This window comes from Lissotriton helveticus, chromosome 6, assembly GCF_964261635.1.
Source record: "Lissotriton helveticus chromosome 6, aLisHel1.1, whole genome shotgun sequence".
NCBI classification, from domain to species: domain Eukaryota; kingdom Metazoa; phylum Chordata; class Amphibia; order Caudata; family Salamandridae; genus Lissotriton; species Lissotriton helveticus.
This window is the reverse complement of record NC_136067.1, coordinates 1513083014-1513155102: the sequence shown is the minus strand read 5'-3', so window position 1 is coordinate 1513155102 and position 72089 is coordinate 1513083014.

Here is a 72089-nt window from a genome sequence, read left to right as displayed (position 1 = left end):
GGACTTTACTACTGCTGAAGTTGTTGTGGGTGTACCTTTATTGAATAGTAGGTGAGTAGGTTGAAGTTGCATGTCCGCTCTTGTGCCCCTTCTCAATTTTCCCTTTTGTCTTTCCTTTTTGTTGTAGATATACCTCATTTTCCTGTCCTCATTGTCCCTCCCACATTTATATCAAAAACATATACCTGTGCATGCAGAGTTGTCCACACTTATGGTTAAGAACTCAGCACATGAGAAATAGAAAAGGCATAGCAGAAGATCATTGCTCATAACGTTGTGAAAAGAATTAAAGAGCATGTGAAATAGTACTACATTTTACATACTCAAAATACTATGGTGAATATAAGCTACTGTTTTCAGGTGAGACAGCCATTTATTCCAATCCGTCTCTCATTCAAGGACACATATTTCTGGTTCCCTCTGGGGACCCAGAAAATTTATTTTCAACAGCTGCCTTTTTTCTTCTATGATGTCTGCATGTGCCAGACCTAGAGTAATTAAACTTGCATTGCTGTCCTGGGTCAAGGTACATTGCAGCAGCCCTTTAACTGTATTGTGATTGATTTGTGCCACCTCAAACTATACTCAAGAAGAAGTCAATAAATAAAGATCAATGTTGTTCTCTATCTGAAAGTGCTTTATTAGAAAGAAGAGATTGGAAATATTATGCTTTGAATCTGGGACTAATTGTGTCGTCCCTTGATATATACAGTACTGGAGAAAATGAAGAGATGCCAGCACAAACCTGTGCGAAACCCTTTGAGCACTGAATATGAAAACATCTCTTAGCAATGTTTGTTTTATCATCAATTTATCTTTAAATATGATGGCCAGGGCCACAGTATACTGGGTTTGTGCTTTCCATTATCCCCTATATAGTCAGTAGCATTCATGCATACCATCTATTATGCAGTCAGTAATACGTTGTAAAGACACCCATATTAACTTGTAAAGCTAACAGTTACATACATTTTAAAATGTATTTTTGGGTCCCATTTTAAGGGTGGCATTAGTAATTTTGACTAATAAGCACAAAAAAATTCTGAAAGATGAATTAAATAATTATGGATCTGACCATGCTGTTAAGCGTGTATGCTAACATATACATTATGCGGGGCAGATTTACAAGGAACTGACGCATCTGCATAAATGCATCAGTTTCCTTGTGTCACCTTCAAATGTCCTTGCGCCACCATGGATGCACTGTATTTACAATACAGTGCACCATGGTGCAAGGAATTACAGATGCGTTTGAAATTCTGATGCATCTGTTGGAGGAAAAGTGATGCATTGTTGGGGTTTGTCACAAAAGTGACGCAACTCCAGCAATGCGCCAGAAAACATAGGTAGGTCCCATGTAAAATGCCCTGCGTAAATACTTACGCCTGGTCTGAGCAGGCGTAGGGATTTTGATGCAGTGAGGGCGTAGAGTGATGCAATGAAATCTTGTAAATTTCACTGCGCCAGTCCTAAGTGGCTTTTTGCATGGGAGCGCCTACCCTGCATACATTTTACCTGGCGCAGGTATAATATGATGCAAAGCTTTACAACTTGACGCATCTCCCTAGATACGTCACATTGTAAATGGGCTGCAACTTTTACACCTCTGCTGCATCACAAAAGTACTGCGACACCTGCTATCATACCAACGTTCAGTTTACTGGAAACGTGAGTTATTTCATTTGAAATAATGCAGATTGTTGTGCAATTTTACCAGGCATCGGTTACATGATTACGGTAACTGAGCGTGTAGTTTGCTAAAAAAAAAGTTGCGTTTACTCCTCTGCATGGGAAGCTGGATCTTTCCATCTGGCCGTCGAGTCCGACCTTGAAAGCAGAGTCAACCAAGTGAGCCGTATAAGAGCGCTATTATCTCAAAAAGAGGTCACTCTTACATCTGCTAGAGAAACATTTGTCCTTTATGTAGTAAACACCTGCACAGAAGTGTATGATTTATTAAATACAGATGTGCTTTTGTATTTTGGGGAGTTAATTCAGAGTATCTTTAATGCGTCCTTGACTACGGGGTTCTTACTTTTTTAAAGTTAGAAGCAGTGGTCTTGTGAGTTCTTTTCAAACTATAATTGGTGTCTTTTAGGCATTTTTTCATTCGAAGTTTTCCAGCATCTTTGGTGATTCCCTATAATAGTCGCATTATTTGCCGGTGTGCTTATATTAATTTGTTTACTTAAATATGGATGCACATCCTCCAGCACCTGACAATATGTCCCTGCTGTTGCTGCTGCGTAACCAAATGCTTAGTTATTACGGAGCGCTGCCTCTGGCTACATTGAGTTCAGTTTATGGATTATCGTTTCGATTCTCCTTTTTTACATGCGTTCAGCCTGTCTTCCATTGCCTGAGCTGTGATTTCGACTGGGCCCTGGATTTGTGTCTCTGCCGTACGTTGTCTCCCAACACGGATTATGACCAGCTGATGAGCCCCTTAGTGGTTCATGACTTGCTCTGTTCTGGCGGCGGGATTATGGCCTTAGCAGCGATACATGGAATAATGGGATGTTGGAATGTTTTTGCAGCGGTGCATGACTTCTTGGCACGCAGTTATATTGAAGATGACCCAAGTTTTCCTTCGATGGTGATAGAGGCTCCGGTCATTGAGGAACATGTATGTTCATTCCAACTATTGAATTGGATGGCTGAAATGTTTTCAGATGAGAACAATGACTTCCTCTTGGAGGCTGTTGCTACATACTGTGCTTATACGCTGTTGGATTAAGACTCTTTGATTTTTCTACCTATTAATTATTATTTAGTTACTGTTTTCTATCAAACAGCGAATAATTTTTTATGCAAATTTGAACTGGATTCTGCTTTTCAGGCTTGGACTCTGCGTTCCTAGTTCGCCCACGTTTATATCACATGGTTCTATCGAGGGAGGGTGTCATGGGCTGAGCCTCGCACTCACACCGTGTTAAGTTAGCATGGGTTCATTAGAAGCTTAAACGCCATTTTTGCTTTCCTGCTCTGCTTTGCACACGACACACAATTTTGATATTGTTTAGAGAAGGCTGAGTATTTTGTTTCACAAAAGAATAATTTGTCATGCTACATGTCTAGACTGCCTCGCCAGTTTAGAGTGTATAGTGAGAGCATGGAACATCAAGGTTATCTTGGATACTGTGTCTGTTATTTGGAATGACCGTCGCATGTTCGACCTATAACAGATATGCAGGTGTGGCCACGTCTGATACTTTATTTTATACAAAACAAGGGAACCCAAAGGTATAGCACTAGGGACCTTGAGCAGTAACGTATTACAAAAAACAGGGGTCCCTAGTAGTTCAGGGATCTTTCGCAAAAATGATAGACATACGCTCAATAGTATGTATGACCTTTGTCCAGCCGGACAGGAATTTTAATTAAAGTGATAAGCTTGTCCTGAAGATGATGCCACTCATTTCACAATAGGCATCGAAACGTCGTCAACATTTTAGCGTAATATGTAAAATGAAAAGTATAAATTGTATACAATGATGCTTCTAAAATGTATTTTTGTCTGTTCACTGAACTACTAGTATACAGACCGCCTTGTTCGTTCTAACCCCATCCCCTTGTTTTGTCTTGTCCCCTGTGGGTTGCTGGCTGCACCCACTGTGTAAAAAATCCTCTTTATTCTTGCTTATCACTTTAATTAAAATTCCTGTCCGGCTGGACAAAGGTCATACATACTATTGAGCGTATGTCTATCATTTTTGCGAAAGATCCCTGAACTACTAGGGACCCCTGTTTTTTGTAACACGTCTGATACTGGCGCGTTTAATAATTCATTGTGGAGGCATAATTAGACATTGTTGGAGAACATTGGTATCCTGACAGTTTGTGCAGAACTCAATGTGATCCACTACTGCTGAGTATCAGAGGTATGGGACCGTCTATGTAATCCTATGAGACCTTCTGTAGTTATAAACTAACCTGGTAGGTAGGGAGGGTGAAATGTAGGTATATTTTAAACCTGTTTCCCGTTAGCAATATAAGATGCTTTCTCACTTTGTATTTTATGAAATAGTAACAATGCTGACAACCTTGTTTCTGATAATATGTTTGTTTGTATTATCTAAGGTACTGTGCATGAGATTACGGCGTTAGAAATAAACATTTCAAACTTGCACGTGTCTTTATTTACTCCTTGTTTTCGACTGGTGTAAGATTATAACGAAAAAGTGGTCTTTTTATCTACCGTACTTGAGGTAATCTAAGTCGCATGTTCTGGGTTGACTAGTCATTGGTGTTTTTGCTATCGGACGAAGAACCAATGAGTCACTGATTGCTAGTCTGGTAGGGGGTTTGGGTACTGTGTAGGAGCAGAATTCCTGCAACAGTAGTTACAACAAAAAGGCTCGATAAAGGGCCTTGAGTTTGAATCAGAATATGAAATAGAAGAATAATTGATAATCCCAGCCAAGAAAGGGAGCAAGCGTGCAAATTTACAATGTCTTCGGCTGGGGTACTTGTTACAATAAAAATGTTCGATAAAGGCCTGCACTTTGAATAGGTATATGAAATAGAAGAATAGTTGATAATCACAGCTAATGTATGCAGGAAGTAGTTGTGTGGATGTGTGGATGATGTGTTGATTGAGCGGAAAATGAATAAGGTGAAAAATAAGAGAGGCTGCAGAGATGCAAACTTTTCCATTTCTTTGTATGGGAAGTGAGTGTTTAGTTTTCCAGTGCATATATATATATATATATATATATATATATATATATATATATATATATATATATATATACATATATATATATATATATATATATATATATATATATATATATATATATATATATATATATATATATATATTACCTACTGGCAGCAGTGTACCCACGAAGCCGCGCGCCTGGGCGCCCGCGCACCTCTGTCCCCCGGAGCGCGCAGGGCCGTGTCTGTGGCGCGCACACATCCCCAAGAGCATTCACGCCGCCGCTACATTTAGCAAGTGCTCCCTCTTGCTAAATGCCTTTTGTTTTCTAGAGTGCGGCTGTGGAGTTCATTGAGTGCTTTTGTTTAAATATTCGTGTTAATTGCAGAGACTCTCACGAGTTGCGATTAACACTAATGTTTTAAACAAAAGCACAAATCTGCCCGCAGCCACGCTTTGAAAACAAAAGAAATGAAGCACCAAAAACAGCGTGTGCTTTTTGAAGGTCATGGGGGAATGTGTCAAGATAGACTTTTGCACTAGACGCCACCAGCACTGTAGAACTTAATACGTGCTGAATGTGTCTAGTATTACTTCAGGATGCCAGATAATTAGAATTGTTTGAAGGTCACCAGGAGCTGGGCGCCTTCAGCAACCAGACGGACATCCAGGGGGCCCTTGCAAAGCAGCTGCACGAAATCCTCGGTCTTCAGCAGAAAGTTATCAACCTGAGCAGCGAAAAACAGAAGCTGCAAGGTGAGTGGAAAACCACAATATACACGATCACTCAAGCAGAACAGAACACAAACTGACGCTTCACCCGTGCTCAGCTAAAATATGTTTATCAGCCAACCCGATGAAATGTGTTATTAGAATGAGATGAAACATTGAGTTGGCTCTCCTGTGTTGAAACTACCTGACCTGCGGGTCACACTCTCATCTGTAAAGTTAGAGGTGGAGGGCCCTAGGCCCGCATGTTAGGAGCAGCAATGACCTGACACATACACCAGATGAGGGTAGTAGGAATGGCCACGAGCACGTGCGCTCGGCCCCTTTTATTGCCAGCGTCATGTGACACCATGACGTCTGTGGTGGGTGGGTGTGAAGTGTATTACAGACACTCTTGAACACTAGACCGTGTTCAGGCTAGGACACTACATCCCTCCCATTTTTTAATTGCAACGACCCACATTCAGAAACCAACCTGTGGGGAAAATAACATGTATAAGGATGCAGTAAAGTGTTCAGCTTCCGCAGTGTCTTTCTATCCGCCGCTGCTTGGAATCACAGATGATGTTCAATCTGTTGCGGGGAACATCAGCTCACAGTGGCACCGGTTTGTGGTGCTCGATGGAAACAGTCTGTTGACGACTCTGCTACGAGATTGTCCTCACAGTCCTTCTTTTGCTCACTTCCATGGCGACAGGTGCAGTTAGAGTTCTTGTGGTTCGCCGGGGAATGATGCACGATTTCCGGCCTTGGCCTTAGCTTTATTTGTAGTCTGTGTCCTACTTGGCAAAAGGCAGATCCGTTGCAAGGCATCCCTCTCACTAGGATGACCCCTCTCGTCGGTGTTCCCCTGCCACGGGATATCCTTGAGGTCCTCTTCTCGGATTCGCGCTGGGCTGGATGTGTCCACATCAGTTGTTCCTGCGCCGCCGTCAGTGGGGGTATGGAAGAGACGATGTGTCTCACCTCAGATTCCGCAGCCTCGTCCCAAGGTAGCTGTTGGTTTCTGTCTTTGCTTGCGATGTCTTCGCCCTCCCCGGACCTTTCGGATGGGCGTCGGAGGACCGTCTCTCGTCGCGGGGACTGCGTCCCGGAGGCCTCTGCCCCTGGGTCACCACGGCTGGCATGTGTCCAGTGTCCGTGTGACCCCAAAGGTGGATGTCACTAACGGTCTCGCTTGCTCCTCTCCGCAGATCCTGGGTGTGCGGAAACATCGTCTGTCAGCTGGTCTTCTTTGCCACTGGTGTTCTTCCGGCCTGGTCTTCTTTGCCACTGGTGTTCTTCCGGCCTTGTGCTCCTCGCACCGTTGTCCTGGCACTTGTCGCCTTCCTTCTCTTTGGGAGTGTGAGAGGTCTTCCTGCACTCCTCTCTCTTTCCTTAGTTAGCTCGCTATGGAGATGTAGCTTCGCACTGACTTCTCCTTCTACTCTTAACTGTGGCAACAGGCCACATGGATATGCTTCCTTTTTCACGGTGGCAAACGTGCCACTCAGATCTCTCCTTTTCTTCCTTCCTTTTCACGGTGGCAAACGTGCCACTCAGATCTCTCCTTTTCTTCCTTCCTTTTCACGGTGGCAAACGTGCCACTCAGATCTCTCCTTTTCTTCCTTCCTTTTCGCAGTGGCAGACGTGCCACTCAGATCTCTCCTTTCTTCTGCATCGCGACATCACTTGGACCGATCTTGTGTCTTCTCTTCTGACCTGGGTCCTCCATGCAGTGCGCGCACCCTGCATGTGTACCCCTGGTCTTGTCCTCGTCGGGGACACTTTCTCCTTCTTCCTCAGCAGCCAGAGTTGGTGTCGCGAACCTTCTTTTCTTGATGCTTTCTTTTCTTGATGGTTGTTGGTGACGTTCGGGGGTCCATGTTTGTAGACCTGGTCATGGTTGAACGTCCTGGACCGGTTGGTGGTCCACTTCCGCCGATGCCTGGCAGGTTGCTTTCGGTCGTCCTGTCGGACTTTGCGCTACAACAGTTCCTGGGGGACCCGTTGTGGGTCAGCACTTGATGGGCGATAATTCTGGGGATCGGCTCCTGGGAGGCGCCATGGATCTGTCGCAGGTCGGCACTTGATGGGCGATCGCTCGCGAAGATTGTTCTGCGCGATGGCGCTGCATGCATTCTTCTTTCTGCTTGCGGTGGCAGTGCGTCGCCACGTGTCGCGTTGTTTGCGCACTCACTGTTCAGGGTTCTGGGGCGCCTGTTGCGTGACGTTGGGTACTTGCTGCTTTGGCTGTCGTCAGGTACTTGATGCTGTGGACCGTTGGCGGGAGTAGGTGATGCTGCGGTGAGCGCCTGTGGCCACAAGGCGTCGCTGCTCTCTCCGTCTTTTGATCGCGGCAGTAGTTTCCCTGGACGTTCTTTTAGTGGTTGGCAGTCGTTTCCTCCAGACGTCAGTGCTTGGATGCTTTGTGAGGCATTGGTGCCTTTTCCCACGTCGCGTTGGAAGTGGCAGCCGCCGACTCCTTGCTGGTGTGTGTGGGTGTCACTGGCGCTGTTGCGCAGTTACTTGCTGCGTGAGGTTGGATGCTTCCTTGCTGCGGGAGTTTAGACGCTTTCGCTGTCACTTGCGCTGTGGAGAACTTAGTTGCTGCGTGAGATTTCTTGCGTTGTGCAATGCTTGTTTTAGTTCATGTGGAGGTAGGTGCACTTTTGCATTTGGCCACTGGGTGGCAGTGTTGCAGGAATTGTTAGCAGTCTGTCTTGTCTTCCCCTGATGTGCACTCTATTGTCACAGTGCACAGGGGGCTGGAGCTGCTGCTGCTGGGAGCTGGTGAGTCTATTTCCTTTACACTTTTGGAGGCAGAAAGGCACAGGCGCCTCACAGTTGGTGGATTGCTGCAGAGGGGCACATGTTCAGGTGCTTGCCGGGTGCACCGGCACTTTGCTTTCAGCGGTGGGAGTGAGCAGGCTTGATAGCTAGGCAGTTCTGTGAGTAGGTGTGTCTAGGGTTCTTGCCTGGTGCCCCGGCACTTTATTTACTGTCTCAGCGGGAGGGGCACGGGTAATTTCACTTTTTCCGGCGCTGGCAGCTTATGGACGCTTCATTCCTCCACCAGGGAGCCGAGGAGGTGGGGCCCACTTATACTCGGCGGCGCCGGCCGCATGCAGGCTTTGCACCCTCTCCACCCTCCCCGCTCGCGGCAGCCTCCGGCAGTCCTCGCGCGGGCGGGGGGGGGGCGCATTGATGCTTCTCGCTCTGGTGGGGGAGCGCGTTGCTCCGGTCACTCTTCCTGGAGCGGGGGCGCCTGAGGCAGACCGCGGGTAGGCTCCGTCGGCTCTGCCTTTGTTTAATACTTATGAGGCTCCACTCTTCGGTCTCCCGCCGCAGCAGCTTCACATTGCACAAGCTGCGCGGCGGAGACCTGCTGAGGCTCTGCAGTACTCGCTGGGGTGCTACCGGCAGGTCGCGGGTGGGCTCCGCTGGCGCTGCTGAGTCTATCTTCGGTGGGGGTGCCACCGGCAGGCCGCGGGTGGGCTCCGCTTGGTCTTGATCACGTCGCGAGGGGGGTCGGGAGGCGGTTAGCTACTCCGCTCCCTCCCCCTCGTAGTCTATGGTGATTGCGGGTCCGGCCGCACTGTATTTCACGCCGCCATTAGTCTCTGTGCCCCGCCGCTTCCAAGCACACACGCGGCGGGGGCGGGGAACGACTCGGGCAGGCCGCGGGTGGGCTCCGCTGGTCCTGCTTATTTATGGCACAGTTCAGGGCGGGCACTTCGCCCGTGGGGCTCACCTTCGTCCGGCGGGCCAGATGCTATGTCGCGGTCGTGGCGGGTAGGCTTCGCCCGGCCCGTGCGCCTCTCCGGTGGGGGTTTTCAGCCACGCGGCCGTCGCAGGTGGGCACTGGGCGGTCCGCTGTTGCTTGGTGGCACTCGGTGGTGGCGGTCGACGCGGGTGGGCTCCGGTCGGCTTGCTGCGGGACTCCCGGTCACTGCGGGGCTCCGACGTGCCCACCGGCTTCACGGCGCGTTGCGCCTCGCCACAGGGGATGCCCTCTAGACGGGCAGCTCTCTTCCCCTTTTCCTTCTTGATCAGCCGAGGGTAGTGGCACGCATGGGCTGTACTAACGGCCTCGTCGCCATTGTAAAGTTGGAGGTGGAGGGCCCTAGGCCCGCATGTTAGGAGCAGCAATGACCTGACACATACACCAGATGAGGGTAGTAGGAATGGCCACGAGCACGTGCGCTCGGCCCCTTTTATTGCCAGCGTCATGTGACACCATGACGTCTGTGGTGGGTGGGTGTGAAGTGTATTACAGACACTCTTGAACACTAGACCGTGTTCAGGCTAGGACACTACATCATCCAATAATTCCTTCATTCTTAGACCCCGCCAGGGAGTCCGTTAGTCACTGTAAATTTGTAATATTTATTTATTTTTTGTACTTTCTTTGCTTGCTGTGTTTGATATTGTGCTCATCTTGCTTGCTGTGTTTGATTCTGTGCCCTGCTATTTAGGTACATTCTATTTAGTAACATTTCTCCCATGTAACGTAACTGGTTCTATTGTACAGCGCTCTGACACCTTCGGGTAAAATCTGCGCTTTATAAAAAAGCATAAAATAAATAAATAAATACAAATCATATTTTATTTCTTACTGTTTGGAGTTTTTGGAATAAAAAGAGCGGTGCACCTCTTATACTTTGTGCAGTTCCTGTAGCAGCTTCCCTCCCTCACAGTGGGTACGCCTTCTGATCATCTTACTATGACAAAGGCCGATCCTGACTACACATCAGATTTGGCACATTGGATGTGGGTGGACGGAATGAAGGAGATATTGCAAAATAGAAATCACTATTTCCAATCGACAATGCAGCAGAAAAACAAAAAGCGGCATTTGTGCCTCTGCTTATCACATTAGTTTATTTAATTACTTTGCCTTATTGTTTTAGGCAATGTTGCTACTTCATATGGTCCCTGGGGAAATCTGGGTGGAGCACTTACCAACAAAGTATGGTGATGTTGGGAACGGATGTGCCTCAAATATTTACTGATTAAGAAAACAGGCATGGCAGGGCGCATGGCAGTCTGCCATATGTAAGGCAGCCCTGCGTATCACTGAGGATTCCTATTGGCTCTTAAGTCAGAGTTTAATGGATTCAAAAAGTAAAGTGGATACCGCATATGTAAGCCGGTCTCGAACAGGAGAGGGGGCCTGCCCTGTATGGCAACAGCAAGTGCACACCACGGACCACCTCCCTTGACAAGCCCCATCAAAGGCAGCCAAGGCTAACATAAAACAGCCGCTTCTACTGCAGCCTTTGCCCCGGAGCCAGTTCTGGGGCGGTAAATGAAATTTTACCCAATTTCAGTATTTTTTAAGGTGCACTCACTAACTTTGCGAGATTAGTTGTGCACTTTACCTCGTGATGCAGCTCCAATACTGTGAGTAGAACACTGTATACATCGCCAGCATAAATGCATAAATAAAGATTTTCAAGCCATGAAATTGCTGTGATGTAGTCAAAATGAATGTTAATGCTCTCTAATGAAACGTCCTTGTGAATATAATTCCTGATAGAATTCTGTGGATCGGGCAGTGTGGGTTTTATGGAAGCGCAGCCTCAGGTGCAACAAACGTGGATGCTGGGGTGAAAAGGTGGCAGGCGAATCAGCCAAATACCAACCACACGTCAAGTTACCACAGTAATACCTCTTCAGCCAGTGAGAGTGCAGGATTCCTAGCAGATTTTGCCCCTTTCCCTCCCTCCGGTGTACAGCATTGCTAGAACAATGGTGTTGCAACCTACATTGTTTGGAAGCAGAATGCATTCTATAATTCATAAATTCTCATGCTGGCACCCATTGTAGCACAGCAGCAGCTCACTTACATTACTGCAAATAATCTCTGTGACACCCGTCCACTTCTCATATATAAAGTCCTGTTTTGATCTAAATTAAACTTTATTTATGGGTGTTGTGTGAAACAAACACAACATTTTGCTGCAAATCTTGGTAATAGACTTTCACGCACCACTCACATCGCAACTAAATTAAAGAGAAACAGTATTTAAAACAATCTGTCGATGAATTATTCAAGGTCGTCAGGGCAAACCTTACAGAACAGAGGTGGCTCTATCAGAGGGATTGAGCCCACTTTGCCAATGCCTTAAAATGTCTCTGTCCAGGTGTCATAAGCTTAAAAGTGGAAGCACAAACCATTTGTCTCCGAGCCATACAGCTTCTGTCATCAGCACTTCTCCTCCCTTTTTCAACAAGAGCAGTTTAAGCATGAATGGCAAAATATCCAAGTTTGCAAATGTTTTCTATATAATCCTGGTTCTGCAATATTTACCGCATAATGCATCATATGCTGCATAATTTTATGATTTTAACGAAAAAATTGAAGCGCAAACGGATCAAATGTTACTAAAAAAATTTGACTAGTGTTTCTGCGAAGTGGACGGCCCTTTTCAAAGGTTGTCTGATAACCTTTGTCACTGCTGGATTTGCATGTTACACTGGTACTAATAAGGCAACATTTTTCCAGAGACTGTTACCATCTGTAAAAATAATAAAGTATCATAAAATGTACTGCATTACGCTGCAGCCTTCTTTTTGCTGCATAATTTTGTCAAAACTGTGGTATAATTCTTTCCTCCAATGCGGCATAATTCCAGTGCCCCCAAATCAAGCACATGTTAAAAGTGCTTGTGCATGAAGCAGTGACTGAAGTTTGTGAACTTAGGGGCACATTACGATCGCGGTTTTCCCGCATCCTCCAGGCCGGCGGAAGCCACCGCCGGCCCGGAGGATGCGGGAAAACCGCCGGGGAGGCACAAAAGACCCACCGCCAAATTAGGATGGCGGTGGGTCTCAAAATCGGTCCACAGCTTTTCCGCCGCGGTCGCCTTCCGACCACGGCGAAAAAGCTCTAACATGGCTGGCGGTGTCTATCAGACACCGCCAGCCATATTAGGATGGCGGAAAACAGATGCCTTTCCCCGGCGGATTCCCCGCCGTGGAAAGGCATACGGTGATTTCTTTGGGGGCCCGTTGCGGGCCCCCAGGGTGATTGGGGGGTGGGGGATGCACATGGGGGGGTACCTATGGTACCCCCTGCATTTGCGTGCATGAAGCGGCAGGCACCGCGCGGTGCCTGCCGCTTTGTGCATGCAAATGCTAAGCATGCATATTTAACCTTGCGGCGGGTGCTGCTTCAAGCAGCACCCGCCGCAATGTTAGATATTGAGGATGTGACCGCCAGGCTGGCGGTCACATCCTAATTGCACTGGAGGGACCGCCGCTGCCCCTGCGGACGGTCCCTCCTCCTCTAGGGTGGCGGACGGACGCAAATCCGTCCGCCATCCTAATGAGCCCCTTAGTTTGGTGTGCTTGCAAATCCTGCATTGCTGACCCCTGGTGAGTTACAGCTACTACTGTTGAAATAAGGCCAACGGAGGGACCACCTACCGGTGTGTCCAATCATCGAAGCATGTGTGTGCTTCTGGTCACCAAAAGGGTAGTGTGATTGTGGGAAAACAGCAGGCAAGACCCGCTCCATGGATCACCCTCGTGATGGCTGGTACCCCCAGAGTAGACTCTAGGAAGGCTGGTTGGTACACGGCTAATTGATCTGTTAAATTCTGGCCTGCCTGCTCAGCGCTGTTCATGAGTATTATATCTCTGACGCATAGCATTTTAAATTTAAAGGCACAGTGCATGCTCTCACATGTTAGACAATTTTAGCATGCTGGTGATGCCTCATTGGCAGTGTGCCTCAATTGCAGTACTGTCAGAGGGGCGCTAGAATACGCGGGCAATGCATTTTAATGCGGACACTAGCATTAAAATGTGTTAGTCAAAAGCCTGTTGCAGCCGTACCTTAACCCAGCCCTGAAACTGCGAAAAGTAAAATTTTAATAATGTTATTATCATTTTATTTTTCCTGCTCAAAGAGAACATTTGTTATAATTTTCATGTTAATCGCAGCGCCCATCATGAGCTGAAATCAACATGAAAACTTGAGCAAATGCACACAATCACCCACAGCCCAGCTCTATTAAGAAAAGAAATACAGCAACATATCTGCTAAGGATTCAAATTGCTATGTGGGACTGTTTTAAACCTGCCTTAACACCGTTCATGTGGATCTGGATTTGAGGAAATGCACGTCTTTTCACTTTAAGCAAAAGTTTGGAGTGATATTTGGCGCTGCACCCACACGCGCGCCTGGTTACTGGCGCCCATAGCCTTGGTTGCAGCGCACATAGACCTTACACTGCCGCACACAGAGGAAAAAAATTAGAGGGAACATTGACTGGCAGTCGCCAGTAGGTAGTTATAGTTAGGACCTAGTTTCCATAGGAAATCCGCAACATTCTATTGGGAATAACTTTGGCGCTGGTGGACGAATGTTCGCGAATTTCTCAAATTAGATGGCCCGCTCTGCTCTGCTCCTTCCCTGAAAGTTTGGAGGGGATTCGTCAAGCAGGGGTCGAGATATTTGGGGGTCCCAAAACGTGTTTTCCCCATGTTAATTTCCATAGGGCGGTTGGACTCACTTTTAGCCTGAACGGCTGAATGGATTTCCACCAAACTTGGCAAAATTGTAGGGACTGGTGGCCCGATGTGCCTTTGCTATGTCTCAAGATATGTGCTCCAGTGGATTTTGAGTAATTGAGGTTCAAAAAAATATATATATCTATATGTGCGCCCCGGTACGCGCACCGGGGAGCGCACCGGGCGCGCTACGCGAGTTCGCGAGCGGAAAGCTGATTGGCTCTCGGGTGTCTGTCAACATTCCAAACAGTCCGGAGCGGCCGCCATCTTGTGTCTCGGTAGGATCGAGACACAAGAGGCGGCAAAAACAAAGGGGGAAATGACCAAAAGGGGGCAGGGTAGAACCCCCCTGACCCCATAGGTTTGATGTGGGGGCCATAAAAGGGCTTCGCGGGGCAAAATAAAAATTATTTATTTTTCGATTTTCGCGGGGGGAGCGCCCGGTACGCGCACCGGGGAGCGTACCGGTGAGCGTACCATGGGGAAAACCCAGTGAAACAGTAAAATAATAATTTAAGCCACTGCTCTTTTCTTACCCTTCCACACCCCCGTTCCTTTACTACATTTTCTTCGCATATCCACATTCCCCATTTTCACTCTCCTTCTCCTCACTCTCCTTCCCCACACTCACCTTCTTTCAGTCCCCCTAGTTCACTTCCCTTCTCCTCTCGTCCCTTTCTGTGCTTTCTCACTCATTTTCTTCTCGTTTATCAATGCACTCCACTTCACTTACTCCTTTTAATTTTTTTAAGAACACAGCTCTTTGATGAGAATTGGAGGTAGTTCTGAAAAGAACTTTTTTTTTTAATTTTTTTTTTAGAACAAAAACAAAAACAGTGAATGGGAAACTGCTCAACAGGAGCAAAAAAACAAAACAAAATTAGGGCTGGGAACGGCAGCGATGGTTATCCAATGCTCGAACCATGAGCAGAACACTTTGTTCCCCATAGCAAACTAACTTATCGCAATATCTGCATTTAATAACGCCTTTATTAAAAGCAGGCTGGATGTTGGGAATCTGTTCTTGTGATTGCTCCCTCCCTGATGCAGTTTGTCTTCCGGTTGAAGTAGAGGCCCCATCACTGGGAGCCTCTCGTGCCAGAGCCCTGACACTCTCCCGGGCAAAGTTCTGGGGGTGCCTCCTCTGGACATGTCGAATCATCGTCGAGTTTCCAAATGAATACTTCTTTCTGGGGTCACCCCGTGACAGGACAGTTTTACAAATCCTGCACTCCACCTTTGGAGCATTTACTTTTTTCTGATCAGGTGGAATGGAAAAAAACTTCCATATGAAGTGTTCTTTTATTTTCGGCTGAGGAACCTCTTCATCCAGAAATCCCTCTGACTCATCTTCACTGCTGGATGCTCTGGTAGCCATGGTAATGCAAGATATTAATTCAGCAAAGAGCTGACAGGAAAAAGAGAGGTCTTGCAGTCACAAAAGTGAAAGAAGAAGCGAAGGAAATGGGTGGGGATTTCATTCCTTCTTAATAAAAAACTGTTAGCAACCAATGAAAAGAGTTATTTTCCGGTCACATGACCCGATGCGCTTACGCTACGCGACCCGGTGCGCGCCCGGGGGTGCGCACCGGGGTGCGTCCGGCGACGCTTATGTTGCGCGATCGTATGCGCGATCGTATGCGCTTGGGCGCTTCCAGGTGCGCTTACGCCGTGCGTCATAAGTCGCATCACGCGACTACGCGATACGTCACGATGATATTTTCGTTCGCGGCAATGGCGCTAACGGGACGCTCACTGGTACGCACACCGGGGCGCGCCATAACACTGCGCTTACCGGTGCGTTCACCGGTACGCGCACCGGGAGCGCACCAAGGCAAAAAAAAACAAAAAAAGGGAAAAATATACATAAAAAAATAGTATTACATAAATATACAATATAGGATTTATTATAAAAAATATTATATTTCATAGCTATAGAAATGAGTTATTAAAAAACCTATGAAATTCACTGAAAAAACCATAGGTTTCACACCAGTTATAGTTAGGAATTAGCATTTAAAAAACCTATGAAATTCACTGAAAAAAACATAGGTTTCACACCAGTTATAGTTAGGAATTAGCATTTAAAAAACCTATGAAATTCACTGAAAAAACCATAGGTTTCACACCAGTTATAGTTAGGAATTAGCATTTAAAAAACCTATTAAATTCACTGAAAAAAACCATAGGTTTCACACCAGTTATAGTTAGCTGGAGGTTTTACTCGCATAAAACCATTGACATTCCCACGTTATAGTTAGTTGGACTCACTATAACTTGCGCGTGCAATGCACTGCTGATGACGTCACATATTACATCACTCATGACATGGTTAGTGACATCACTCATGACATCACTGATGACACCATCCTTGTGACAGAGTGACAGACCTCCTTTCACTGTAATGTAACCCTTGAAACACATATTCAATATTAGAAAGTAAAATTTTCAAAAAAATGGAGATACCCATACCAGTTACAACAACCAATTCAATAATTCCACCATCTATATACACATCCACTCATTCACCAACAGTTCTGTATAGTCTCTCATACATATACTCACTCATCATATGTAGTGATACACCTATACATCCTGTTACACACCGACAGTCATCCAAAAGATACTCTCACACATACTCACACATGAAAATAAACTATTGAACATCCATTTATTTGCATATACAGCTATACACACACTACCACCTTACTTCTAAGGAAACTTACACATACTTACTCTCTTAAACAATCACTTATAGAAACACATACTTATTTAAACAGGAACTCTTACAATCCCTCACTCTCACATATACTCACTTATATACATCAATATTCACATATACTACATTAAAACATATGTAGTTACTGATGAAGACACTAGTGAGACAGTCATTCACTCACTAACACACACATATACACACTCATCCACCCATACAGTCCTGCACATAGGCTGTCTTCAAAACACATACAAAGAGAGAGTCAGTCATTCATGCATCTATGTGCTAAGTAATACCCCCACCGAACCATACCAACACTCATACTGATACTAAGAAAAACATCTAATAACCCATATACATACACATGTAGCTACTCACCAACGCATGCAGCCACTTATAAACAAAGTGAAACACTAATACATATATTTAAATATTTAAACATTACTCTCTAATATATGTATTCACTAAGATACACTTAATAAACCAGTTAACCAATCAATTTTTTTTTTTAAAAACATCCATGTAAACACTTATTTAAACATGTATTCTTCCATCAACTTTTACATATACATATATAACACATATTTATTTTTAAAAAAGTCACACATTCACTGGATGGTGTCATCAGTGATGTCATGAGTGATGTCACTTACCATGTCATGAGTGATGTAATATGTGATGTCATCAGCAGTGCATTGCACGCGCAAGTTATAGTCAGTCCAACTAACTATAACGTGGGAATTTCAATGGTTTTATGGGAGTAAAACTTCCAGCTAATTATAACTGGTGTGAAACCTATGGTTTTTTCAGTGAATTTAATAGGTTTTTTAAATGCTAATTCCTAACTATAACTGGTGTGAAACCTATGTTTTTTTCAGTGAATTTCATAGGTTTTTTAAATGCTAATTCCTAACTATAACTGGTGTGAAACCTATGGTTTTTTCAGTGAATATATATATATATATAAATATATATATATATTCCAAGCAACACGAAGGGTCCTTCCGGGATCCTTTCTCTCATGTCAGGTGGCGCATAGATTCGGCGGACCTTTCCAAGCCAAATTTTTTTTAATAATCCACAGTTTGCTCCAAAGCACAACGCGCACTCCGAAAAGTACAGCAAAAAAGGTTTATTCTTAGTTACACGCTACGCGTTTCGACACTCCTTGTGTCTTGATCACACGTGTGATTAAGACACAAGGAGTGTCAAAACGCGTAGCGTGTACCTAAGAATAAACCTTTTTTGCTGTACTTTCCTGAGAGCGCGTTGTGCTTTGAAGCAAACTGCGGATTATATATATATATATATATATATATATATATATATATATATATATATTACCTACTGGCAGTCCTATAGTTAGGATTTTTTCTCTATGGGATTTTAGAAAATTCTATGTCTAATAACTTTGGCGTTTGTGGACGGAATCGGCTGAAACTTTCAGGAAAATGGAACATTTTGTTCCTGAGCAGCCCCTGAAAATTTGGGGGTGATCCGTCAAGGGGGGGCCGAGAAAAAAGGGAGGTCCCAAAACGCGTTTTTCCCATGTTAAATTCCATAGGGCGGTTGGCCTCACTTTTAGCCCAAACGGCTGAATGGATTTGCACGAAACTTGGGAAAATTGTAGGGACTGTTAGCCCGATGTGCCTTTGCTAGGTCTCAATATATGTGCTTCAGTGGATTTTGAGAAATTAACGTTCAAAAAAATATATATATCTGTAACAGCGCTCCGGTAAGCGCCCCGGTTCGCGTACCTGACGCGTAACGGAACTTCGCGAAGCGAAGCTGATTGGGTCTCCGGTGTCTGTCAACATACTAAACAGTCCGGAGCGGCCGCCATCTTGTCTCTCGGTAGGATCGAGAGACAAGAGGAGGCCAAAACAAAGGGGGAAATGACCATAAGGGGGCATAGTAGATCCTCCCTGACCCCCTAGGTTTGATGTGGAGGCTTTAAAAGGGCCCCGCGGGGCAAAAAAAAAAAATGTTGTTTTTTTTGCGTGGGGAGCGCTTGGTACGCGCACCGGGAAGCGGTCTGGGGAGCGTACTATAAGGAAAAAAGAATGATAGACTATGATATTTTGAAATATTGTATGTTTATTGATTGTTCGTTTTGTTGTTTTTTTTTTGTTTTTTTATTTAAGTAGCAGTATTTATGATTATTAAATATACATTTATTTTTGTGATTGTGCACAGTATACTATAAGTCTGACTTTACATTATAATCAATTTGGTACTAGTTTATGAATTACATATAAAAATGATTAAAGACTCAAACAATTTTTTATTATTAAATATAATTTTATTTTTCTGATTCTTTTTCAAAATTTAATAGAACGTCTAACATTTGACTGTCCGAAATGTCTTCTTTTTGACTGAACATAACATTTGACCGTCCTCATATTGAAGTAACAAATCCACAGATTCTACACATTGTAGAAGTTCATGGTCCCGTGATTCATCCATGAATTCCAAGTCAATGGGTTCAATGATTTCCTCATTGTTCATATCTAGGACAATTTCAAAGGAAACGTTCTGTTCTCCTTCCATTTTTGTGCTGAAATTTGCATAAAAAATAAATATATCAGTAGAGATAGGGCACTGTTGGGTTTAAGTTCAGACAGGTACTTGTGAGTTTATAACAGAGAAGTTATCTATGGGCACTGTATGGTTTCAGGCGTGAAGTAGTACTATTAAAAAGTGCCTGTGAAAAAGCCTAAGTAAATTCATAATTATACCACAGAAACCTAAATCAATCCATAATTATAATAAACAAGCCTTTCTCAATGTCTAACTCTTACAGAGGGACAGTATATAACTATCTGAAAATGTTTTCCCAAATTAATTTAAAGTGCATAACATAGTTCTCCTGTCAAATTTATAAAATAACATCTTACCTTTTAAAAACAAGTTTAAGTTGTCAGTGAAAATGCTCTTGCAATGTACTTCAGGAAGTAGTAGTCAAAATGGCTGTGTTTCTCTCTCTTTCTTTATATATATTCAGGTACATAACCAATCAAATGTCAGGTAAAAAAAGTAGAAAATGAAAGTAACATTTTAATTGGTTGTCAATTCCAACACTTCAGATGTGTTTTGTGAAGTAATTTACCTCAGGGTATTTAGCGAGGTCTACAGGCTAAATGGCTAAATGGAATTCCAACCAAATTTGTCAAAATGGTAGGGATTGGTATGTAGTATGAGCTAATCTATATTTGGTGAAAGTGTCTCCAGTGGTTTTTCTGTGAATTACTTTCCCACCTTTTTTAATCGAGCGCTTCCCGGTGCGCGCCCCGGTACGCGAACCGGCAGCGTTATGGGAGTCCTCCATTTTGTGTTTCGGTAGAATTGAGATACAAGATGGAGGGCAAATAATGTTCAGAATGGGTAGAAGGGGGCACGGTAGACGTATCCTGACCCCCTAGGTTTTCTGAGGGTGGCTGAGGAGGTCCATATGTGCGAAAAAAAAACATTTTTTTTTCAATTTTCGCGCGGTTAGCGTCCGGTGCGCGTACCGGGTAGCGCTCCGGAAAGCGGAAATTGGGAAAATTAGTCAAAAAAAAGTTACATTTAAAATTTGTTTATGGTGATCATAGTTAGGGTAGCTCTGAGAAGAGCTTTTGGGTCTGTGGTAGATTTAGGTACTTATAAGTAGGTACCAATACATAGTCTTAAATTCAGGATGAAATCTCTGTTCCCCTCATCTGAGAAGTGAACTCCATCTCCTCTGTAGATATCTTGCATGTAGTAACGCAAGTTATTGTTGTAGATGGAGCCCATTCCATGGTCTCTCATGTAAGCTGAAACAGACTTGTTTACATGCTTCCTTGATTTCTCAATTTGTGGACAAAATTGGTTCGACCACCTCCATTTCTGTCTTTGGCATATATTTGAATATACCAAGGCAGTTTGAGGAAAAAGTGCCATCAATTGGTCAAAGGTGTCCTTTAAAAGCATTTCCAGACCTACCCCAGTCAAAGTGCCCAAGTCATTTCCTCCACAGTGCACAATTAACAGGTCAGGTTTTGGCAAATGCAAAAAGGTTTTCACCAATGGTATCAATTGGTGACATTTTAATCCTCTGTGGCCAATCCACTTGATTTCCACATGTTGTAAATTGAGGTTAGGTAAATTTCTTTTATCAACATACCTTTGAGCCCAGTAGATGTAACTATGTCCAACAATCCAGACAGAAAACATGGTGAGAGAAGGTTCTGCTGCAGTCAGATGAAGTGTGGGTATGAAATGGCAGTTGAAATAGTAGGAGTATGTAATGAAAAAAAACTGTGGAGTTTCTGTGCTAATGAATCAGTAGCAGTGATTGGTGGATTTTGATTGCTGAAAACAGAAAGTTAGGGTGCATGGATGAGTTCTTTATTTATTTATTTATTTATATGCTTATAAAGCGCCAGAATCGAACCCAATGGGTTATCTCCGCGCTATGGCCGCAAGCACAGGTGACGAGTAGCCACTATACAGGTGAACTGAGGATGCAAAATGAGGAGATGTTGAGGCTTATATTTCGGTGAACAAATTGGTTTTTAGTGTTTTCCTAAAGGTAAGGTGGTTGGGGATCTGTCTGAGGCTAAGGGGCAAGTTGTTCCACAGAGTTGGCCCTACTGAAGAGAGGGCACGGCCACCTTGTCTGGTCTTTTTGATAAGAGGAGAATTAAGCAGGAGTTGGTTGGTTGGAAAGATGTAATTTGAATGGTCAAGAAAAAATCATTTTATGAAAGATTGCACTGGATATGCAGGTGTACTGAGAGTTCAGAGTTCAATTGAAACATTGTTGTGTGAACTTGCAAACATCAGAGGTCTTTCAGGAGGTGGTTGCTATGGAAAAAAGGCAGAAAGGGCAGAGGGGGAAGGGTGTTGATTTGAAAAAAGTGAGGGAAGAGTTTTGATTGGGTGACATGAGAGATATGTGTGATGAATTACAGCATTTCTGTGCAATTGTTGGTTGCAGCCTCTGGAGTGCATACCTTTTGCTCTGCTGAAGACAAATTGGTGTGTGTCTGAGACTGTTTTGAAACTCATAAAGTATTTGCTAAGGTGAGAAAAGATTCATTTAATTTAGATAGAGAATAGTATGCTTTAGGGAGAAAATTAAGAAGAAAGTTGTGTATTTAAAATGTTGCTTTGTGTCAAGTGTTTTACAAATAGATTTTGTTTCTTTGAGTTACATAGCCATGTTAAAAGTGACGCAAAAATGGTGCAAGGGCCTTAAAAAAATGCTTTCATGTGTCTTAGGGCATTTTAAGTCACTTCCCCATGAATGTAGGTATATAATTGCTTTACATGATGTGTTTAAAAACGTTTTTTGAAATCAATTAGGTTTCTTGATATGTACTGCTAGAGTTTCATAGGTTGCTTGGGGCATATTTACAAGGCCTTTGAGTCCCTTTGATGTTATTTTTCCCATTTTAATTTAAGACATTTCCCCGTGGTGCAAGGTCCTTGTAAATACGCCCCCATGTGTGCTTGCCAAATTTAGATTTTGATTCTTTGAGTTACATAGCCATGTTAAAAGTGACGCAAAAATGGTGCAAGGGCCTTAAAAAAACGCTTTCATGTGTCTTAGGGCATTTTAAGTATCTTCCCCATGAATGTAGGTATATAATTGCTTTACATGATGTGTTTAAAAACGTTTTTTCAAATCAATTAGGTTTCTTGATATGTACTGCTAGAGTTTCATAGGTTGCTTGGGGCATATTTACAAGGCCTTTGAGTCCTTCTGATGTTATTTTTCCCATTTTAATTTAAGACTTTTAACCGTGGTGCGAGGTCCATTGTAAAAATGCGCCAATGTGTGCTTGACAAATTTAGATTTTGATTCTTTGAGTTACATAGCCATGTTAAAAATTACGCAAAAATGGTGCAAGGGCCTTAAAAACACGCTTTCATGTGTCTTAGGGCATTTTAAGTCACTTCCCCATGAATGTAGTTGAATAACTGGTTTATTTGATGTGTTTAAAAACGTTTATTGAAGTCATTTAAGTTTCTTGATATGTACTGCTACAGTTTCATAGGCTGCTTGGGGCATATTTACAAGGCCTTTGAGTCCCTTTGATGTTATTTTCCCCATTTTAATTTAAGTCATTTCCCTGTGGTGCAAGGTCCTTGTAAATACGCCCCCATGTGTGCTTGGCTAATTTAAGTACTGATAGGGTGTGCTTCTACATAGGACCTGTGTTGTGTTTTCAAATTATGACCAGAAAAACGTTTTTTTACAAAAATAAACACTTTTCACATTTATGAGAAGGTCATATTGGTGTCTGCTTCTTTAAATAAATATTGAACTGAGAAATATTAAACTGAGGCTTCTGTAAGTGTCAAGGGAGGTGAGTAATGTACATTGCTCTGTTGTATACAGTCCTCATCTTCTGCGTAGTCTTGGATATGCTAGACTACATCTGCACAATGTGATAACTAAGCTGAGGAAACACAGGTGATGTGATTGTGAATTGAGCAAAAATATTGGCACGTTTTTCAATTACATCACCTGTGTTTCCTAACATTACGAATCACATTGTGCAGATGAGGTTTAGGCCTGTCCAGGAAGATAGAGCAGGCCTGGCCTTTGTTCAAGAGTGCAATGGACATGACTCACTTCATTGGTAGGCCTGCACATGTATTATCTCCTCTGTACTCTTCAATAAGCCTAAATTTCAACTGCAACCCTGAGTAGGCCTCACCTCAAACAAACCTCTGGATAGGCCACACCTTATCGTCATCCTGAATCAATCATTTAAAATGTTAGGGGCAGATTTATGATGGCCATGCGCCTCTTTTGCGCCGCCGTTGCGTCACTTTTGTGACGCAGCAGCAGTGCAAAAGATGCACCATGTTGCAAGATAGGCCTCACTTCATCTGCAACAAGATACCGTCAGTTTAAACTGTATACATTTAGGACTGTGTAGAGGGCATGGAGAAGATGAGCAAAAGATGCGCTATGTTGCGACATATTTACAACTTGATGCATGTAGGCAGATGTGTCATGCTGTAAAGTCCTGTGCCACATGAAACCTGTTTCAGGTTTCATGTGGGAGTTTTGTTGCAGGGTGGGCAGTCATTTGCATGAAAGCCGTGTAAAACTAACACAGTAAAATTAAGAAGATTTTACTGAGTCAGCTTTATGGCATTGCTGAATCAAATCCTTACGCTTGTTTGAAACAGGCATAAGGAGTGATGCACCATGCAATGTGTGGCTTGCCCCTGTGCATTGCAGTAGATATGTCGCGCTTATGACGTGATTCCTGCAATGGTGTCTGCTTTTTTAAATAAATATTAAACTGAGAAATATTAAACTGAGGCTTCTGTAAGTGTCAAGGGAGGTGAGTAATGTACATTGCTCTGTTTTATACAGTCCTCATCTTCTGCGTAGTCTTGGATATGCTAGACTACATCTGCACAATGTGATAACTAAGCTGAGGAAACACAGGTGATGTGATTGTGAATTGAGCAAAAATATTTGCACGTTTTTCAATTACATCACCTGTGTTTCCTAACATTACGAATCACATTGTGCAGATGAGGTTTAGGCCTGTCCAGGAAGATAGAGCAGGTCTGGCCTTTGTTCAAGAGTGCAATGGACATGACTCACTTCATTGGTAGGCCTGCACATGTATTATCTCCTCTTTACTCTTCAATAAGCCTAAATTTCAACTGCAACCCTGAGTAGGCCTCACCTCAAACAAACCTCTGGATAGGCCACACCTTATCGTCATCCTGAATCAATCATTTAAAATGTTAGGGGCAGATTTATGATGACCGTGCGCCTCTTTTGCGCCGCCGTTGCGTTTCTTTTGTGACGCAGCAGCAGTGCAAAAGATGCACCATGTTGCAAGATAGGCCTCACTTCATCTGCAACAAGATACCGTCAGTTTAAACTGTATACATTTAGGACTGTGTAGGGGGCATGGAGAAGATGAGCAAAAGATGCGCTATGTTGCGACATATTTACAACTTGATGCATCTAGGCAGATGTGTCATGCTGTAAAGTCCTGTGCCACATGAAACCTGCGTCAGGTTTCATGTGGGCGTTTTGTTGCAGGGTGGGCAGTCATTTGCATGAAAGCCGTGTAAAACTAACACAGTAAAATTAAGAAGATTTTACTGAGTCAGCTTTATGGCATTGCTGAATCAAATCCCTACGCCTGTTTGAAACAGGCATAAGGAGTGATGCACCATGCAATGTGTGGCTTGCCCCTGTGCATTGCAGTAGATATGTCGCGCTTATGACGTGATTCCTGCAATGCGCCGTTTTTGTGGAACAGATGTGTGAAGCATCTGTGCTGTTTTTGCTCAATGGTGCTCTGCATTGTAAATGCGGCACATCATGGGTGGCAGAGCAGTGCTGTACGTTAACTGGTGCATCCCTGGGGATGCGCCAGTTAACATAAATCTGCTCCTTTAAATTTAAGTATTAGCAGGGGACACAGTGTTGGTGAGGCTTATCCAAGGTTAAGAAGAGATGAGTCCTGTTCACTGAAAACTTGGACATAGGCCTCAACTTCTCAGCATCGCTGGACATGGTTAAATAATATCTGCAATATGTTACTCTTGTTAAACAATTTTACTATTATAGTCTCTGAGATTTGTCTCTTACTCTGCAACATCTCATTGTTGTTCTCTTTTTTTAAAGATAACGACAACATCAAGCATGAGTGATAATGAGCAATCTGTTGATCTCGATCTTATCATTGAACTTGTCATTGAAACGTCAGTGGAAGTAGATCCCTTGGATGATTTATATCCTGTGGATGAGGAAGAATATGATGAGGATGCCGATTTGTCAGAATTGTATGACATAGGGTGGGAAGCTGACCTGCTCGAGCCTATTAACCTATAAAGACTTTTAAAAATAAATTTAAGTTACTCAAAATGAAAAGTAACCTTGTAAACCGTTTCATTTAAAATTAAATACAACTTGAAAAACAGATTGTGTGAAGTGTCTTTAATAAAATAATAAAATATGCTAATAAAATTAGTTCAGATTCACATATAAAAGAGCACAGGTCAAATGTAGAAGCATTCCATTTATTTGCTACTATTTATGAGTTTTATATTTGCTAATGCACTAAAAATTATTGTATGTAGAATTGACAACTAGTATGTTAATTTTTTGACGACTGTTATTGATTTACTGTTTGGTAATAGTGGTTAATAACATGTTTTATTATATTTTACCACAGATTCAACTGCAGATCATTTCACAATTACAACATGCCATCTAAACAAAGAAACCGAAAGGCTACAAAACGTCAAAGACAGCAGATTACTAAATGCTTGCAGCAGTCCTCTACAATAAAAACTTGTCAAGTCACCAAGAAAGCTCCGGGTAAGTGAACGAAATCATTCCTAAGAAACATTTGTAAAAAAAAAAGTATTACTACAGAACATGTTTTAGTCCAGAAAAAGAGAGCCAATTTAAACAGAAAGGAAAGGCCAATCAAAAATGTTACTGCTAGAGCAGGAGATAACTCTGTGCATGGTAGTAGAAGGAAAAATCAGGTTAGGGACATTCGTAGACGAATGTTCCGCAACAGGATAATTGGCAATTTGTTAAAAAATATTAAGAAATGTGAACAGAAAGTAGTTTTTTATAAGAGAAAAAAAAAGTTGAGAAAATTATTGATGAGGCATTCGAAATTAAGCGAAAGTTATTTATTTTGATAATCAATAGAATTAGGAAACTAAACAAGGCAATTTATGATTTAAAAACAAATAGTAGATGGAAGAGAACAGTTAATCGTAGTAATTTTTGTGAAGTTTTTCCAGGAGAATGGATGCATAGTTCAAGTTGTGAGGCATTTTTTAATGAGGAGAGTTATTTCCAGGATAATGATTTGGTGCATGCAGTTGACACCAGTGGTCAAGCTTATGAGGTGAAAGATGGTTGTCCAGTTGAAAAAGAAAAACTTGTGACAACAGAGGCAGAATAAGTGTTAGGTAATGAGGTTTTAGGAAGACGTCCTAAGGGACCAGTGTATATCTGGAAGTGTAGTAGTATTTGCAGTGTGCTACAGGATTCCATCAATTTCCTTTGTGATTTTGTACGGACATTTAATAAGAAAAGTTTAAAACAGAAAATGAAATTGTTGCAAGAATTAGATCCATGCAGAGTGTGAGAAGTGACAGGTTTGCATGGTCATTCACTGGCTTGTCTTTCCAGGAGAGTATGCCAGAGTGTTTTTCATCATTTCAGGATGCTAGCAGTGCATCATACTAAAGTGAGGAAATTAGTTAGAATGTTGTATTATGCTAAGAGTCCAGCAATTATGCTTAAACAATTATGCACTGCTCTTTTGCATGGTTCTGAAGTAGATGTGAAGAATATTTGTGAAGAAATTGAGTTTTGTTACTTTGCAAGTAAAGAGGATAATGTTGAAATTGACACAGAAGAAGAAGGTAATGTGGAAGATAGTGTACAGGTTTTCAGTACAGATAATTTTCAGAAGGAAATTGCCACGTTTCAGGTGAAATCAAGTGAGAGGCCTAATTTCACTTGTGTGTGTTGTCGACGCACTTATTATAAGAATCAGACTAAGTTAGTTGATTTATATGCGAAAAGTAAAAGGGAAAATAATAGTGAATGGAAGGACTTTGCAACATACTTCATGGTAGAAAATTGTTTTGATTTGGGATCGGATCAACGTGTGTGTACTTATTGTTGTAACAAATTAAATCAAAACCGGATACCTGCTAGAGTGGTTCATAATAATCTGGAATTGGTTGAGATTCCTTCTGAATTGAAGGATTTAAATACTTATGAATCTATTTTGATTCAAAGTATCCATCCCTTTCAGGCTATTGTACGAATGGAGCCAAAGACAGGGAAATTGCCTCCATCAGATTTACAGAGAGGATTAAAGGGAAGAGTTGTTTATTTGCCTCTAGATTTGAAGAAAAACATTAATACAATTGGAGTAGAGAAAGTGGAAGAGTAACCTCTGGTTATCTTAGTTAATGGGGTTCCGACAAAGAGTAAGAAAATCTGGCAAGATTTAGTGGATGTTAGGAAAGTCAAAAAGGTAACATTGTATTTGAAGAAAAACAATAAGTACTACAAGAATGTATATGTTGCAGAAGAGGAAGTAAGTGAAGAAGAGGATAGCGATTTGTGTGCTGGTCAAATTGAGAAAGTAGAAGCCTCTAAAAATGAAGAAATATATGAACATTATAGTGTTCATCCTTTGCATTCCAAGGAAGTCATGGGGAATGCTATTGAGTTGTTTCAAATGAAACAAGCCAAAGGAAGTCCCATTAGTGTTTGGGAGGAAAGTTTGGAAGCTCTGTGTTTCCCACAGCTATTTCCAACAGGTCAAGGAGGAAGATATGATGAGCGACCTGATCAAATTCCTGCTTCTGAATACCGCACTTTACGATTGTATGCAGAAGATCCTAGGTTTCGTCAATGCATTCCCTATTTGTTTCATCTACTGTTTGAAAGAGATCTGTCTGGACTGTCATATGCAGTGAACCACATCTTGAAAAGTGGTGTACAGATGCAAAATATCTCGGCAAGTGACTTTATGGATAAAGTCAATGCGCAAGACAGTATTTTGGATTCTCACCTGATTAATCTCATGGCGTGTCAGCGTGGTACTAATGAGTACTGGTACCGTCGTCATGGTGATTTAAAATGTATGCTGAGGAACCTAGGAACTCCCACATGGTTCCTCACTCTCAGCTGTGCCGAGTATGGCTGGGAAGACTTACTTGAATTTCTACGAGAGGCAAATGGAAACATTGAAAATATCGAATTCAAGACACCCGGAGAACTGTGCTCTTTGGATCCAGTGAATGTATGCAGGTACTTCAATCATAGATTTGAAGCTATGATGTCTTTCATCATGAACAAGAAAAATCCACCTCTTGGAGAGGTGTTGGATTTCTTCTGGAGAAAGGAGTACCAAGCAAGAGGTGCTCCTCATATACATATGCTGCTGTGGATCAAAGATGCACCCAAATTTGGAACAGATCCAGATGACTTAGTGATGAGTTTCATAGAACAGTATTCTACATGTGCTGTTCCAAAGGCAAAGGAAGACAAAAACCTAAGAGAACAAGTTTTACGCTTCCAAAGCCATCCTTGTGGAAAGTACTGTCGTCGTAAATTCAGAAACAAGGACAAGTTCTACACAAAATGTTGTTTCGCCTTTCCGCGACCGGTGATTTCTAAAGGAAGAGTGAAAAGTTTGATGTCTTCGCTGCGACATAATGTGATGAAGAAATCACCCAAAAATACATACAATTTGAAAAGAAACGAAGAGTCCAAGTACATCAACGACTACAACCCCGTGATTTTGTCCATGTGGAATGCTAACATGGATACACAGTTTGTGGCTGATAACTGTATGGCTGTGGCTCGGTATGTGACATCTTACATCACCAAAAAAGAAAAGACAGAATTGAAGGATATGTGGGAGGACATTTCCCATGAAAAGAGCCTCAGTAAGAAGTTGTACAGTTTCAGTCTGAAGATGTTGTCGCATCGAGAAATCGGAGCTTACGAATGTTCTGACCGGTTGTCTTCAGCAAGTCTCTATGCCAAATCCAGGAGTGTCATTTGGGCGAGTCTTGGTCTTGCTGCAACGCGTAATCGAGTTCTGAAACCTGTACGGGAAATTGAGTATTTGGCGGAGAAGGAGCCAAATAGTACAGATATTTTGAAGACCAACATGTTGGATACATATTATCCAAATAGAAGCAGTCACCTCAAGAATGTTTGTCTGTATGAGGTTCTACAAAATACATATTCAAGAGGAACATCAAAGAAGATATTGATAAAGGAGTGTATGCTGTAATTGGAAGTGAGGGATGTCTGGTCAAGCAAAGAAAATGCCAATTGGTAAATCATCGAAAATTGAGTGGCGAATCTCCTGAAAGAAAAGAGTTTTTCTATTTAGCACTTTTGCAACTTTTCAAGCCTTGGCGTGCAGAAGAGGAACTGCTTGGAGATTTCCTCTGTTACGAAGACTCTTTCAATGCCGCCAAGGAGACTATAGAATGTCCTGTTTTTCCCAAATATCTAAAAATGTTGAATGCGGAAATCGAGCAGGAAGCAACGATTGCAGCCGAGATTGCTAGAGACAGTTCTCAGGACAGTCAGAGTTCTGTTTCATTGAGTCAGGATCCACTAGGAGGACCAGTTATCGAAAATGAAGCTGCCACTGCCATGATTGAAGTGGAAAGAGCCATGGCACATGCTCAGGAGGATGCGGTTAACTTAGAAGACTTGGAAAGACAACTCAATGTTGAGCAGAGGAAAATATATGACGAAGTTACCACCCAAATTGATCATGGATTAAGTCATGAGAAGAAAGAGTGCTCATGTACGTCGTTGAAGCCTGTCCGACTGTACATGAGTGGAGAAGCGGGAACTGGAAAAAGTTTCCTCATTAAAGCAATTTCATGTTATTTGCAGAAAAGGACTGAGTCATCGCTGTCTTGTGTTGTCACCGCTCCAACTGGACTGGCAGCACATAACATTAAAGGTATTACTTTGCATCGTCTACTGATGCTGCCAGTGGAGCATGATAACAAATTACAATACCACAAGTTATCTGGAGATGCTTGTTGTGAAGTTTCAAGAGTCTTGAGGAAAATGAAACTTCTTATCATTGACGAAGTAAGCATGGTTTCCAATGTCATGCTTGCCTTTGTGCATTTGAGAATGCAAGAAGTTCTCAAAACAGAGTATGATGTGTTATTTGGTGGCAAACACATCATTGTTTTCGGTGATCTTCTGCAGCTGACACCAGTGAAAGGACAACCTGTGTTGAAAATGCTCACGCATGAAGATACCAGGAAGTGCCTAGGGAGCATTGGCAATGTCAATATATGGTTAAACTTCAATTATGCTGAACTGTGTGAAAATATGCGTCAAGCGAAGGATGAAGATTATAAGAATATTCTACAAGATGTTAGAATTGGAAAAGTGACCGAGCATGGGAAAGAAGCTTTACATGCACGATTACTGTCAAATTTGTATCCAGAAGAAGACGTTGTGCCTGAGAATATTTTTCAGGAAATTACTGAGAAGAAATCTGGAATATGTTTGATGCCAACTCTTGCAGAATGTGCCATCTTCAACAACAAAATGCTGCATTTTGAAAACCAAGAGATTGTGAAACTGGAAGCTATTGACAGAGTAGAGCATATGGGAGCAACAATTATTTTGTCTGAGAATTTGAAATCAAAATTGGATTCATTAGAGAAGACTATATCAAACTCTGCAGGTTTTGAAAAGACTCTGAATGTGTGCTTAAATTGCCGTATCATTTTAAGAAGGAATTTACATGTAGAAAGAGGTCTGGTAAATGGATCAATGGGTAATGTTGTTGATTTTGAGAAATACAGAAATAGAGATGGAATTGAATTTTTAAAAATTAAATTTGATGGCATTGAGGAAGTACAGCTAATTGGTCGTTGCTCTGCTAGGTTTTTGCTTGTAAAAGATTTATATGTTCGCCGTAAGCAGTTTCCTGTTTGCTTGGCATATGCGGTGACAATCCATAAATCGCAAGGTTTAAGTGTAGACAGTGCATTGGTGAATATTGGCAGTTCTGTGTTCAAGGAGGGTATGGCATATGTGGCATTGTCACAAGTCAGAACTTTATCGGGATTGTACTTAATTGAGTGTGATATCACAAACATTTGTGCGGATCTAGATTGTGTTAAGGAATACAATAGGTTAAGAAGAGAGTATGCGCCACATTTGCCTCAATATCCTTTGTTTGAGAAACGTGTGGTAGGCCGGAAACGAAGAAATGTGACCAATAGTAGAGAGGTTGTAGCAAAAAGACAAAAAGTCGATGAACCTGAAATTATAAGCAGAAAAAAAAAGGATTTTGTTGAAGATGTTGTTGGTTTTCAATTTGAAAACAGTTCTGGTGTCAACTGCTATGCTAATGTAGTGGTTAATGTTTTGTTTTCTCTAGAAACTTTAAAAGAAGAGATTGTGGTCAATTCGGATCAAAGATTTTGCAGTTTGTTGAATTCTGTGTTAGAGAAATGTAGCACTGATAGAACAAAAATAGAAAGTGTGTCTGAAATTCGAAATCTGTTAGACAAATGTTCAGGTCAAACGCAATTCTCTCAAAATATTCAGCAAGATTGTCAGGAGTTTTTAATGTATATGCGTGATGTATTGCAAGATGAAGGTGTAGATATAGATCACCTGTTTGGCCTTTCTTATCAATGGCAGCATGACTGCGAGAACTGTAGGGTATCAAGTACTACTAGTGTAGACTCAGAAAAATTTATATATTTAACTTTGCCAGACAGTAAATCAGTGTCCTTTAATAAGCTAGTAAAAGCAGCTGATCACAACATGGAGTGTAGCCAATGTAAGTCTGAAATGTTGTCCACAATATTTATACGAACATATGGCCAGTATGTCATTTTAATGTTCCAACGATGTAGGCCTGATGGAACAAAATTGACAACTTTAATTAAAAATGTTGTGGCTTCGCAGTTGTCAATATCAGGAAGGACTTTAGTAACTGCAGCAATTATATATCATGACGGTCCTTCAACAACATCAGGACATTACAAAGCTTATTTGAAGTCTAGAAACGGCTGGTCATTCTGCAATGATTCTGTTTTAACGTTCAAAAAAAAATTGCCTTTTGACCTTAAAAATTCTTACCTGGTGTTTTTACAACCAAACTTTTAGGGAAAGAATCTCGGGATCTGCTCTGAGGAATTTCAAGAGGTTCTAATGGCTCCTACACGATTTGGCCTTGAGGATAAGTGTAGTACAGAGTCAAAAGTTATTTTTGAGTTTTAAGTAGTTCCTGGAAAAAAAGAATGTTTTCTTACAGAAAGTGGTGGGCACGGATTAGTTAAAGGACAACAGAGTATTTCCCAAAGCAAACGGTGTTCTTACCATAAAAGTTGACGTCATGGAAAAATAACTGCACTTTGAATGAGTTTAGAAAAACTGTTTCTTTTAATAAGCTAATTCAAGCAGCCAATCAAAACATGGAGTAGAGGTAATGTAAGTCTGCAATGCTGTCGACATATTTTGAACAAACTTTTGGTTATAATGTCATTTAAAAATTCCAACTATATAAACCTGATGAAAATAAGTTTTCAACTTTAATTTCAAATGTTGTGGCTACACAGTCGTTGATTTTAGGAAGAACATTTGTAACTGCAGCTATTATATGACATGATGGTCCTTTGACAACATCCTCTTATTACACAGCTTATTGAAAATGTAAAAAAAGCTGGTGTTTTGGAAATGATTCCCATTTGACTATGATACAATGTTGCCTTTTCACTTAAAAATATTCTTACTTTCTGTTTTCAGAAGAGAGAATTTTGGGTAGGTAACTGGCCTGTAATGATTCTAGGAGTTGATATAATTTTATGTACTGTTTTAAATTGCTTTGTGATTAAAAGTGATGTAGAGAATTAAATAATTGTAGTAGTCATAGAGGTAGTGTTAGTGTACCTCCTATTAAGTAGTATCAATGTCATAGGAAATGTGGAACATGAGTGAGCAACAAGGGTGAGATATTACTAGTACAGGATTGTGAAAGTGATCTTGAACGTTTTCATTCTGAAAGTTGCGGAAAAACCAAATGACGGGATTTGCATAGAAGAATTTCAAGAGGTATAAATGGCTCTTACACGATTTGGCCTTGAGGAGAAGTGCGGTAGAGAGCGAGAAGTCATTTATTGTATGTAACATATTTGTCAAAACGATGGAGCTTTTCTTTCAGAAAGTGGCGGGCTGAAAATAATAACAGCACAACAGAGTATAAGCTGTTCATAGGACATCCTTCGACGTCATGGAAAGTAAGTTACTTTTGAGGAGTTCTGGTTTCTGATTGGTTATGTTATATGGGTTTTTTAAACACAATCATTTTGATTGTGTTTTTTTTTCCCTGCTGTTATATGATGAATACCTTCAACTCACTGTTTTTAGTGAAATTTGATACATTCTGAGAACAGCAAAAATAAACCATTTAACATGTGTAATTATTTCTGTACCTTTTTGTATTTATGATATTCATTTAGAACTGTGTAGGAGGCATGGAGAAACTGAGGCTTCTGTAAGTGTCAAGGGAGGTGAGTAATGTACATTGCTCTGTTGCATACAGTCCTCACCTTCTGCGTACTCTTGTATATGCTAGACTACTTCTGTACAATGAGATACCTAAGCTGAGAAAATACAGGTGATGTGATTGTTAAATAAGCAAAAATATTTGCACGTTTTTCAATTATATCACCTGTGTTTCCTAACATTACGAATCACATTGTGCAGATGAGGTTTAGGCCTGCCCAGGGAGACAGAGGAGGTCTGGCCTTTGTTCAAGAGTGCAGTGGACATGACTCACTTCGTTGGTAGGCCTGCACATGTATTATCTCCTCTGTACTCTTCAACAAGCCTAAATTTAATCTGTAACTCTGAGTAGACCTCACCTCAAACAAATCTCTGGATAGGCCACACCTTATCGGCATCCTGAAACAATCATTTAAAATGTTAGGGGCACTTTTATGATGGCCGTGCACCTCTTTTGCGCTGCCGTTGTGTCACTTTTGTGACACAGCAGCAGTGCAAAAGATGCACCATGTTGCAAGATAGGCCTCACTTCATCTGCAAAAAGATACTGTTAGTTTAAAATGTATATATTTAGGACTGTGTAGGGGGCATGGAGAAGCAGAGGCTTCTGTAAGTGTCAAAGTTGTTACATACAGTGGTCACCTTCTGCGTAGTCTTTCATATACTAGACTACATCTGCACAATGAGATACCTAAGCAAGGGAAACACAAGTGATGTCATTGTGGAATAAACAAAAAAAATTGAACGTTTTTCAATTACATTACCTGTGTTTCCTAACATTATGAATCACATTGTGTAGATGCCTCACTCAGTCTGTATATGACACTCTTTCCTTCACTTCCTCTGTCTCCTCTCTCCCTCACTCTCTTTTCCTTATTCACCCTTTCCTTATATAGTTTACCTTACTCAGTTTCTTTTAGTAGCTTTCACAACTTCAATTTAGTTTTCTCTTCTATCCTTCTTTTCTGTCACTGAAAGTATCTTCTTTTTTTTCTCTTAGTAATTTACTCTATTTCAATTTCTTTTTGTCTCTGACTGTCTATCACCGTTTCTTTCTCTTTTTTTTCTGCATGTTTATCTCTAACTTTATTTCTTTGTAAAATTGGATGATTGTCAATCTTTTCCCTTGTCTTTTCTAATTTTTAAATACATGTTGTAATATTTTTCTAATTTTTGTTCTTTCTTTCACAGATTGAAAGTATAAAAATAACAAGTGACTAAGTTAACGACAATTATAAGGTAAATGTTTTGTACTCTTTTCGTTACATTTCTATCACATTTAACTTCTATTAGTTCCACTGCTTCATTTCTTTAACCCTCAGTTTCCTGCCTTTGCTACTTCCCTCATTCCTTTCTCTATTACTTACTTACTCTACTCCTTCCACTCCTTTTCTCAGTCCCTCTGTTCTCATAGTTCCTCACTCCTGTTCACTCACTCCCTCTCTATTACTCTCACTGTCTCTGACTGATCACTCTTTCACTACTTGTTCATTATGCTTTCTCCCTGTAGTTCAAGCACACTAAGGGGCATATTATCAACACAGGCGATATTATTATCGCTGCTTTTATCGGCAGAAAACTCCTGCAAAAGCGGCTTTAGCGGCAGTTTTCTGCTGCAAAAGCGGCTTTAGCGGCAGATTTCTGCCGATAAAAGCAGCGATAATTTTATCACCTGTGTTGATAATATGCCCCTATGTTATTTACATTTCTTTGCTGTTTCAATCATTCCTTTTCTGTCACTTCTTCTTTTCTGCTTTCTGTTTTTTCTCTCTGTTATTCCACATGATTTAACCTTAGTCACTATCATACATCTTGTTTTATTCCTATTTACTTTTGCTCACTGTTTTCTTAACACTTTCCCTCAGGATTGTTCTTTTAGTCCGGTTCTATCCCTACCTCTTATTCCACATCCTTTACTATTTTTCTTCTTATTTTGAACATTCACTCACATTCTCTAAGAAACTCTTGTTTATTATTTTTCTACTCTCTTTTTTTCTTTCACTTCCTTATCTATTTTGTTTTTCACAATTATACCCTCTTCCATCTTTTCTTCGGTAAATAGATCTATTAAACAGTATCTCTGTGTTACTCCCTCTAGCTGTCTTTCTTTTAACATTACTCTCTGTTTCCTTCCCTTATACTTACTCTTCTTTTTAAAAAAAAAAAAAAATTCTGGTTCGCTTCCGGTTCGCGTACCGGAGCGCGAACCGGGAAGCGAATCATAAGAAATAGAGGTTGCCAGAGTGCTAAACATTCTAGCAATTTTTTATAAAGGGGATGTAGTTCTGAAAAGAACTTTTTTTTTATTATTATTGTTTTATATTTTTTTATTATTTTTCTGAACATTTTTTTACTTTTTTTGTATTTTTTGAACGATTTTAATTTTTTTTGTTTTTTTGAGGGGGAACAACGAAAAACAGGCATTAGAAAGGGCTCAACAGGAGCAAAAATTTTTATTTTATTTTTTGGGGCGTTTTGAGTACTTGTGGTTTTCAAATGCTCTGTTTATCAAATTGATACTCATATTTGCACATGAGAGTAGGTCACCACAATAAAGGCACACTATCTTCATGTGCACAAAATTCTGTTGGATGTTTGGGACCGTTTCCCTCGCCTCTGGTCCCGACAGAGTTACCTGTGCCGATGTACTGGCCACAGGAGTTGGTGGGTTGTCTTGGAGGTGACGCATCTCTGCAACGCTGTAATTCAGTGGATGCCACCTCTGCATATGACGGTGCATAGTATAGTTACCATAACTATACTTTTTGTCTGTACCTCTAGATAAAACATCTTTACAAATGAGGCATGTCACATGTCGGGCATTCACTTTTTTTGGCCTCGAGGAAAAGAATAAAACTGCCAAATAAAACTGTCTTTGTGGTTGGATTTCCGGGGCTCTGCACGTAAGAACTGCCTCCTCTCTACTTCCTCTTCCTCTTCTTCTTCCTCTTCCTCCTCTGGGTTGGGAAGGAACTGTGGAGGTGGTCCTTCCTTCCTAGGTGGTTGTGGTGGTGGTGGGGGTCCACCAGCTGCAGCTACTACAGATGCCATTATTTTAATAAGCAAAAACAGGTCTTCCTCTCACAAAGATGAAAGTCAGAGTGAGGAAAGAAGGTGGGGGCTTTCATCATTTGGGAAAAAAAAAATTCTAAACCAATGAAAAGTGTTATTTTTAGGTCACATGACCTAGCCTTACATCATTAGGAAACCAAAAGGGAAATGAACCAATAGAAAGTTTTATTAACAAGTCACATGACCTGTTACGCTTACGTTACGCGCTCCGTGCCGCACCCTGCATCGCTTCCGGGGAGCTGCGCTTCGCACCTCGCGTACCGGAGCACTTCCGGGTGCGCTAACGCGACGCGTCATATGACGCATTAGGCGACAACGCGATACGTCGCGCTTACGCGACGCGTCACGATGTTGTTTTCTAACGCGGCAGTTGCGCAAACGGAACGTTTACCGGTTCGCGGACCAGGTCGCGGCACCAAATTGAGCTAACGGGAAGCTACCCGGTTTGCGGACCGGGAGCAAATAAAAAAAAAAACACATTTAAAAATTGTATTAAAAACATATAAAATATATTTTTCGATTTAAAGAAGAATACATTTTAAAGCTTTTGATATTTGCTATTAAAAAACCATTGAAATTCACTGAAAAAACCATAGGTTATAGACCATATATAGTTAGGAATTAGCATTTACAAAACCTTATTTTACTCACACAAAACCATTGAAATTCGCATATATAGTTAGTTGCACTAACTATATATCGCGCACCCGCAATCCACTGCTGATCATGTCACATATTACATCATTCATGACATGGTTAGTGACATCACTGATGACATCACTGATGACATCTCAAATGACATCACTGATGAAATCACTGATGACATCTCAAATGACATCACTTATGACTACATCCAGTGACTGTATGTTTCTGTAAAGTTAAAATATGTCTTACATATTGAAGAATGAGTGGATTTATAAGTGTCTGGATGAAGGATTTAGTAGGTGCATGACTGACTGTATGAGTGAGTGATTAAATGTGTCTCACTGAGTGCATGGGTTAGTGACTAAACTGTCTTAATTTGTGCATCATTATGTCTGTTGTTCTGTAAACTGCTGCATGTGTTGATCAGTAGCTATATGAGTAACTATATGGGTTATTGATTGGTTGCCCAAGTATTTGTATGGGAGACTGAGTGTGTGTGTGGGTGGCTGGGAGGTGTATGACTCTGTGCATAGATGTGTGAGCAGTTGATTCACTAGATGTATGGGTTCAAAAGTGCATGTGGAAACAACTGTATGGGCGGTTGACTGTGTGCATGAGTGTATTGGTGAGTGAATGGATATCTCGGTGCTACATGTCAAAGTAAGTACATATGTAAAACACAGTACATGTGAGAGTTGACATATATAAATAACTGTGCATAAGAGCCAGTGAATGTGTGAGTGGCTGTATGGATCATTGTGAACTTGTATCAGGGATTGTATAAGAGAGTAAATATGTGTTAGTATATGTTTGAATAAGTAAGGTGTGTATAACTGTATAGTTGAGGAAATGGAGGTGTGATTGATTCTTTGCATGACTGACTAGGTGTGTGAGTAACTCCATGGATGAGTGACAGTCTGTGAGTGTCTGTTTACACTGAGTGTATCTAAGGTTATATTAGAGTCTGAAGAGGTTCATCGTATTATCACATGAATGATGTCATCAGTGATGTGATCAGTAATGTCAAATGAGATGTCATCAGTGATGTCATCAGTGATGTCATTTGAGATGTCATCAGTGATGTCATCAGTGATGTCACTGACCATGTCATGAATGATGTAATATGTGACATGATCAGCAGTGGATTGCGGGTGCGCGATATATAGTTAGTGCACCTAACTATATATGCGAATTTCAATGGTTTTGTGTGAGTAAAATAAGGTTTTGTAAATGCTAATTCCTAACTATATATGGTCTATAACCTATGTTTTTTTCAGTGAATTTTCAAGGTTTTGTAAATGCTAATTCCTAACTATATATGGTCTATAACCTATGTTTTTTTCCAGTGAATATATATATATATTATATGTATATATATATATATATATTACCTACTGGCGGTCGCCAGTAGGTATATATAGTTAGGATTTTTTCCCTATGGGATTTTTGAAAATTCTATGTCTAATAACTTTGGTGTTTGTGGACGGAATTGGCTGAAATTTTCTGGAAAATGGAACATTTTGTTTCTGAGCAGCCCTTGAAAATTTGGGGGGGTTCGTCAAGGGGGGGCCGAGAAAAAAGGGGGGTCCCAAAACGTGTTTTTAACATTGAGTTTTCCATAGGGCGGTTGGCCTCACTTTTAGCCCGAACGGCTGAATGGATTTGCACGAAACTTGGCAAAATTGTAGGGACTGGTAGCCCGATGTGCCTTTTGTAGGTCTCAATATATGTGCTCCAGTGGATTTTGAGAAATAAACGTTTAAAAAAAGATATATATCTGTAAGCGCGCTCCGGTCCGCGCCCCGGTTCGCGGACCGGGGCGCGTACCGGAACTTCGCGTAGCGAAGCTGATTGGCTCTCCGGTGTCTGTCAACATTCTAAACAGTCCGTAGCGGCCGCCATCTTGTCTCTCGGTAGGATTGAGAGACAAGAGGAGGCCAAAACAAAGGGGGAAATGACCATAAGGGGGCATAGTAGATCCTCCCTGACCCCCTAGGTTTAATGTGGAGGCTTTAAAAGGGCCCCGCAGGGCAAAAAAAAAAAAAATCTTTTTTTTTTTTTTTGCGTGGGTAGCGCCCGGTACGCGAACCGGGAAGCGTTCTGGGCAGCGTACTACAATGAAAAAAGAATGAGAGACTTTTCAAATGCAGTATGTTAATTGATTGTTGGTTTTGTTGATTATTTTTTATTTTCTTTATTTTTTAAGCATTTTTTTTTATTGTGATTGCGTTTCATAATTTATTAAACTTTCTAACATTTCATTGTCAGAAATTTCATAATTATCATGGAATATACATTGTAGTCTCTGAGGGTGTAAAATGTCCTCATTTGCAAGGAGGTTATCTACTGCTTGTACACATTGCAGTAGTTCATTGTCCCAAGTTTCATCGAAAAATTCAATGTCAATTTGATCAATTGTATCAATCAATTCTTGGCTGCTCTCTTGCAGGTCCATTTCAAAAGAAACTTGGTTTTCGCCTTCCATTTTGCCTGAAATTTGGATTAAAAAAATATATATTAGTAGAGATAGGGCAATGTTGGGAATAATTTTAGATAGGCATTTTTTATCAGTGAATTTATCTTTGGGCAGTGTATAGTATCAGAGTGGAAGTAGGAATTTAAAAAAGTGTATGTGATTTAACGTAAGTAAATTCATAATTATACAAGAGAAGCCTAACTCCATCCATAACTATAACAGAGAAGTCTCTCTAAATCTATAACTACTACAGAGGGATAGTATATATCTATCAGAAAAAGTTTACCATATTAACTTATAGTGCACAATATACTTCAGTTTTAAAAATAAAAACTTACCTTTAGAAAGAAGTTGAAGGAATTAGTGAAAATACTATTGAAATGTACAGCAAGAAGTAGTAGTCAAAATGGCTGTGTTTTCTTCTCTTCCTTTATATATATTCAGGTATATAACCAATGAAATGTCAGGTAAAAAAAGTAGAAAATGAAAGTAACATTTTCATTGGTTGTCAATTCCAACACTTCAGATGTGTTTTGTGAAGTAATTTACCTCAGGGTATTTAGAGAGGTCTACAGGCTAAATGACTAAATGGAATTCCAATCAAATTTGTGAAAATGGTAGGGATTGGTATGTAGTATGAGCTAATCTATATTTGGTGAAATTGTCTCCAGTGGCTTTTCTGTGAACTACTTTCCCACCTTTTTTGATGGTGCGCTTCCCAGGGAGCGACCCGGTACGCGAACCGGTGAGCGCCCCGGTACGCGAACCTTAAGCGTTACGGGAGTCCACCATTTTGTGTTTCGGTCGAATTAAGATACAAAATGGAGGGCAAATAATGTTCAGAATGGGTAGAAGGGGGCACGGTAGACTTATCTTGACACCCTAGGTTTTGTGAGGGTGGCTGAGGAGGCTTATATGTGCGGAAAAAAACCATTTTTTTAAAAAATTTCGCGAGGTTAGCTCCCGGTTCGCGTACCGGGTAGCGCCCCGGGGAGCGTACTTTGTTGAAAATTAGTGAAAAATGTTAGAGTAAAATAATAATTGTGAGTGATTAGATGTAGGGTAGCTCTGAGAAGAGCTTTTGGGTTTATGGTACATTTAGGTACTTATAAGTAGGTACCAATGCACATTCTTAAATTCAGAGTGAAAACTCTGTTGCCCTCATCTGAGAAGTGAACTCCATCTCCTCTGTAGATATCTTGCATGTAGTAACGCAAGTTATTGTTGTACAGGGAGCCCATTCCATGGTCTCTCATGTAAGCTGAAACAGATTTGTTTACATGCTTCCTCGACTTCTCAATTTGTGGACAAAATTGGTTTGACCACCTCCATTTCTGTCTTTGGCATATATTTGAATATACCAAGGCAGTCTGAGGAAAAAGTGCCATCAATTGCTCAAAGGTGTCCTTTAAAAGCATTTCCAGACCTACCCCAGTCAAAGTGCCCAAGTCATTACCTCCACAGTGCACAATTAACAGGTCAGGTTTGGGCAAATGCATAAAGGTTTTCACCAATGGTATCAATTGGTGACATTTTAATCCTCTGTGGCCAAACCACTTAATTTCCACATCTTGTAAATTGAGGTTAGGTAAATTCCTGTTTTCAACGTACCTTTGAGCCCAGTGAATATAACTATGTCCAACAATCCAGACAGAAAACATGGTGAGAGAAGGTTCTCCTGCAGTCAGATGAAGTGTGGCAATGAAATGGCAGTTGAAAAAATGAGAGTTTAAAATGAAAAAAACTGTGGAGTTTCTGTGTTCATGAAGCAGTAACAGTGATTGGTGGATTTTGATTGCTGAAAACAGAAAGTTAGGGTGCACGGATGTGTTCTTTGAAAGATGTATTTTGAATGGTCAATAAAAAATCATTAAATGAAAGAATGCACTGGATATGCAGGTGCACTGAGAGTTCAGAGTTCAATTGCAACAAAGTTGTGTGAACTTGCAAACACCAGAAGTCTTCCAATGAGGTGGTTGCCATGCAGAAAAGGCATGAAATGGCAGAGGGGGGAAGGGTTTTCATTTGAAAAAAAGTGAGGGAAGAGTTTTGATGGGGTGACATGAGAGATATGTGTGAAGATTTACAGCATTTCTGTGCTTTTGATAGCTGCAGACTCTGGAGTGCATACCTTTTGCTCTGCTGAAGACAAATTGGTGTGTTTCTGAGACTGTTTTCAAACTCAAAGTATTTGCTAAGGTGAGAAAATATTTCTTTAATTTAGATAGAGAATAGTGTGCTTTAAGGAGAAAATTATGAATTATGTGGCGCAAATTGCTTGTAAATATGATCCCACATGTGCATGGAAAATTTAGATTTTGAATGTTTGTGTTACATAGCCATGTTAAAAGTGATACAAACATGCTGCAAAGGCAATCAAAAAACGCTTTTATGTGTCTTAAGGACATTTTAAGTAATTTTCCCATGTGCAGTGTTTTGAAATTATGATTTGAAAATCGTTTTTGGGGAAAAGGAATTGTTTTTAAATTTATGACAAGGACATAATGGTGTATGCTTCTTTATACGGCAATTGACTGTCCCTGATGTTATTTTTCCCATTTTAATGTAAGACCTTTCTCTGTGGCGCAAGTTGCTTGTAAATATGCTCCGACCTGTGCATGGGAAATTTAGATTTTAAATGTTTGTGTTACATAGCCATGTTAAAAGTGACCCAACCATGCTGGAAAGGCAATAAAAAAACACTTTCATGTGTCTTAAGGACATTTTAAGTATTTTCCCTGTGGGCAGTGTTTTCAAATTATGAATTGAAAATCGTTTTTGAGGTAAAGGAATGTTGTTAAAATTTATGTGCGCCATATGCCCACAAATTTCGTTTTCAGGGGTGCAGCAGGGTGTTCTTGAGACACCCCTGCACCTTTGGAAAAATTCCTAATTTGCGATGAGCTAATTGCTAATCGCAAATTGCACCTTCATTCCTATGGGCCTCCTGCTCCATGGAAATGAATGGGTAATTTGCAATTAGCAATTTGCTCATCGCAAATTAGGAATGGTAAAGAATCGCTATTTATTCCTTAAAATTCGCTATTTTGGAAATGCAAAATAGTTATATGATACATATGGCGGTTAATGTCTAACAAGATAAGAAGCTTAGGGATACATTTATGATGACTGGCGCAATGAAGTGGACATCACTTACTTCATTGGTAGAGCTTTACATGTATTATGTCCTCTGTATTCTTCATCAAGCGTAACTTTAATCTGCAATCCTGAGTAGGCCTCACCTTAAACAAACCTCTGGATAGGCCACACCTTATCGTCATCCTGAATTAATCATTTAAAATGCTAGGGACAGATTTATGATAGGTGTATGCCTCTTTTGTGCCACTTACAAAACACTGTCCACGGGGAAATGACTCAAAATGTCCTTAAGACACATGAATGTGTTTTTTTAAAGCGTTTGCAATTTTTTGGGGTGACTTTTAACATGGCTATGTGACTCAAACAGTCAAAATCTAAATTCACCATGCACAGGTGGGAGCATATTTACAAGGAATGTGCTCTATGGGGAAAGGTCTTATAATGTAATATGGGAAAAATGACATCAGAGACACTGAAATGCCTTATAGAGAAGCATACACCATTATGTCCTTGTCATAAATTTTTAACCATTACTTTTCCCCAAAAACGATTTTCAAATCATAATTTGAAAACACTGCACATGTGGAAATTACTTAAAATGTCCTTAATTCAAAATTTGCTATTTCTTATTTTGCGATTGCACTGAAGGATTTGCAAATTTTGCGATTCCTTAAATGCAATGTATCAAACAAAAAATATGTAAAAAATGATATTAAGGATTTGGAAACTACCACCAACTTCTAGTTTGTGGTAATTTGCGAATTCTTTTCAAAAAGCATTTTTTTCCAAAAAACAAAAGGTGCCATATGACGCCTATACATGTCCTTAGGGCATGTATGTGTGCCATATGCCCCCAAATTTCTTTTTCAGGGGTGTAGCAGGGTGTTCTTGAGATACCCCTGCACGCTTGAAAAATTTCCTATTTTGTGATGAGCTAATTGCTAATCGCAAATTGCAACCTTCATTCCTATGAGCCTCCTAGCCCATGGAAATGAATGGGTAACTTGCAATTAGCAATTTGCTCATTGCAAATTAGGAATAGTAAAGAATTGCTATTTATTCCTTAAAATTTGCTATTTAGGAAATGCAAAATAGTTTGATGGTACATATGGTGGTTCATCTGTAACAAGATAAGAAGCTTAGGGATACATTTATGATGACTGGCGCAATAAAGTGGACATTACTTACTTCATTGGTAGGCCTTTACATGTATTATCTCCTCTGTATTCTTCATCAAGCGTAACTTTAATCTGCAATCCTGAGTAGGCCTCACCTTAAACAAACTTCTGGATAGGCCACACCTTATCGTCATCCTGGATTAATCATTTAAAATGCTAGGGACAGATTTATGATAGGTGTATGCCTCTTTTGTGCCACTGTGCGTCACTTTTATGATGCAGCGGCGGTGCTAATTTGCAATTAGCAATTTGCTCATTGCAAATTAGGAATGGTAAAGAATTGCTATTTATTCCTTAAAATTTGCTATTTAGGAAATGCAAAATAGTTTGATGGTACATATGGTGGTTCATCTGTAACAAGATAAGAAGCTTAGGGATACATTTATGATGACTGGACTGGCGCAATGAAGTGGACATCACTTACTTCATTGGTAGAGCTTTACATGTATTATGTCCTCTGTATTCTTCATCAAGCGTAACTTTAATCTGCAATCCTGAGTAGGCCTCACCTTAAACAAACCTCTGGATAGGCCACACCTTATCGTCATCCTGAATTCATCATTTAAAATGGTAGAGACAGATTTATGATAGGTGTATGCCTCTTTTGCGCCACTGTGCGTCACTTTTATGATGCAGCGGCGGTGCAAAAGATTTGCTATGAGGCGACAACATTACAAATTGATGCATTTAGGCAGATATGTCATGGTGTAAAAAAAACGTACCACATGAAACCGATGCAGCAGTGATGCAAAAGATGCACCATGTCGCAAGACAGGCCTCACTTGGGGCCATATGTATCAAGCTAATTAGCATTCGCAAAGATCAAAATTCTACGAATTTCGGCCTTTGCGAATGTTAATTAGACAAATGGTATGTATCAAACAAGTTTGATGCAAAATAAGGAGTAGCAAAATTTGCTATTCCTTATTTTGCAATTGCACTGAAGGATTTGCAAATTTTGTGACTACTTAAATGCAATGTATCAAACAAAAAATATGTAAAAAATTACATTAAGGATTTGGAAACTATTGTGGTAAATTGGTGGTAATTTGTGAATTCTTTTCAAAAAGCTTTTTTTCAAAAAAACAAAAGGTGCCATATGACGCCAACACATGCCCTTAGGGCATGTATGTGTGCCATATGCCCCCAAATTTCTTTTTCAGGGGTGCAGCAGGGTGTTCTTGAGACACCCCTGCACCCTTGGAAAAATTCCTAATTTGTGATGAGCAAATTGCTAATCGCAAATTAAACCTTCATTCCTATGAGCCTCCTAGCCCATGGAAATGAATGGGTAACTTGCAATTAGCAATTTGCTCATTGCAAATTAGGAATGGTAAAGAATTGCTATTTATTCCTTAAAATTCGCTATTTAGGAAATGCAAAATAGTTTCATGCTACATATGGCGGTTCATCTGTAACAAGATAAGAAGCTTAGGGATAGATTTATGATGACTGGTGCATCACCAGGGATGTGTCAGTCATCCTGCGCCACTGTTCCGCCACCCATGGTGTGCTGCATTTAGAATGCGGGGCATCATGGGGCAAAAATGGCACAGATGCGTGACGTATCTGTGCTGTAAAGGTAGTGATTGCTGGAGTTGTATCGCAAGTGCGATGCAGCTCAAGCAAGGCTCAGGGGTGCCCCATCTCCACAATGTTGCGTCAAGACCTATGCCTGCTTAAAGCAGGCGCAGGGTTTTGACGAAGCTTTCTCCTATCTGATTGTAAATACGGCACACCATGGGTGGCAGAGTAGTGGTGCACGTTAACTGGTGCATGCCTGGGGATGTGCCATTTAACATAAATCTGCCCCTTTACATTTAAGTATGTGCAGGACACACAGAGTCGGTGAGGCTTATCCAAGGTTAAGAAGAGATGAATCCTGTTCACTGAAAATTTAGACATAGTCTTCACCTGCTCAGCATTGATGGACATGGCTAAATAATAGCTGTAAAATATTACTCTTGTTAAACAATTTTACTATTATAATCTCTGAGATTTGTCTCTTACTCTGCAACATCTCATTGTTGTTATCTTTCTTTAAAGATAAAGACAACCTCAACATGAGCGACAATCTGCAATCAGTTGATTTTGACCTCATCATTGAACTTGTAATTGAAACATCAGTGGATGTTGATCCCTTGGATGATTTAAATCCTGAGGATGAAGAAGAGCGTGATGAGGATGCAGATTTGTCCGAATTATATGACATAGGATGGGAAGCTGACCTGCTTGAGCCTATGGAAATATAAACATTTATTTTTAAAATTTATAATTAATAAAAAGTAAAAAGGTAAACCGTTTAATTTAAAAATAAAGACACCTTCAAAAGCAGGTTATGTGTAGTGTCTTCAATAAAATATTAAAATATGCTCATAAAATTAGATCAGATTCACATATAAAATAGCACAGGTAACATAAATATAAATGTCATTTCTTTTCTGCTATTTCCGTATTGTAAATTTGCAAGGACTAAAAAATCTTCTATTTAAAATGTCAAGTAGTGTGTTAAGTTTTTGATCACTGTTATTGTTTTACTGTTTGGTAATAATGGTTAATAACATTTTTTATTATATTTTACCACAGATTCAACTGCAGATCATTTCAAGATTTCACCATGCCAACAATAGAAAGACAGAGAAAGGCTGCAAAACGTCAAAGACAGCAGGTGAAAGAAAATAAGCAGCAGTCCTCTAACAAAAAGATTTGTCAAGTCACGAAGAAAGCACCGGGTAAGAGCACAAAATATTTCATAAGAAATATGTGTAGTAAAAAAAATATTACTACAGAAAATGTTTCAGTCCATAAAACGAGAAGGAATTCAAATGGAAAGGAAAGGCCAATGAAAAATGTTACTGCTAGAGCAAGAGATAACTCTGTGCATGATAGTAGAAGGAAACAACAGTTTAGGGAGATTCGTAAACGAATGTTCCGCAACAGGATAATTGGCAATTTGTTAAAAAATATTAAGAAAGGTCAACAGAAACTGGTTTTTTATAAGAGAAAAAAAAAAGTTGAGAAAGTTATTGATCAGGCATTTGAAATTAAACGTAAGTTATTTATTTTGATAATCAATAGAATTAGGAAGCTAAACAAGGCAATTTATGATTTCAAAAGAAATAGTAGATGGAAGAGAATAGTTAATCGTAGTAATTTTTGTGAAGTTTTTTCTGGAGAATGGATGCATAGTTCAAGCTGTGAGGCATTTTTTAATGAGGAGAGTTATTTCCAGGATAATGATTTGGTGCATGCAGTTGACACCAGTGGTCGTGCTTATGAAGTGAAAGATGGTTGTCCAGTTGAAAAAGAAAAACTTGTGACAACAGAGGCAGAAGAGGTGTTAGGTAATGAGGTTTTAGGAAGACGTGCTAAGGGTCCTGTGTACACCTGGAAGTGTAGTAGTATTTGCAGTGTGCGACAGGATTCCATCAATTTGCTTTGTGATTTTGTACGGTCATTTAATAAGAAAAGTTTGAAGCAGAAAATAAGGTTGTTGCAAGAATTAGATCCTTGCAGAGTAAGAGAAGTGACAGGTTTGCATGGTCATTCACTGGCTTGTCTTTCCAGGAGAGTATGCCAGAGTGTTTTTCATCATTTCAGGATGCTAGCAGTGCATCATAATAAAGTGAGGAAATTAGTTAGAATGTTGTATTATGCTAAGAGTCCAGCAATTATGCTTAAACAATTATGCGCTGCTCTTTTGCATGGTTCTGAAATAGATGTGAAGAATATATGTGAAGAAATTGAGTTTTGTTACTTTGGAAGTAAAGAGGAGAATGTTGAAATTGAGCAAGAAGAAGAGGGTCATGTGGAAGATAGTGTACAGGTTTCCAGTACAGATAATTTCCAGAGGGAAATTGCGACGTTTGAGGTGAAATCAAGTGAGAGGCCTAATTTCACTTGTGTGTGTTGTCGACGCACTTATTATAAGAATCAGACTAAGTTAGTGGATTTATATGCAAAAAGTGAAAGGGAAAATAATAGTGAATGGAAGGATTTCGCAACATACTTGATGGTAGAAAATTGTTTTGATTTGGGATTGGATCAACGTGTGTGTAGTTATTGTTGTTGCAAATTAAATCAAAACCAGATGCCTGCTAGAGCAGTTCATAATAATCTGGAATTGGTTGAGATTCCTTCTGAATTGAAGGATTTAAATACTTATGAATCTATTTTGATTCAAAGTATCCATCCCTTTCAGGCTATTGTAAGAATGGAGCCAAAGACAGGGAAATTGCCTCCATTAGATTTACAGAGAGGATTAAAGGGAAGAGTTGTTTATTTGCCTCTAGATTTGAAGAAAAACATTAACACAATTGGAGTAGAAAAAGTGGAAGAGGAACCTCTGGTTATCTTAGTTAATGGGGTTCCGACAAAGAATAAGAAAATATGGCAAGATTTAGTAGATGTTAGGAAAGTTAAAAAGGCAACATTGTATTTGAAAAAAAATAATAAATACTATAAGAATGTATATGTTGCAGAAGAGGAAGTAAGTGAGGAAGAGGATAGCGATTTGTGTGCTGGTCAAATTGAGAAAGTAGAACCCTCTACTAGTGAAGAAATATATGAACATTATAGTGTTCATCCTTTGCATTCCAAGGAAGTCATGGGGAATGCTATTGAGTTGTTTCAAATGAAACAAGCCAAAGGGAGTCCCATTAGTGTTTGGGAGGAAAGTTTGGAAGCTCGGTGTTTCCCACAGCTTTTTCCAACAGGTCAGGGAGGAAGATATGATGAGCGACCTCATCAAATTCCTGCTTCTGAATACCGGACTTTGCGATTGTATGCAGGAGATGCTAGGTTTCGACAATGCATTCCTTATTTGTTTCATCTCCTGTTTGAAAGCGATCTGTCTGGACTGTCATATGCAGTGAACCACATCTTGAAAAGTGGTATACACATGCAAAACATCTCGGCAAGTGACTTTATGGATAAAGTCAATGTCCAAGACAGTATTTTGGATTCTCACCTGATTAATCTCATGGCGTGTCAGCGTAGTACTAATGAGTACTGGTACCGTCGTCATGGTGATTTAAAATGTATGTTGAGGAACTTAGGTACTCCCACATGGTTCCTCACTCTGAGCTGTGCCGAGTATGGCTGGGAAGACTTACTTGAATTTCTACGAGAGGCAAATGCTAACGTAGATAACATCGAATTCAAGACACCCGGAGAACTGTGCTCTTTGGATCCAGTCAATGTATGTAGGTACTTCAATCATAGATTTGAAGCTATGATGTCTTTCATCATGAATAAGAAGAATCCACCTCTTGGAGAGGTGTTGGATTTCTTCTGGAGAAAGGAGTACCAAGCAAGAGGTGCTCCTCATATACATATGTTGCTGTGGATCAAGGATGCACCTAAATTTGGAACGGATCCAGAAGACTCAGTGATGAGTTTCATCCAACAGTATTCTACGTGTGCTGTTCCAAACGCAAAGGAGAAGAAAAGCCTAAGAGAAAAAGTTCTGCGTTTCCAAAGCCATCGATGTGGAAAGTACTGCCGTCGTAAATTCCGAAACAAGGACAAGTTCTACACTAAATGTCGTTTCGGCTTTCCACGACCGGTGATTTCTAAAGGAAGAGTAAACAGTTTGATGTCTTCGCTGAGACACAATGTCATGAAGAAATCACCTAAAAACACTTACAATTTGAAGAGGAACGAAGAGTCCAAGTACATCAACGACTACAACCCGGTGATTTTGTCCATGTGGAATGCTAACATGGATATACAGTTTGTGGCTGATAACTGTATGGCTGTGGCTCGGTATGTGACGTCTTACATCACCAAAAAAGAGAAGACAGAATTGAAGGATATGTGGGAGGACATTTCCCATGAAAAGAGCCTCAGCAAGAAGTTGTACAGTTTCAGTCTGAAGATGTTGTCGCATCGAGAAATCGGAGCGTACGAATGTTCTGACCGGTTGTCTTCAGCAAGTCTCTATGCCAAGTCCAGGAGTATCGTTTGGGCGAGTCTTGGTCTTGCAGCAACGCGTAATCGAGTTCTCAAACCTGTGCGGGAAATTGAGTATTTGGCGGAAAAGGAGCCAAACAGTACCGACATTTTGAAGACAAACATGTTGGATACATATTATCCAAATCGAAGCAGTCACCTCGAGAATGTTTGTCTGTATGAGGTTCTGCAAAATTACATATTCAAGAGGAACATCAAAGAAGATACTGAGAAAGGAGTGTATGCTGTAATAGGAAGTGAGGGATGTCTGGTCAAGCAAAGAAAATGCCACTTGGTAAACCATCGAAAATTGAGTGAAACTTCTTATCATTGACGAAGTAAGCATGGTTTCCAATGTCATGCTTGCCTTTGTGCATTTGAGGATGCAAGAAGTTCTCAAAACAGAGTATGATGTGTTATTTGGTGGCAAACACATCATTGTTTTCGGAGATCTTCTGCAGCTGACACCAGTGAAAGGGCAACCTGTGTTCAAAATGCTCACGCATGAAGATACCAGGAAGTGCCTAGGCAGCATTGGCAACGTCAATATATGGTTAAACTTCAATTATGCTGAACTGCATGAAAATATGCGTCAGGCGAAGGATGAAGTTTACAAGACTATTCTACAAGATGTTAGAATTGGAAAAGTGACCGAGCATGGGAAAGAAGCTTTACATGCACGATTACTGTCAAATTTATATCCAGAACAAGATGTTGTGCCTGAGAATATTTTTCAGAAAATTACTGAGAAGAAATCTGGAATATGTTTGATGCCAACTCTTGCAGAATGTGCCAAATTTAACAACAAAATGTTGCATTTAGAAAAGCAAGAGATTGTGAAACTGGAAGCTATTGATAGAGTAGAGCATATGGGATCAACAATTATTTTGTCTGAGAATCTGAAAACAAAATTGGATTCATTAGAGAAGAGTATATCTAAAACTGCAGGTTTTGAAAAGACTCTGAATGTGTGCTTGAACTGCCGTATAATTTTAAGAAGGAATTTACATGTTGAAAGAGGTCTGGTAAATGGATCAATGGGTAATGTTGTTGATTTTGTGAAATACAGAAATAGAGATGGAATTGAATTTTTAAAAATTAAATTTGATGGCATTGAGGAAGTACAGCTAATTGCTCGTTGTTCTGCTAGATTTTTGCTTGTAAAAGACTTATATGTTCGCCGTAAGCAGTTTCCTGTTTGCTTGGCATATGCGGTGACAATCCATAAATCGCAAGGTTTAAGTGTAGACAGTGCATTGGTGAATATTGGCAGTTCTGTGTTCAAGGAGGGTATGGCATATGTGGCATTGTCACGAGTTAGAACTTTATCGGGATTGTACTTGATTGAGTGTGATGTCACAAACATTTGTGCGGATCTAGATTGTGTTAAGGAATACAATAGGTTAAGAAGAGAGTATGCACCACATTTGCCTCAGTATCCTTTGTTTGAGAAACGTGTGGTAGGCCGGAAACGAAGAAATGAGAACAATACTGGGGAGGTTGTAGCAAAAAGACAAAAAGTCAATGAACCTAAAATTACAAGCAGAAACAAAAAGGATTCTGTTGAAGATGTTGTTGGTTTTCAGTTTGAAAACAGTTCTGGTGTCAACTGCTATGCTAATGTAGTGGTTAATGTTTTGTTTTCTCTAAAAAATGTAAAAGAAGAGATTGTGGTCAATTCTGATCAAAGATTTTGCAGTTTGTTAAATTCTGTGTTAGAGAAATGTAGCACTGATAGAAGAAACATAGAAAGTGTGTCTGAAATTCAAAATCTGTTAGACAGATGTTCAGGCCAAACACAATTTTTTCAAAATATTCAGCAAGATTGTCAGGAGTTTTTAATGTATATGCTTGATGTATTACATGCTGAAGGTGTAGATGTAGATCAGCTGTTTGGGCTTTCTTATCAATGGCAGCATGACTGCGAGAACTGTATGGTATCAAGTACTACTAGTGTAGACTCAGAAAGATTTATATATTTAACTTTGCCAGACAGTAAATCAGTCTCCTTTAATAAGCTAGTAAAAGCAGCTGATCACAACATGGAGTGTAGCCAATGTAAATCTGAATTGATGTCCACATTATTTATACGAACATATGGCCAGTATGTCATTTTAATGTTCCAACGATGTAGGCCTGATGGAACAAAATTGACAACTTTAATTAAAAATTTTGTAGCTTCGCAGTTGTCAATATCAGGAAGGACTTTTGTAACTGCAGCAATTATATATCATGACGGCCCTTCAATAACATCAGGACATTACACAGCTTATTTAAAGTCTAGAAATGGCTGGTCATTCTGCAATGATTCTGTTTTAATTTTCAAAAAAAAATTGCCGTATGACCTTAAAAACTCTTACCTGGTGTTTTTAAAACCAAAATCTTAGGGAAATAATCTCGGGATGTGCTCTGTGGAATTTCAAGAAGTTCTAATGGCTCCTACACAATTTGGCCTTGAGGATAAGTGTAGTTCAGAGACATAACTTCTAACCATAGGACTGGACGTCATGGAGAAATACGTGCACTTTCAATGAGTTCAGAAAAACTGTTTCTTTTTATAAGCTAATTGAAGCAGCCAATCAAAACATGGAGTAGAGGGAATGTAAGTCTGCAATGCTGTCTACTGTTTTACATTGCTTTGTGATTAAAAGTGGTGTAGAGAATTAAATAACTGTAGTAGTCATAGAGGTAGTGTAAGTCTGCTTCATAGTAAGCAGTATCAGTGTCATAGGAAATGTAGAACATGACTGAGCAAGAAGGGGAAGATATTACTATTCCAGGATTGTGAAAATGATCTTCAACATTTTAATTCTGAAAGTTGCGGAAATGCCAAATGACGGATTGGCTTACAAGAAATCCAAGAGTTATAAATGGCTCTGACCAGATTTGGCCTTGTGGAAAATTGTGGTAGAGAGCAAGAAGTCATTTATTGCATGTAACGTGTTTTTAAAAACGATGGAGATTTTCTTTCAGAAAGTGGCGGGCTGAAAGTAATAACAGCACAAAAGAGTGTAAGCTGTTCATAGGACATCCTTGGACGTCATGGAAAGTAAGTTAACTTTAAGGAGTTCAGAATTTTGATTTCTGATGTTGTATGGGTTTTTTAAACACAATCATTTTGATTGTGTTTTTTTTTCCCCGCTGTTACATGATGAATACCTTCAAGTCACTGTTTTTAGTGAAATTTGATACATTCTGAGAACAGCAAAAATAAACCATTTAACATGTATAATTAATGTTCTACTTTTTGTACTTATGATATACATTTAGAAATGTGAGGTAGATATGGAGAAACTGAGGCTTCTGTAAGTGTCAAAGTTAATGCTTACAGTGCTGCACTTCTTGGTACTGTTTTTTTTTTAAAACTGAATAGGCCTCACCTTAAAGAAACCTCTTGAAAGGACACATCTTATTTGTATCCTGAAAGAATCATTTAAAATGTTAGACACAATTTTATGATGGCTTTACATCTTTTTTGCGCTGCTATTGCATCACTATTGTGAGACATCAGCAGTGCAAAAGATGCACCATGTTCCAAAATAGGCCTCACTTCATCAGCATCAAGATACTGTTTGTTTAAAATATATATCTTTAGGATTGTGTAGGGGACGTATAGCAGCAGAGGCTTCTGTAAATCTCAAAGTTTTTGAAAAACTGTTTCTTCTTGAACCTTTTCCCTTGTCTTTTCAAATTTTTAAATACATGTTTTAATATTTTTGAAATGTTTCTTCTCTCTTTTACAGATTGAAAGTATGAAAAAATATTTGAAAAAGTTAACAAGAATTATAAGGTAAATGTTTTCTACTCTTTTAACCCGCAATCCACTGCTGATGATGTCATTGACTATGTCATGAATGATGTAATAAGTGGACATGACTTACTTCATTGGTAGGCCTTCACATGTATTAATGCATACACTGCTGCACTTCTGCGTACTGTTTCATATGCTGAACTACATCTGCACTATGAGATACCTAAGCAAAGGCAACACAGGTGATGTGATTTTGAAATGAGCAAAAGAAACTCCACGTTTTTCAATTACATTACTTGTGTTTTCTAAGTTTACGGATGACATTGTGCAGATGAACTTTAGGTCTGTCTATGGACACAGAAGAGGTCTGGCCGTTGTTCAAGAGTGAAGTGGACATGTTTTACTTCAATGGTAGGCCTTCACATGTATTATCTCCTCAACAAGCATAAATTTGATATGCAACCCTAAGTAGGCCTCATCTTAAACAAAATTTTGGAGAGGACACACCTTATCGTCATCCTGAATCAATCATTTAATCTATCACATTTAACATCTATTAGTTCTACTGCTTCATTTCTTTAATCCTTACTTTCCTGCGTTTGCTACTTCTCTCATTCCTTTCTCTATTACTTAATTATTCTACTCCTTCCAGTATTTTTCTCAGTCCCTCTCTTCTCATACTTCTTCATTATTATTCACTCATTCTGTCTCTATTAATGTTACTGTTTCTGAATGATCTCAAAATAATTTTAAAACAAGAACAGTAAGTATAAGGATAGGAAACAGACATTTATGTTACAAGAAAGACAGCTATAGGAAGTAAACAAAAGATACTGTTACTCGCAATCCACTGCTGATGATGTCACTGACCATGTCAAGAATGATATAATATGTGACATGATCAGAAGTGGATTGCGGGTAACAGTATGTTTTCTTTACTCCCTGTAGCTGTCTTTCTTTTAACATAACTGTCTGTTTCCTTCCCTTATACTTACTGTTCTTTTTTAAAAAAAAAAATTTGGGTTCGCTCCTGGTTCGCATACCGGAGTGCGAACTGGAAGCGAACTAAAAGAAATAGAGATTGGCAGAGTTTCAAAAATTCTACCAATTTTTTTTATAATGGGGAGGTAGTTCTGAAAAGAACTTTTTTTTTGGTTTTTGTTGTTTTAAATTTTTTTTATTATTTTTCTGAACATTTTTTATATTTTTTTTGTTTTTTCTGAACATTTTGTAATTTTTTTGTTTTTTTGGGGGGGAGGGGGGAAACAAAAATGATTCATTAAAAAGGGCTCAACAGGAGCAACGAAAAAAAGAAGAATTTATTTTTTGGGGCGTTTCGGGCAAACATGATTTTTGATAGCTCTCATTATAAGAGTAATGCTACTTTCTCGGTAGCAAAGTGTTTGGCTGCACCACACGCACACTTGCTTTACTTCCCCCATGTCCATTTGAATGTTCGGGATCACCTCCCTCGCCTCTGGTCCCGATACTTCTTTGACAGCAGATGTTCTCACCATTGCCAGGGGATTTTGCTGTTCATCACGAAGCTGGGCAGCACTATAATTATTTGGGTGCCACCTACTCATATGCCTGTGCATCGTATAATTGCCGAAGCTGTATTTCTTGTCAGTGCCCCTTGACAGTCGATCGTTGCAAATACGGCAAAACACATATCTGGCATTGACTTTTTTTTGCCCTGCTGGAAATTTTAAAAATTGCCAGATGTAGTTTTCTTTTCTATTGTACCTCCTGGGCTCCTCTGGCAAAAACTCAGGCTCTTCCTCCTCTTCCTCCTCTTCTTGATCTTCCTCTTCTTCAAACATTGGTTGAGCAGGTGGTCCTTTCTTCCCTTGAGGAGGTGGGGGTGGTGGTGGGGGAACACTAGCTGAAGCAACAATGGAAGCCATTTCTCTATAAAGTAAAAGGGTCTTTCTCTCACCAAGATGAAAGTCAGAGTGAGGAAAGAAGGAGGGGTTTTCATCATTTGGGAAAAACAATACTTCTCAACCAATGAAAAGTGTTATTTTTAGGTCACCTGACCTAGCCTTACATCATTATGAAACCAAAATTGAAATGAACCAATGAAAAGTTTTATTAACAAGTCACATGACCTCTCACGCTCATGTTACGCGCTGCGGAACGCGCCCCGGTTAGCTTCCGGGTCGCTAAGCTTCGCGCCCCGGTCCGCGCCCCGGGACACTTCCGGGTGCGCTAACGCGGTACGTCACAAGACGCATTACGCGGCAACGCGATACGTCGCGCTTTCGCGACGCGCCCCGGTTAGCTTCCGGGTCGCTGAGCTTCGCGCCTCGGTCCGCGCCCCGTGGCACTTCCGGGTGCGCTAACGCAGTACGTCATAAGACGCATTACGCGGCAACGCGATACCGTCACTAAGTTGATTTTTTACCGGTTCGCAGACCGGGTCGCGGCATCAAATTGAGCTAACGGGAAGCTTCCCGGTTCGCGGACCGGGAGCGAAACAAAAAAAATATTTAAAAAAAATTATTAATAAACATATAAAATATATTTTTGGATTTAAATAAGAATACATTTTATAGCTATAGATATTTGCTATTAAAAAACCATTGAAATTCACTGAAAAAACCATAGGTTATAAACCATATATAGTTAGGAATTAGCATTTAAAAAACCTTGAAAATTCACTGAAAAAACCATAGGTTATAGACCATATATAGTTAGGAATTAGCATTTAAAAAAACTTATTTTACTCACACAAAACCAATGAAATTCCATATATAGTTAGTTGTACTAACTATATATCACGCACCCGCAATCCACTGCTGATGATGTCACATATTACATCATTCATGACATGGTCAGTGACATCACTGATGACATCACTGATGACATCTCAAATGACATCACTGATGACATCACTGATGACATCTCAAATGACATCACTGATGACATCATTGATGACATCATACAGTGACTGTATTTTTCTGTAAAGTTAAAATATGTCTTACATATTTAAGAATGAGTGGATGTATAAGTGTCTGGATGAAGGATTTAGTCGGTGCATGACTGACTGTATGAGTGAGTGGTTAAATGTGTCTCACTGAGTGCATGGGTTAGTGACTAATCTGTCTTAATTTGTGCATCATTATGTCTGTTGTTCTGTAAACTGCTGCATGTGTTGATCAGTAGCTATATGAGTAACTATATGGGTTATTGATTGGTTGCCCAAGCATTTGTATGGGAGACTGAGTGTGTGTGTGGGTGGCTGGGAGGTGTATGACTCTGTGCATAGATGTATGGGTTCAAAAGTGCATGTGGAAACAGCTGTATGGGCGGTTGACTGTGTGCATGACTGTATTGGTGAGTGAATGGATATCTCAGTGCTACATGTCAAAGTAAGTACATATGTAAAATACAGTACATGTGAGAGTTGACATATATAAATAACTGTGCATAAGAGCCAGTGAATGTGTGAGTGGCTGTATGGATCATTGTGCTCTTGTATCCAGGATTGTATAAGTGAGTAAATATGTTTTAGTATATGTCTGAATAAGTAAGATGTGTATAACTGTATAGTTGTGAAAATGGAGGTGTGATTGATTCTTTGCATGACTGACTAGGTGTGTAAGTAACTCCATGGATGAGTGACAGTCTGTGAGTGTCTGTTTACACTGAGTGTATCTAAGGTTATATTAGAGTCTGAAGAGGTTCATCGTATTATCACATGAGTGATGTCATCAGTGATGTGATCAGTAATGTCAAATGAGATGTCATCAGTGATGTCATCAGTGATGTCATTTGAGATGTCATCAGTGATGTCATCAGTGATGTCATTTGAGATGTCATCAGTGATGTCATCAGTGATGTCATTTGAGATGTCATCAGTGATGTCATCAGTGATGTCACTGACCATGTCATGAATGATGTAATATGTGACATCATCAGCAGTGGATTGCGGGTGCGTGATATATAGTTAGTACAACTAACTATATATGGAATTTCATTGGTTTTGTGTGAGTAAAATAAGGTTTTTTAAATGCTAATTCCTAACTATATATGGTCTATAACCTATGGTTTTTTCAGTGAATATATATATGTATATTTATATAGATATATATATTCACTGAAAAAACTTATGTTTTAGGTATCTTACAGTTAGGAATTAGTATTTAAAAACCTTGCAAATTTACTGAAAAAACCATAGGTTTTAGCCTCATTATAGTTAGGAATTAGCATTTAAAAAACCTTAGAAATTCACTGAAAAAACCATAAGAAGGGGTCCCGCTTCGCCTGGAGAGCTCCCTGACATCGGAGCTGTCATTGCAGCCGGAGAGGCTTTCATCGAGGGAAAATCATCGACCTACTGCTGAGGGGGTCATAACTCAGGAAAGCACACGCTGCACGGGACTCCAGAGACCAGGAGCCCGTGCGTGACTCTACCTGCGAGGAGGCCCGCCCCACTGCACACCGGCGTATATAATCATATACGGTTCCCACAGCGCGGGACGTGCGTGGGACGAGCCAGACGAAGCCCGGGCAAAGGGCGGGCCGTCTGTGGCCGTCAGAGGTCGACAGATGTCGGGCGGGCCACCCCTCTAAGCTGCTACCAAGGTGAGCCTATTATGCAATATGGGAAAACGTAATATTAACTCCACTACCCAGCCTATTAAAGTTCCCTCTGTTATACCCGCCTCTATCGAAAGCATGTTGGAAGATGCTTTTAATCTAGTCTCCACAGAGATAGCTAATACAGAAAGAAGAATGTCGATGGGATTGTCAAGTTCGTACCGAGAACTCTCAGAACCTCAGCTGATTTGTACGAATGACACCTTGCCACTCTCCCCAGTGGTTACAATTATAAAAACTGTCATGCCGGTCATTCCATCCGCTGTTTCACCAGTGGACTTTAATACAATCACCATCACTGACTCACAGCAAGATCTCACGGCCCTAACTGTCATTCCCACCTCGGCTCCTAGTGATAAAACTGTTGGAGAGAAAAGGAAGAGAGGTTCCACTAAACCAACATTAAATAAGAGGAAACAACCACCTCGTAATAAAGGGCAACCTACTCCACAGAGCATGTGGTCCCGAGGGAAAACCACACCCAGTGGGGGACCTGATATGGAGATTGTACCCTTAGATGACAGCAACACCGTCGCTGCCCCTACAAGAAGAGAGCAAAACTCTGCCTGTACACAGACTGAGCGAATAACGGGAAGTGCTCCACAGGATACACTAAATGGGAACTTTATTGAGACCATAGTTGATTCAATTTTTAAACAAATGAAAAGTCAAATGGGCAAACAGTTTAATGTGATTTTTAAAAGATTGGACAGACTGGAAAACCTGGTGAAAAAGGAACATGTAAAAAGGAAAGGTGCTATTAGTATTGATCAACTAAGGGGAGACTGATTCCTGAAAGATATGGAGGCTGTCAACAGGGGCATTATGGGGGGAAGGCCCACCTGCGGTACATTAGGTACTAAGAGTGTAACCAGGGATAGTGATATAGGGAAAAACCAGCTCCTGCCCTCACAGGGTCCTACTGCGGACACACCACCTCAGACCGTGTCGCATGTAGCAGATAGGCAGCCCTGTTCCACTGGTAGGATGGCGGGAGCTCCAATGGGGGACTCCCAACCGGCCTCTGTAAAACCGGGGAAATACAAAAAAGTTGCTTCTGACAACAGGTCAACCGATGTCACACGGCCCAAAAAACAACTAGGGCCAGTCCTCCATTTGCCCCCTGAAGCCTACCCGTATGTTTTAATTCTAGCAGGAGTCCCCCCTCTGAAAGAGGATCAAAGTGAGTCATGGGTTCAGCTGACAAATAAGTGCATTTATTGGCTGTCCAGGCACAAAGGTGTCGGGATGCAGATTTCTAGCGAAATCCTGACAGTACGACGGGTAGGTTGGGTTGGTCCCACACCTAGGAACATCAATGCAGATTGTATTGTCATGAATTTCAGGCATCCCTCAACCGTAAAATATATATTAAATAGCAACAATACCCACTTTAGTCCTTCAACCGTTGTGACCCCTCTACCCCTGGGATATTTTTATAGACCTCCACAGAGATTACACAACCCAGTTACACCAATTTACCCAATATTTAAGAGGTTTAGTGCCCTATCTGACCTGGAGAGCCAGGGCTGACCATCAACGGGCTCCCCAGATGACATAGAAAGGCGCACGACCAATGACAACGGCCCCCATGGTAACAAAAAACCAAGCACCACTGTTACTGTTCCCACGGCTTGTGTGGAGGTAGCATTGCCACAGGAATGAAATACAACTGATCTTGTCACCGTCGTGGTTACCCCTACCGATAGGTTAACCATATTAAGCTGGAACATTGCCGGTCTAAAAGCAAAAATGGAATCCATAGACTGGACTGAATGGATTAATAATTTCAACATCCTAATGTTCCAGGAAACATGGTGTACCAGTAGTTTGCTCCTTGAAGGATATACTTGCCATAACTCTATTGTACCATGCCCGGCCGTGGGACGACCCAGTGGAGGCTTATCAATATGGGTAAAGATCACTGCAGGAGGTAAAACTAAAACCCTGGAGACCAATGATGAGAATTCCCAGGCTTTAATCTATTCCAGTAGGATAAATGTGTGCTTAATTAATTTTTATAATAACGATTTTACTTCACAACCGAATAATAATTTTATAAGGCTGTTTGATTTTATTGATAAAATTGTGGATGGACAAACCTACGGGAAATTAGATGGAATCATCCTGGGAGGTGACTTCAATGCCCATATTTACAAGGGAAACGCCAATTTAGCTGCCCCTTTTGGTCGGGTGTTACCCTGTAAAAGAGGGGAGGAATTACTCAATCACCTAGCCACTCGTGACCTAGTCAATGTTATGGAGATAGCTAGTCGCACCACGGGCAAAGGCCCTTTGGCCACATACATAGGGCGCGGCTGCTCCTCCACAATTGACTATGTATTTATATCCTCTCTACTTGTGGACTGTTTAATAAAGGCTGATGTCCCTAGCACTGTATACAGCGATCATAATCCAATTCTGATTATTTTTAAATCTATTAAAAGATTGGATAAGCGACAGGAAATAGGGGCAACTAACCTCGCGGCGTCAACCGATAAACTCAGGGTAATCTGGAAGGGGATAGACAATAAGGGGCTTTTAGTGCGCATTATTAACAAGTACCCTCAACTGGTTGAAATCTGTTTATCCAGTGAACACCAAGGTCCTGAAATTATTGAGGCTTTTGCACGGCTATGTGTGGCCTTTAAAAAGGAGATTTCTAAACCAGTCACATGTCCTAACCAAGATCCTAGGTGGTTTGATAGCTCCTGCTCCAAAGCAAACCGGGAACTACGGGAGGCACTCTCAGAAGAACCACGGGACCAGCCCCAGGTAAGACTATTGAGGACACATTATAAGCGTGCCACAAAAACTCGGGCTGAAGAGCTACTGAAGGACCAGTGGGAATCCCTTGCCCGCACAGCCGTATTGAAAGATGTTGCCGGGTTTTGGGGCGAGGTCAAATCTCTGAGGTCTATAGGATGAAACATTACCCCCATTAATTGTAATATAACAGGTAAAATGTGGGAAGATCATTTTTCAAACAGTTATGCTGCGCCTTGCGCATCAGTTGACATCATCTACCCAGTCATGACACCTAATATCACGATAATGGAGGTGGAAGACGCTATAAATCAAAGTGCAGGAAACAAAGCACCTGGTCCTGATGGACTATCCATCGATCAAATTAAATCAGAGCCTGAATTTTGGTCACCTCTATTGTGTAATGTTTTTACCAACTTGTCCCAAACCCGTGCCCCGGAAACCTGGTCTAATAGTATCATTGTCCCCATCTTCAAGAAGGGTGACAGACTCAATCCTAGTTGTTATCGTCCGATATCTTTAATTGACAACACCTTGAAGATTCTAGGAAGAGTCATTTTTAATAAGATCAGGGCATGGGGGGAGGACAATAAGATTTTACACCCGTGTCAGTTGGGTTTCAGAAGTAACGTGGGGACTGTGGAGCAATGTCTGAATTTAAACTTAATAATGGGCAAATACATTATAGCCAAAAAAGTCCCATTGTATTTGGGTTTTATGGATTTAAGTTCTGCTTTTGATTTTGTTAACCGCTCTCGATTATGGGTTGTTCTTTTAAATTATGGGTTGGATAAAGCACTTGTATATTTTTTGCCCACTTGCATAGTGACTTGAAAGCTCGCGTTAGGATAAATAATGAAGGGGAGGTTTCAGGGGACATTTTAATAGGCAGGGGGTTAGACAGGGTTGTGTCTTAGCCCCCCTGCTTTTTATTTTGTATATAAATGAATTAAGTAATTCACTGTCTAAACTAACAAGTGATGTCCCCAGTATTAATGGTACACTACTCCCCGCTCTTTTATACGCGGATGATGCGGTCCTTATGGGTCACACACCCAAAGCACTGCGCACTTTAATAACGGGCTTTGTCTCTTATATGGCAGATCCTGGCCTGTGCACTAATTTTAATAAATCATACATAATGTCGTGCGGGCCCAAAAAAAACAGCATCCAGCATATTGCGTCAGGGTGCGACGCCCTAAAAAGCATCAGCACTTTCCCCTATCTAGGCCTGATGTTCTCAAATACAAGGTCCTGGCAGCCCCATGTGGCGCCCGGAAGGAATAAACTGGGTAAGGCAATACATTCTATAATCAGCCTTCAACAGCCTAAACGTGCTGAGGTAGTAATCCCGCTACTACAAATTTACAGAACTCAATGCCTAACTACGGCAACCTATGGCGCAGAGGTGTGGGGGTACTCAAATATCGCCAATATACAGATTGAAGAGAACAGATTTTGTAGAAAGGTCCTCGGGGCGTCTATTTCAGCACCTACTTATGTTTGTCACAGGGAGTTGAATATTTCTTATGTGGAGGATTTTATCAGGTCAAGGCAGGCATTATTTTGGTTAAAAATATGGCGGAACCCTGCTGCTTCTTTGACCCAAGAAATAATCACGGACTGTTTAAGGTGTGACAGGGCAAATTACATACCCTGGCTAGGGGCAGTTAAAAGAAGCTTAGTGAGCATGGACATGGAGCACCTATTTTCCTCCCCCCTAGCCATTGATCAAGTACAACATAAGCGAGTAAGAGGGGCATTGTATAATTTATATCAGAAAGAAAGAGAAACGTCTGAGTACCACAAACCGGCCATCATAAGATATATTCCCCTTCTGGCGCAGTGTGGCAGGCATAACAACATGCCGCAGGGATACCTCAGAAAAAATCTGGGAAGGTGGAACAGAAGTTTGCTCTTTCGTCTCATGGATGGGAGTATTAAATATTCCTTATCATTCCCACTGGGCTTCAATAAAAACCTGGAAAATCTGCAATGTCCCTGTAACCTAGGGAGTAAACAAACTTTGTTACACTTTTTGTTTTTCTGTGGTTTCTATGCCAGATATACAAAACATTACCTAATTCCCTACTTTAAAGAGCATGCTGTGCTGGATTTTAATCTAGCATTTAAGGAATTAATGCTGTTAAGCTGTGATGAAGTAATTTTTAGAGTAAGCTGCTTCCTCCAATCTGCGACACGTTCTCAAGCAACTATGAACACGCCCTGATAAATTGAATCATTTGCATATTATTGCGGTTTTGAATAAGAGCTAGAACGTTTACTTATTGCACACTTGCACTATGTAGCAGTCCCCACTGTATATTTGAGGACACTTATTATAAAACGTTTCTGTTATCTAATGTTTGCACTCAGCCAATTAGTTTATATTGTGTTTACATTTAATGAGTGTCAGCCTAAATCATAAAGTATGATGTATTTTTATATAATGCTATTATTAGATCATTCCCACCCAACATAGACTGTTAGGCACCCATCGCACAGATCGGTTGTGTTATTTTTAAATTGTTTTTAAATTGTCTTAAATTGTTTATTATGAGGATTGTTGTGATGATTATGTACTTTTATGGATGTTTTTATATCCGAATAAAGATACCTTTGACTTTGACTTTGACACATGTTATAGTTAGGAATTAGCATTTAAAAAACCTTAGAAATTCACTGAAAAAACCATAAGTTTCAGGCACGTTATAGTTAGGAATTAGCATTAAAAAAACCTTAGAAATTCACTGAAAAAACCATAGGTTTCACACATGCTATAGTTAGCTGGGCATTTCACTCATACAAAACCTTTGAAATTCCCTTGTTTTAGTTAGTTCAGCTAACTATAACTCGCGCGCCCGCAATGCACTGCTGATGACGTCACATATTACATCACTCATGACATGGTCAGTGACATCACTCATGACATCACTGATGACATCTCAAATGACATCACTGATGACATCATCCTTGTGAAAGAGTGGCAGACCTCCTCTCACCCTAATATAACCTTTGATACACACATTCAAAAATAGAAACTATAATTGTTTTTAAAATTGAGATACCATACCAGTTACAACAACCTATTAGGTAATTCCAACATCTACATACACATCCACTCATTCACCAACAGTTCTATATAGTCACTCATACATGTACTCACTCATCATATGTACTCATACACCTATACATCCTGTTACACACCGATACTCATCCATAGAGTTACTCACACATGCAAATAAACTATCAAACATCCATTTCTTTGCATATACAGCGATACACACAACATTACACTTACTTTTACAGAAACGTACACATACTTGCTCTCTTAAACAATCAGTTATAGAAACACATACTTATTTATACAGGAACTTTTCCAATCTGTCACTGTCATATATCCTTACTTATATACATCAGTACTCACATATACTAGTTTAAAACATATGTACTTACTCATAAAGGCACTATTGAGGCAGTCATTCACTCACTAACACACCCATACACACATTCATCCACCCATACAGTCCTGCACACATGCTGTCTTCAAAACACATACAAACAGTGAGTCAGTCATTCATGCATCTGTGCCCTAAGTAATACCCACACCAAACCATACAGACACTCATTCTGATACTCAAAAACCCAACTAATAACCCATATAGACACTTGTGTAGCTACTCACCAACCCATGCAGCCACTTATACACAAAGTGAGACACTGATACAGATTTAAACATTACTCGCTAACACGTGTATTCATTAAGATACACTTAATAAGTCAGTTATACAATGAAATTTACAAAAAAAACATCCATTTAGACACTTATTTACCCATTTATTCTTCCATCGACCTTTAGATATACGTATATAAAAATATTTATTTTTCAGAAAGACACACATTCACTTGATGATGTCATCAGTGATGTCATCAGTGATGTCATTCGAGATGTCATCAGTGATGTCATGAGTGATGTCACTGACATGTCATGAGTGATGTAATATGTGACGTCATCAGCAGTGCATTGCGGGCACGCGAGTTATAGTTAGCTGAACTAACTATAATGGGGGAATTTCAAAGGTTTTGTATGAGTGAAATGCCCAGCTAACTATAACATGTGTGAAACTTATGGGTTTTTTCAGCTAATATATGTATATATATATAATCACTAGCGGGCACGCAGCCTGTGACGTCCTTAGGAGAGTTTTCCGGCACCGGCTTCTTCCATTTCCAGGAGAAGACCATCGGCCAATACTGGGCTGTACTAATCGTGTTTATCATGCCCCACCCTCCCTAACCTGCAAAGCGACCATGAATCTTTTGAAAATCGCCATGTGTTTTTGCTCAGAAAAATAACGCCGGTTTGCAAACAGTTTTTGTTCCTTACTCCTACTGAGCTGAGATGCTAACGCCCCTCCGTAGCCATTTATATTTTTAAAAATCAATGAAGAGAGACACTTGAAGCCATAATACATCTTTACTTCACTCCTGAATAGGCTACTTTGTGCATTAGACGGCTACCTGATGAAGGCGTGTATGCTGAAACGCGCGTTGTAGACATCTGCCGCACTGCCTGAATCAGCGCACCGTCCATTAATCGGATTTGTATATATTGACTGTTAAAATTTACCCTACGAAATGATTGAATGTGAAATGTATATGTAACCTTATATCCTGAAAAGAAGTAATGAACACAATAATTATATTCGAAAATAAATTAATAAATATATCACTATATTTGTTTCCATTCTATATTGTGGTTCTAGGGTGTCCTATTTGAGATAACTATATATTTCTCTAGCAAGACTGGTATTTGTGTCCAAATTTATTTTGATAGATATCCTTCCCTAGCTATAATTTCCTTACATTAGTTTATATATAAATATATATGCAGCCCTCCTTCCCTAAAAAAAAGAAAATAATACAGAAACATGCAACTTGTTAAAGCCCCCTCCCCATTTCTCCACCACTATGTAAATGTGCCTCCTGATGTGCTGTTGGTTGGGGGATGAAGTTTCCTTAGCTCTAGAGGGTCCTTGGGGGCCAGCAGGCCCTCCTGTTACCTCCAGCAAGTCCCACACAGAGGCTTTGCTGAGAGATCATCGGAGGCCACGCACCCTTTCTCCACCACTCTGCAAACGTGCCTCCTGGCACACTACTTATAGCAGGATGAAGTCCACTTTCCCTCCGAGAGACCTTGGAGGCCAAGAAGCCCCTCCTGGTACATCCTGTAAGTCCTACTGAGCAGGATTCCTGAGAGCTTGTCAGAGGCGCAGCCCCCTTTCTCCACCACTCTGCAAATGTGACTGCTACTTAAAAAAACATAGAAATTCAATAAAATAAAAAAAAACAAAGGTTACAGGGGAATTATAGTTAGGAATCAGCATTTAAAAACATTAGAAATTCACTGAAAAAAAGGTTAAAGAAACTTTATAGCTAGGTTCCAATTTCACTCATACAAAATCAGTGGAATTCAGTCGATATAGTTAGTGAGCTAACTCCTACAATCACTTACTCACCCATACAGTCACTTATATACTCCAAAATGCACCTATACTGCCTTTTACATATGCAGTTACTCACCTCTAGATATACCACTGACACATCCACTCACTCACTGGCAGTATGCTACATACCCCGCCACAATTAAAGAAATGTCACTAAGGATTGGCTGGAGGGCTTGTTTTCACGGTACTGGAAGGTGCCATATACATTTTTTCTTTGGAATATTTGAGTGATGTCAACAAACAGGCCCTGATCTGAGAGGCTGAGTGTCCCTGCCTTCAGTTGTCACTTGGAGTATTAATAGAAATGGAATGCTCGCCGGCAGCATTTGGAGAATGGGTGGAGTGTTTCATGGAAGGGCCCTGGAAGCCCCCCTGGCATAACTGAAAACCTTTGAAGGCAGCCAGGGTGAGGAGGGGATTTTCCCTTGCACACCATGATGACAGAGCTTAAATTAATGGCACAACAGTAAGAAGATGAAAGCGACCTCAGTTTGGAATAGTGGTTTGGCATAACCTTTGATACCGTTATAATGTCATACAACTGTACCACATGTGGAATTGAATAATTTTAAGGTGATGAGGGAGTACAGAATGATAAGCGTGAATTGGAGATAATAACAATATGCCAATTAGTGAGGTGAACGGACATGGCTTTATTTGTACAACAATGAAGCATTATGGAATATGTGGTCTTTTGAACAACAAGCTGAGTTCAGTGATAATGCATAACGGACGAGAAAACATCAAGTTATAACTGCATTAACCAGTGCATCAAATTTGAAAAGTATTCCCTGACTCCGTTTTATACACTTTATGAAAAAATGCACTGAGATGATTATTTCTATCATGAGGCCTTCTTTGAGTATTGAGGTATTGCATTTATTTCATCACTGTTGATGTATACATATCTAAGCGGTGACCACCCTTGCATTAGCATATGATTACGACTTGTGTGGACTCGAGAGAGGCTATTCTACATACTCTGGCACAATTAAAGAACAGTCAGTAAGGATTGGCTGAGGCGCTTGGTTTCACAGTACAGGAAGGTGCAGTACCTGTGTTTTTTTTTTTTACTATTGGGGGAGTGACGTTCCCGAACAGGCCCCGACTCGAGAGGCTGGACGACCCTGCCATCAGTTGTCGTCTGGAATATATATACACCCAGTGGGTCCGCCATCCCTCTGTATCCCATTCACAAAAGTTCATAACCCTCCAGTGGGATAATTCAATGTTCCACCCTTTTGTGAATGGGATGCAGAGCAATGACGGACCCACTGGGGGTAAATTAGGCATGCAGAACTACCTTTACCATAATGCTCCTGCAGCACTCACAAGGAGGCCTACTTGAGGGCGGACTATACAAAGGTATTGAGGTGTCTGTAATGATGTTGCTGCTTCGTTCTGCACTTTGCCAGTGATCAAGGACTGTCTTGTCTGAAACGCATTTGGCCTCGAGGAATTTAATCTAATGGAAGGTCCAGTTTGCACTGTTGTTCCCAATAAAGAAGCAGCCTTTTGAGAGAGCGTTTTCGACCAGGGCAACACCTTTTTGTCATTATCAGGGTCCAGCCGTGAAGACGCACCAAAGCAAACTAGTGGTTTCTGGAGTGACTCACTACTCACTAATTTGAGTGACTGGCCGACCTAGTGAACTCAGGGACGGATCAATGAATTAGCCCACTTGAGGGTTATGAACTTTTGTGAATGGGAAGCAGAGCGATGGTGGACCCACTGGGGGTAAATCAGACATGCAGGACTACCTTTACCATAATGCACCTGCAACACTCATGGAGAGGCCAACTTGAGGGCAGACTATATTAAGGTATTCAGGTGTCTGTAATCATGTTGCTGCTTCCTTCTGCACTTGGTCTGCGATCAAAGACTGTCTTGTCCAAAACATGTCAGGCCACGAGGAATTTCATTTAATGGAAGTTCCTGTTTGCGCTGTGTTTGCCAATAAAAAAGCAAGCCTTTTGAGAGAGCGTTTTCATCGAGGGTAACTCTTTCTTGTTAATATCACGCCGGTCCAGCCATGAAGACGCTCCACCGCACAATTCAGCAGGTCCGGAGAGACTTTGATCTGTACTCACTAATCAAAGTGGCTGGCTTTGATTAATTCCCAATGAACTCAGGGATGGAAGCTTGAATTAGCCCACTGGAGAGTTATGAACATTTGTGAATGGGATGCAGAACGAAGGTGGATCCACGGGGGTAAATTAGACATGCAGAGATAGCTTTCAGAAAATGCCCCGGCAACACTCACAGGGAGGCCCACTTGAGGGCGAACTATATCAAAGTATTCAGGTGTCCGCGATCATGTTGCTGCTTCCTTCTGCACTTGGCCTGTGATCAAGGACTGTCTTGTCCGAAACACGTTAGGACTCTAGGAATTTAATCCAATGCAAGTTCCTGTTTGCACTGTGTTTCCCAATAAAGAAGCACGACTTTTGAGAGTGCGATTTCATTGAGGGCAACTCTTTCTTGTTAATATTACAGCCGATCCAGTCATAAAGATGCACCACTGCACATATCAGCGGGTCCAGAGAGACTTTGATCTGTACTCATTAATTGGAGTAACTGGCTTTGATTAAGTCCCAGCTAACTCAGGGTCGGAATAAAGAATTAGCCCACTGAAGGGTTATGAACTTTTGTGAATGGGATGCAGAGCGATGGTGGATCCACTGGGCTAAGTTAGACATGCAGAGCTACCTTTACCATAATACACCTGTAACACTCACAGGGTGGCCCACCTAACCTCTTCGATGCTCATGACGGCTCCCAGCCGTCATGAGTCACGGTGGGCGTGTGCTGATGACGGCCGGGAGCTGTCATGACCACGCCCGCGATTGGAATGTTCAGCACTGCGGCGGAATTCGCGCCGCAGTGATGAGGTTAAAGGAGGACTATATAAACGTGTCTGCAATCATGTTGCTGCCTCATTCTGCACATGGCCTGTGATCAAGGGCTATCTTGTACAAAACACGTTAGGCCACAAGCAATTTAATGTAATGGAAATTCCTGGTTATGCTGTGGTTCTCAATAAAGAAGCAAGTCTTTTGAGAGGGCATTTTCTTCCAGGGCAACACTTCCTTGTTAACAAAAATACGCACACACTATATTCACCAAAAAACAAAGGTTACAGAGTAGTTATAGACAGGCTCAGATTTCACTCGTACAAAACCAGTGAAATTCAGTCTGTTAGTTTGTGAGCTAATTATAACTCGCACCCCTGCAATGCACTGCTTATGACCTCACATATTACATCACTCATGACATGGTCAGTAAACTCTCTGATGACATCACGGATGACATCTAAAATGGCATTACTGATGACATCACTGATGACATCATCCAGTGACTGGGATTGTTTTTTACAATGCTGAGTGTTAAATATATATATATATATATATATATATACCAAAGTGTTTTGGTGAATTGGTGGGTATATGAGTGCCTATATGGATGATTCAGTCGGTGCATACCTGACTATATAAGTGAGTGATTACTTGTCTCAGTGAATGTACGGGTGAGTGACAGGTTGTGTGAATGTCTGCATCAGTTTGTCAGTCGGTGTCTAGTGGCTGTATGGGTGTGAGTGAGCGCATTAGTGGTTTTATGGGTGAGTGATTGGTTGTTTGAGTGCCTATATGGGTATCTGAGTGTCTGTGTGGGTGGGTGAGTGGATGTGTGACTGCCTGTATGGATGAGTGAGTGGGTGAGTCAATGGCTGTATGGCTTAGTAAGTACATGTATGACGGGTTGTATGGGTGAGTGAGTGTATATGGCTGTGTCAGTGAGTGAGTGGATGTGTCAGTGATATATGGGTGAGTAACTGCATATGTGAGAGGCAGTGTACGTAAGTGTTGAGGTATATAAGTGACTGTATGGGGGAGTGAGGGATTGTGAGAGTGGCTATATGGATGAGTAAGTGTTTGTGTCAGTGAATGTATAGGTGAGTGTGTATGTGTTGGAATCTGTATGAGTAAGTGTGTAGCTGTGTGTGTAACTGTATGGGTGAGTAAGTGTCTGTGTGTTTGAATCTATGTGTGAGTGAGTAGGAGTATGCATAGCTCTATGGGTGACTGACAGTGTGTGAGTGGCTCAATGGGTCTATGAGTGGATATGTCAGTGGATGTACTAATGAGTGTGTGGGTGTATGAGTGTATGCCTAGGTGAGTGAGTGGATGTGTGTGTAGACCTATGGATCAATGAGTGGGTATGTAAGTACTGGTCTGGGTGTGTGAATAGATTTGAGAATGGCAGTGAGAAAGTTAGACTGGGTGTAGTAAAGGTTATATGGGGCATGAGTGGGTGCATCAGTCATTCTGCGGATGATGTCATCAGTGATGTCGTCAGTGATTTCACTGACCATGTCATGAGTGATGTAATATATGAGGGTATAGGCAGTGCATTGCAGGGGTACAAGTTAAAGTGAGCTCACTTACTATTATGACTGAACGTTACTGGTTTTGTAATAGTAACATCTGAGCCTAACCATAACGTCCCTTTAACCTTCATTTTTTTCAGTGAATTTCTAATTTTTTTAAAATGCTAATTCCTAGCTATTAAGTTCTTCTAACCTTTTTTTCCGGTGAATGTCTATGGTATTTTAAGTAGTATTGGCATTTGCAGAGTGGTGGAGACAGATGTCATGACCAAGTTCCTCACGAGCAGTACCCTCCAATGCCCACCTTCTGGCAGCACCTACTCTGTGAATATGATATACACCAGAGGATCAGAGTGGCTGGATGCGGGGAAGTGTTTTGGGAAGGGTACTGGGGAGAGGGAGACCTGGAACAACAAAGAACGTTGATCAGTCTTGTGGCGAGGTCTAGGACATGGTGTACTATGTATTGTATAGATCTTATGACCACTCTTACCTGTGAGGAAAACAAAGATGCTGTGTACTCTCACACACACTAGTTCTCACTCATTCAAATATGCTATGCATTCCTTCACTACTCAAATCCCTCAGATATTTGACTCTGGTGAATGATTAAGCATTCACAATTTGATGCAACACTTGTTATATTATTATCACTGATAGACCCCTATGCTTTTGTCTCATGAATCCTTTAAATTATTGTTCAATAGTTCTTTCATAAGATTCGTGAATTTAAACACAGTTTCACAAACTGCAGTAGTTCTTTCACATGTTCATAGATAAGACACAGAATTACACTGTTCCTTCGCACTGTTTTTTGCCTCAAATACTCCCTGGCCAAGAACGTCAAAATATCAAAGTTGGCGATTGTGATAATACCCAGGAATATGCCAAGTATACCTGCACTATTTGCGTAAACACTGCTCAGTGTTGTGTCTTAACTTGGTAGCTTGGCAACATGTCAGCA